Source organism: Pan troglodytes, chromosome X, assembly GCF_028858775.2.
Source record: "Pan troglodytes isolate AG18354 chromosome X, NHGRI_mPanTro3-v2.0_pri, whole genome shotgun sequence".
In the NCBI taxonomy this organism is placed as follows: Eukaryota; Metazoa; Chordata; class Mammalia; order Primates; family Hominidae; genus Pan; species Pan troglodytes.
In genome coordinates this window covers 131,680,390-131,752,478 of record NC_072421.2, presented here as the reverse complement: position 1 = coordinate 131,752,478, position 72,089 = coordinate 131,680,390, and the positions used below count along the sequence as shown (strand labels likewise).

General features: G+C 40.8%; 1 protein-coding gene and 1 pseudogene across 3 annotated transcripts; both read right to left on the bottom strand.

The window, feature by feature from the left end:
• Positions 1-8,873: 8,873 nt before the first annotated feature.
• Positions 8,874-10,232, bottom strand: LOC465868 (5'-nucleotidase domain-containing protein 1-like; annotated as a pseudogene).
• A 26,145-nt stretch (positions 10,233-36,377) lies between these two features.
• On the bottom strand, positions 36,378-45,391 carry CCDC160 (coiled-coil domain containing 160). Of its 3 annotated transcripts, XM_009439652.5 has the most exons (3): positions 45,191-45,352; positions 43,705-43,763; positions 36,378-37,797 (listed from the first exon to the last, which is right to left on the bottom strand). In XM_009439652.5, exon 3 carries the CDS (start codon positions 37,771-37,773, stop codon positions 36,796-36,798), a length of 978 nt encoding a protein of 325 aa, XP_009437927.1. In that variant the 5' UTR covers positions 37,774-37,797; positions 43,705-43,763; positions 45,191-45,352; the 3' UTR covers positions 36,378-36,795. The 3 variants fall into 3 exon arrangements, with proteins under 3 accessions (XP_009437927.1, XP_531330.2, XP_063660967.1); XM_531330.6 differs by lacking the exon at positions 43,705-43,763 and having other exon boundaries at positions 45,191-45,391; XM_063804897.1 differs by lacking the exons at positions 43,705-43,763; positions 45,191-45,352 and adding an exon at positions 39,213-39,543.
• Positions 45,392-72,089: the final 26,698 nt, after the last annotated feature.

The window sequence follows — 72,089 nt, the reverse complement described above, 5'->3', positions numbered from 1 at the left end:
CTCCAGGTTCATCCATGTTGTTACAAATGTCAGAATTTCCCTCCTTTTTAATGCTGATTAATATTCCATTGTGTACTACATTTGCTTTATCCATACATCCATAGATAGACATTTAGTTTGTTTCTACATCATGACTGTTGTGAAAAAAAAAATGCTGCAATGAACATGGGAGTGCAAATACCTCTTGGTATCCTGATTTCAATTCTTTTGGATAAATATGCAGAAGTGTGATGGCTGGACCATATGGCATTTCTGTTTTTAATTTTTGAGGAAACTGCATACTGTTTTCCATAGCAGCAGCACCATTTTACATTTCCACATTTTACATTTCTACAATTGGAACTTTCCAACAAAAGTTCCAATTTTTCTACATCTTCACCAATAATTGTTATATTTTATTTTTTTAATAATGACCCTCCTAACAGGTGTGGGGCAATATCTCAGTGTGGTTTTGATTTGCATTTCCCTGAAAATTAGTGACAATGAGTGCCTTTCCATGTAGCTCTTGGCTACTTGTCTTTTTTGGGAAAATATTCATTCGAGTCTTTCGTGCATTTCAAATCAGGTTATATATGATTTGTAAACATTTTTCCTCATTCTGAAAGTTGCCTCTTTACCTCTTAACTCTGTTGTTTGATTTGCTGTCTAGAAAATATTTATTCTGATGTAGTCCCACTTGTCTATTTTTACCTTTGTTGTCCGTGCTTTTGGGGTCATATCCAAGAAATCATTGCAAGATCAATGTCATGAAAGTTTTTCCTTGTTTTCCTCAGGAGTTATAATATTTCAGGTCTTACATTTAAGTCTTTAGTTCATTTTTACTTGATTTTTGTGTATGGTCTAAGATAAGGGTCTAATTTTGTTCTTTTGCATAGGGCTATCCAGCTTTCCTAACACCATTTGTTGAAGACATTATCCTTAACCCATTGTCTATTCCTGGCAACTTTGTCAAAGATCAGTTGACAGTATATGCATGGGTTTATTTCTGGCTCTCTATTCTGTTCTGTAGTCCTAGCTTTATGCCAGTACCATACTGTTCAACTACTGTAGCTTTGTAATATATTTTGACATCAGGAAGTGTGATGTGGAGTCTTTAGGGTTTTCTACATATGTGATCATGTAATCTGTGAGCAGAGATAATTTTACTTCTTCCTTTCCAATTTAGATGCTGTATTAGTCCATTCTCATGCTGCTATGAAGAAATACCTGAGACTGGGTAATTTGTAAAGAAAATAGGTTTAATTGACTTACAGTTCTGCATGGCTGGAGAGGCCATAGGAAACTTACAATCATGGTGGAAGGGGAAGCAAACACATCCTTCTTCACAAGGTGGCAGGAAAGAGAAGTGCTGAGCAAAGAGGGAAAAGCCTGTTGTAAAACCAACAGATCTCGTGAGAACTCACTTACTATCATGAGAAGAGCATGGGGGGACCACTCCCATGATCTAGTCACCTCCCACGAGATTCCTCCCCTTACACATGGGGATTACAATTTGGATTACAATTCGGATTACAATCCAAGATGAGATATGGGTGGGGGACACAGATCCAGACCATATCATTCTGCCCCCTGGCCCCCCCAATCCCATCTTTCTCACATTTCAAAACACAATTATGCCTTCCTAAGAGTTCCCCAAAGTTTTAATTTATTTCAGCTTTAACCCACAAGTCCAAGTCCATAATCTCATCTGAGACAAAGCAAGTCCCTTCTGCCTGTGATCCTATACAATCAAAAGCAAGTTAGTTACTTCCTAGATACAATGGAGGTACAGGCATTGGATAATACACCCATTTCAAATGGGAGAAATTGGCCCAAACAAAGGGGCTACAGGCCCCATGCAAGTCTGAAATCCAACGAGGTAGTAATTAAATCTTAAAGCTCTGAAATAATCTCCTTTGACTCCATGTCTCACATCCAGCTCATAAGTGGGAGCTGAACAATGAGAACACATGACACAGTGAGGGGAACAACAAACACCGGGACCCGTCTGGGGGGAGAGCATCAGGATAAATAGCTAATGCATGAGGGGCTTAATATCTAAGGGATGGGTTGATAGGTGCAGCAAACCACCATGGCATACGTTTACCTATGTAACAAACATGCACGTCCTGCACATGTATCCTGGAATGTAAAATAAAATAAAATAAATAATAAAAAATTAAATTAAATTAAAAAAAAGAAAATATGAATATCCAGCCCTAAGAAAACAAACAAACAAACAAACAAACAAACCAAAAAACCCAAAAAAACAAGTAGGGGATGTTCACTCTCATCACTACTATTCAACATTGCAGTAGAAGTCCCAGCCAGAACAATAAAACAAGAAAAAGAAATAAAAGTCATGCAGATTGAAAGATGGAGAAATAAAATATCCTTATTCACAGGTGACAGATGATTGTCTGCATAGAAAATTCCAAGTAATCTACTCAAAAAGCACCTAGAATTCATAAGTGATTTTAGCAAGGTTGCAGTATAGAAGGTCAACCCACAGAAATCAATTGCATTTCTATACACTAATAGTTAACAAATAGAAGCTGAAAATTTTAGACAATAATATTTACAATAGCTGCCTCAAAAGTGAAATCTAACAAAATATGCATGGGATCTATATACTGAAAAGTATAAAATCTGATGAAAGAAATAAAAGAAGACCCAAATAAATGGAGAGAAATACTGTGCTCATGTGTTGGAAGACTCATGATTAAATCATGAGTCGTGTGTGTGTGTGTGTGTGTGTGTGTGTGTATTAGTTTCTCTCTCTCTCTCTCTCTATATATATATATATATGGAAATTATGTAAAATCTATAAATTGGGTTGGAAAGAACTGATACTACCTGTTTCTCTCTCTCTCTCTCTCTCTCTCTGTCCCAGAGAAATTTGATCAACTGGTCTCTCTCTATATGGAGAGAGAGAGAGAGAGAGATACAATATCAGTTCTCCCCAACCTGATTTATAGATTTTACACAATTTCAATCAAAATCCCACAAGAAATCTTGTAGATATAGGGAAGCCAATTCTAAAAGTTATGTGAAAAATCAAAGAAACTGTAATATTCAAAACAATTTTGAGAAAGAATAATTAAGTGGAAGATCTCACATTGCTTGATTTTTTTTCCAAGTTGGAGTCTTGCACTGTTGTCCAGGCTGGAATGCAATGGTGTGATCTCAGCTCACTGCAACCTCTGTCTCCCAGGTTCAAGTGATTCTCTTGCCTCAGCCTCCCAAGCATTGCTTGATTTTAAGACTTACCATAAAGCTATAGTGATCAAGACAGGGTAGTACTGGTGAAAAATTAGATGTATAAATCAAAGGAACAAAAAATAAAGTCCAGAAATAGACCCAGAGAAATTTGGCCAATTGATTTTTTGATAAAGGGCAAAGAAAATTCAATTGAGAAATTATAGCATTTCCAACAAATAGTGTTGGAACAATTGCACATTCTTATGCCAAAAACAAAAAACAAAACAAAAAAAAAACAGAAAAGAGAAAAAAAGAACCTTGACCTAAACTCCCCTCATTATACAAAAATTAACTCAAAATAGATTATACATCTCAAGGTCAAATGTAAGAGTATTAAACATTTATCGAAAAACATATGAGAGGCCAGGCGTGGTGGCTTATGCCTGTAATCCCAGCACTTTGGGAGGCTGAGGTGGGCGGGTCACCTGAAGTCAGGAATTCAGTTCCGCTCAGGTGGATCACCTGAGACCAGCCTGGCCAACATGGTGAAACCCCGTCTCGACTAAAAACACAAAAATTAGCTGGAAATGGTGGCGCATGCCTGTAATCCCAGCTACTTGGGAGGCTGGGGCAGGAGAATTGCTTGAACCCCCGCCTGGGCAACAAGAGCGAAACTCAGTCTAACAAAAAAAGAAAGAAAGAAAGAGAGAGAGGAAGGAAGGAAAGAAGGAAGGAAGGTACAGAGGGAGGGAATGAGGGAGGGAGGGAGGGAGAAAATATTTTTGATCACAGTTAGGCAAGGAGTTCTTAGATATGACATCAAAAGCATGATCCACAAAAAAATCAAGAAATTGAACTTTATCAAAATTTAAACTTTTACCCTTAGAAAGGCACTGCTAAGAGAACAAAAAGACAAGGTACAATTTGAGAGAAAATAATTGCAAAGCACATATCTGACAAAGACTTTATCTACAATGTAAAGAACTCTGAGAAATCAACAGCAAGAAAACAAAAACCCAATTTAAAAAATGGTCAAAACACTTGAGCAGACACTTCACCAAAGGAGACATGCAATAGCAAATGAGCGCATGAAAAGACATTCAACATTATTAGCCATTAGGGAAATGAAAATTAAAACCATAAGATTCCACTACACATCCATTAGCTTGTGATAAGTTAGATTCACATTGTAATCCCCAGAACCACTAAAAAACAGTTATAGATAAAAAACTAATAGAAGAAATAAAATGGAATATAAAAATATTTCTTTAATCAAAAGAAGGCATGAAAGGAGCGTGAGTAGAACTGAAACCAGATGACACAATTAGAAAAAAGAAAGAAGGTATAATTAAACGAAATAATAATAATTACATCATATGTAAATGAACCAAACACCCCAATTAAAAGCCAGAGATTGTCAGATTGGATAAAAACGTAGGACCCAACTATTTGTTATCTACAAAAGATGTACTTTATTTATTTAAGAGACAAGGTCTCACTCTGTTGCCCAGGCTGGGGTGCAATCACACAATCATAGCCCCCTGCAGCCTCTAACTCCTGGGCTCACATGATCCTCCCACCTCAGTCTCCTGAGTAGCTGGGACTACAGGTGTGTGCCACCACACCCCTTGAATTTTTAAATTTTTTGTAGAGACAGGGTCTTGCTATGTTGCCCAACCTGGCCTTGAACTCCCAGCCTCAAGCAAACCTCCCACCTTGTTCTCCCAAAGTGCTGGGACTACAGGTGTGAGCCACTGTGCCTAGCCAGGATATTCTCAAATGCAAAGATATAAATAGTTTCAAAGTAAACTAGTGGAAAAAAAATAAACCTTGGAAACAGTACTCCAAGAAATGCCAGAGTGATGATATTACCAGACAAAATAGACTATAAGACAGTGAGTATTATCAGAGAGAAAGAAGAATATTTCACCATAAAAAGGAGGTCAATATATCAGAAAGAAATGTAGTTGTGAACAGACATAACCACATAGCTTCAAAATATATGAAGCAAAATCTGTCAGGTCAAAAGAAATGGGCAAGACCATAGTTGGAGATTTTAACATACCCCACTCAGTAAATAATAGAGGAGATAGAAAAAGATCAGAAAAGATATAGGAAATATGAATGACATTATCAACCACATTGACATAACTACTACTTATGAAATACTACACCCAACAAATGAGACTATACATTTTTTCAAATGCATACAGAATATTCATCAAGATAAACCAAATGCTAGGCCATAAAACAACAATGGATTCCAAAATATTAAAATCTCAGAATATGTTCTATGGCAACAATGGCAGTAAATTCAGAATTAAAAACAATAAGATATCTAGAAAGGCCTTAAGATATTTGAAAATTAAACAATATCCTCTGAGTAACCCATGGATCAAAGAAGAAATCACAATGAAAATTAGAATATATTCCAAACTGATAACATATTAAAATTGGTGGGGTGTACTTAAAGCAAGGCTTAGAGGAAAATTTATAGCTTGAAATGTTTATGTTAGAAAGGAAGTAATAAAACCATGATCTAAGTTCATCTTAAGAAACTAGAAAAAGAAGAGCACATTAACCCTAATGAAAGGAGAAGTAGGGAAAAAATATAGAGCAATAGTCAATGTAGTGGAAAAAAGACAAGCAATAGAGAGAATTAGCAAAGCCAAGAGATGAGTCTTCAACTTGATTAATGCAATCCATAAACACCTAACAAGACTGATCAGGAAAAAAGGAGTTAAAACACAAATAGCCAGTACCAAAAATGATAGAGGGATTATCACTACAGATCCTATGGATATCTCACAGGAAATAGGAGACTGTTATGATAAACTTGATGCCGATAAATTCAACAGTTTAGATGAAAGAACCAAATAATTGGAAAAAAAATAGTATTAAAATTGACACAAGATGACATAGTAAGTCTAAATAGCCCTATATCTATTAAAAAATTGAATTTGTTATAGAAAATTTTCCCACAAAGACAGTTCCAAGCCCAGATATCTTCACTGGTTAATTCTATCAAACTTGTAGAGAAGATATATTATCAATCATACACAACCTCTTTCAGAAAATAGAGGAGAAGGAGACACTTCTCAAGTCATTTTATATGGCCACCATAATCATGATACCAAAACCAATAAAAGAAAATTATAGGCCAATATCACTCACAAATGCAGACATATAACTCCTTTAAGAATTAGTTGGAAATCAAAACTAACAATACATAAAAAAATGCACCCTGACCAAATTAGGTTATCTAAGGAATTCAGGTACAAAGTTAATTTAACATTCAAAAACAAGTCAATACACTGTAGTCAATTCATACCAAAGTATTTACTTTGAAATAAATTAACAACGTAAGATGCATGAGTAAAGGAATGGATAGAGAAATAGATATATGATAAAGCAAGTATAGTAAAAGATTAATGGTATAATGTAGTTGGTGGGTATATGGTTCACCAAAAAATCCTTTCACTTTGGCCATACATTTGAAAATAACTTTTCATAACAAAATTATGGAAAAAACAAATCAATTTAACCAACCATATTAACAGCATAAAGAAGAAAAAACATGACCACTTCAATAGATACAGAAAAAGCGTTTGAAAAATCCAATATTCATTTATGATTTTTTAAAACTCTCAAGTAGGTATAGAAGGGAACTTCCTTAATCTGATGAAAGACATCTCCCAAAACTTACATCTAGCATCATAGTTAGTAATGAAATAGTGAATTTCACCATTAAATTTTTCTCCACCTTAAGATAGGAAAAAGAGCAAGGATATCTACTCTCATCATTTCTATTCAACATTGTACTGGTGATCCTAGTCATTGCAATAAGTCAAGAAAAGGAAAAAAGGCATGCCAGTTTGATAAGAAGAAATACAACTGTCATTTACATATGACATTATTTTTACAGAGAATTTACAAAACAACTACTAGAACTAATAAATGAGTTTATCAACATCTCCAGATGCAAGATCAATACAGAAATCAATTTATTTTTAGATTCTACTAGCAAAATGGAAAAATAAAAATTTCAAAAATCAGTTTATAATAGTGTTATAAGACATAAAATACTTAAGAATAAATCTACCAAAAGACATCTAATACCTGTACACTGAAAATTATGGAAAAATGATAACAGTGTTTAAAGAAAACTTAAAAATTGGAGAGCCAGGTGCAGTGCTATAATCCCAGCACTTTGGGATGCTGAGGTGGAGAGGATCACTTGAGGCCAGGAGTTCAAGACCAGCCTAGGTAACACAGTGAGACTCCTGTTTCTATAAAACATTTTTAAAAATTAGCCAGTTATGGTGGCACACGCCTGTAGTCTCAGCAACTTGGGAGGCTGAGGCAGGAGGATCTCTTGAGCCCAGGAATTCAAGGCTGCAGTGAGTTATGATTGTGCAACTGCACTTCAGCCTAGGTGGCAGAGTGACCCTGTCTCAAAAAAAAAAAAAAAAAAAAGTCATGTTCGTGGATTGGAAGACTCAATATTGTAAAAAAGTAAATTCTTCCCCAAATTGATCTTTAGACTTTATGCAATCCCAAGCTCCTAGCAGGCGTTTTTGTAGAAATTCACAAGCCAGCTATAAAATGTATGTGAAAATGTAAGTGACATAGATTAGTCCAGTCTTGAAGAAGAAGAACGAACTTGCAGAACTTAACGCTCCTCACTTTCAAGTTTGTAAATCTTAAAGTAATCAAAATAGTGTGGCATTGGTCTAAGGATAATCAACTAAATAAATGAACTAGAATAAGAGTCCGTAAATTGACCCATACTTACACAGTCAGCTGATTTTCAATAAAAGCAGCAAAGCAAAACAATAGGGAAAAAAAGGTCTTTTCAATAAATGTAGTGAAATAATTGGAAAAATAACCTACGAAGAAAAATTTAATCTCAACTCCCACTCTTCACCATATACAAAATTTAATTTGAGATGGATCAGAGTCCTAAACATAGGCACTAAACTGTAAAGCTTTCAGAAGAAAGCACAGGACAATACCTTCAGGATGTGAGGGTAGACAAAGATTCCTCAGATAGGATACAGAAAGCAATAACCATTAAAAAATTTAATTTTTAAAATTAATTTAGTCATTAAGTTTTTTAACTTTTATAATGAAATAATAGCTGACTTAGACAAAAATTTCAATATAGTAGTACAATAAGTTCCTGTATGCCCTTTATCCAGATTCTCCAAATGTTAACATTTTTACTGCATTTGCTTTTTCATTCTCTTAATTGATAGAAATTATTATATTATTTTTAATATTTTGAATGTAAGTGGCATCCATGATGTCTCTTTACTCCTAAACAACATTCTCTTATATAACTGTAGTTGAATTGTCAAAGTCTTATTAATATTAATATAATACTATTATTTAATCTATAGATTGTTAAAATTTCAATAACTTTGCTACTAATGTTCTTTATAGCAAAGAAAAATTTATAAATATATGCAGCAAAGTATCTGAAAGGTATTAGTATCCTGGTTACAATATTTCTGGGTTCTAACATGCTTGTTTTTTAGTTTAGTCTTTCTGTTTATGTGTATTTTCTCATTTTTTTTCAACTTCTTGGTCAATTTTCATTAAAAACTTATTCCTTAAAACTTTTTACAGTATTTTTTGAATTTTTTTTACTGCATATATGGGTCTTCACTTCATTTTTCAGTAAAGACAACTTATTTAGTTATCAGTGTCCCATCATTTGATAAGACCAATGGAGGGTTTGGATAGTAGCCCAGCTGTTTTTGAATTGCTTGAAGAGAATCTTGTAAATTTGTAGTCCAGAGGTAATTCTGCGATTATTTCAATACTTGGAATTACAATAGTGCTGTAAGTACTGATTCTCTTACAAGACTATGTACAAACCAAGGAGTCTTCTGTATTTTCCAGTCCCAACACTGAATCAATAAAAAAAAAAAGGAGCCTCATTTTTTAGATGAAGTATTTAGAGGCTTTGCCTTTGGTCCCTCATATTTTCCTTTTTCTCTAGAGGCTCTGACTTCTCAGGCCTCTGACTCCTTGCACCTTCATCCCTCTGAGTTCTTCCAGGATAAGAACTGTCTCCCAATTACTATAGTGATGAGCCAGGAAAATATCTGAATGCATGCCGTAATAAACAACCTTGGGTTCAGGTTTGCCATTGATTTTCTTCAGAAGTTCATAGAGGTGGACAGCGTTCCCTTGGGAGCACCAGCCAGGTTTATCCAGAGATGGCAGCGCCTCCTGCTCCTCATCATTCTCTGCATCCAGAAAGGTCTCTGACTTGGTAAGTGGGAGAAGAAACCAGGCTTCAATGCATTTGTAATCACAATGTCAAAAAGGTCTGCAAAATCATTCCCGAGGATATATTCGCAGAGAAGTCTACAGTAATCACTGTGAGAACTGGTAATTAACAGAAGAATTTTCCCAGCATTCTTTAGCTGTCGAAACCATTTTTTCACAGATTTAGGACAACTGTGTAAATATCTGCCTGGATCTCTTTTTACTTCTGGAATATATATTCCACAGTTTTCCTTAAAAGCTGACATTTTATAATTGTGTTGTATAGCAGCAACTATATCCTTCCAAAAATCAAATGTTTTTTGACCATTGTTTGTTGTTAAATAGTCCACCACCCTGGTACATAGAAGAGCTCCTGGCAGGTCAAAGTAGTTGTAAAAATAATACTTTCATGAGCAGCAAGCCATTCCAGTGTCCGACAAGAAATGCTTCCACCCTTTCTTGCCATATGTCTCTGCCAGCACCTCTGGAGTCATCATCTTGGTGCCATGGCTTGCCCTGAGAACAGTGCCATTATCAGCAAGTTTAAGGAAGTTCCTATCTTCTAGATCCAATGCCAAACCCTTGCAACAGAAATTCCAATCCTCTGGGGTCACATTGAGCAATTCCTTATCATACCCTTTCTCCTTAACTAAGAACTGGGCAAAGCTATTATAAATGATTGGGGCGCTCTCGGGCAGGTTGTAGTGACACAGGGTGTGGTCCAGGTAGAATCCGACCACATCGCAGGCGTCCAGGGAGAAGTGCTGAGCCATGGCTGCACTGGGAGCACCGGGGAGCGCCTCGGCCCAGGAGGGTGCAAGCTTTTCTCACTTTTTAAAATGAGTATGTATTAATTTTGTAATAAGAAGAAGCTACTATTAATAAATAAAAAATAAAATGAAATATGTGTATGTGAGAAAACACTATTAGGAAATTCACGGAATAGGCAAGCCACAGACAGGGAGAAAACATTTGCAAACTATGTATCTAACAAAGGACTTATGTTCAGGGTGCATAACAAATTTCTACAACTCAACAATAAAAAGACAAATGACCCAATTAGAAAATGGGCAAAAGACGGCCAGGCGCGGTGGCTCATGCCTGTAATCCCAGCACTTTGGGAGGCCGAGGCAGGTGGATCACGAGGTCAGGGGTTCAAGACCAGCCTGACCAACATGGTGAAACCCTGTCTCTACTAAAAATACAAAAATTGGCTGGGTGTGGTGGCGGGCACCTGTAATCCCAGCTACTTGGGAGGCTGAGGCAGGAGAATTGCTTGAACCTGGGAGGTGGAGGTTGCAGTGAGCCGAGATCACCACTGCACTCCAGCCTGGGCGACAGAGCAAGACTCTGTCTCAAAAAAAAAAAAAAAAAAAGAAAACGGGCAAAAGACTTTGACAGATATTTCACAGAGAAAAGGAATATTAATGGCCAATAAGCAAGGGTAAAAGTGTTCAACATCACTAATTATCAGGAAAATGCAAATTACAGCCACTGCATGCATTAAAATGGTTAAATTTTTAATTAAAACAATTAAGGTTGGGCACAGCGGCTCATGCCTCTAATTCCAACACTTTGAGAGGCCAAGGCAGGAGGATCGCATGAGGCCAGGAGTTTGAGACCAGCCTGGGCAACGCGGCGAGAACCTATCTCTATAAAAAATTAAAATTTAAAAAGTGGTGGTATGCACCTATAGTCCCAGATACTCAGGAGGCTGAGGCAGGAGGATTGCTTGAGCCCAAGAGTTCAAGGCCGCAGCAAGCTATGATGGCACTGTGCTCCAGTCTGGGCAACAGAGCAAGACCCTGTCTCAAAACAAAAAAAAAAAAAAAAAAAGGAAGAAAATTATTTCCTAACAAGAATCCCAAACTCAGCAAAACTATCACAAGCAAATATAAAAACACACATTTTTAATTTACATCTGCAAATTTCAAAAAAATATTTCCTATGCACTCTTTCTCTAATAGGAGGATTTGCTTTTTGCAATTGAGGAGTAAACAAGAGAGGAAGACATGGAAACCAGGGTAATTTAACACAGAATAGAGACAAAAGGATTTCCATAATGACAGAGGAAAGAAGCCTCAAGACCATAACTATGAGCACTTAGTGAGAGACAAACCCAGAATGGATTATGTCCTCCTCAACTACTGTAATAAAAAGTGCATAGATAACATCTCAAATGGACAAATCGAGAAATAACAATATCCCTATATTTTAGAAACAAGATAAATATATCCAAGAAGAGTTCGAATCTTTTGAAAGTGGCTATCTTTTGAAAAAGAAACACCTGGCCGCTGGCCGGGAGCTGTGGCTCACGCCTGTAATCCCAGCACTTTGGGAAGCTGAGGCTTGAGGTCAGGAGTTTGAGACCAGCCTGGTCAACATGGTGAAAGCCCATCTCTACTAAAAGTACAAAAAACAAACAAACAAACAAAAAAAATAATTAGCTGGGAGTGGTGGCTCACACCTGTAATCCCAGCTACTCGGGAGGCTGAGGCAGATGAACTGTTTGAACCTGGGAGACAGAGGTTGCAGTGAGCCAAGATCACGCCACTGCACTCCAGCCAGGGCCACAGAGCAAGACTCTGTCAGAAAAAAAAAAAAAAAAAAAAAAAGAAAGAAAGAGCCACCATAATTACATATTTAATTTAAAAAACTCAACAAACAAAATAATCCTTATCTCAAACAAAATTTATAAACCTTTACAGATATTCACTATCATACTCCCTCTCCATGATTCTTCTAAACAAATTCTATGACTCCTCCTGTTTTTGAAATATATTTTTAAGTCTTTTGTTAATCATATATTTTACCTGGTTTCTATTGCTCCTCCTGCTTTCAAAATGCTTTTCAAATATATATTGTCAGTCTTTTAAAGTGTGTTTACTTGTGAGTGCAAGGGCTTGCCTTTCTTATGGATCCTCAAACTACTCCTGAAAAGGCTTATGGGATAACACTTAGATTGTGCTCAGGTGTGAAAGAGAATCAATTAATTACTTCTACCTGGAAGTTACTTGCTCCCCTTATCTCTTTCTGTAAGCATTTTTTTAAGTAAATGACCAAAGTCATATCTTAAAAATTGCCAGATGTATGATTTTATTTCCAAATCATTCTCTATCTCTTAAAAGACTAAAAACAATCCAAGTGTCCATCAGTCAGGGCCTGGTTAAATAAATTATGATTTATCTACCCAGTGGAATTTTATGTGGAATATTATGCAGCTATTAAAAAATCAGGAAGCTCTCTATGTACTGATGTAAAAATATATCTTGTTAAAGGTTAAAAAGCAACGTGTAGTACAGTGTTTAGAGTGTTCTACTTTTGTGTAACAAAGCAGAAAGAGAGGAGAATATATATTTGCATAAACACTGGAAGAACATGCAAAAAAGCAGGTAAAATGGGATGGAAGGTGAGAGAGAATAAGACCTGTCAATGTACACCTTTTTTTTTTTTTTTTTTTTTGAGATGGAGTCTCACTCTGTTGCCAGCCTGGAGTGCAATGGCGTGATCTCAGCTCACTGCAACCTCTGCCTCCCAGGTTCAAGCGATTCTCCTGCCTCAGCCTCCCAAGTAGCTGGGACTATAGGCGCATGCCATCACACCTGGCTACTTTTTGTATTTTTAGTGGAGATGGGGTTTCACAATGTTGGCCGGGATGGTCTTGATTTCTTGACCTTGTGATCTGCCTGCCTCAGCCTCTTAAAGTGCTAGAATTACAAGTGTGAGCCACCATGCCTGGCCCAGTGTACACCTTTGTATGTAGTTCTGAATTTTGAACCACGTGGATGTATTACCTTACTAAACAAGACGGGAGAAAGGACAAGAAAGTGGTTACCTTTGGAGGAGCAGAAATAGAGGGAATGTGTCAGGAGGCTGATGTTTTAGCATTATAAGCATCTTTGGCACAATTTGAATTTTCAAATGATGTGCAGATTATCTGGCATTCAGTGGATTACCATCAGAAGAATTAAAAAGAGCAATGGTTAAAAGTGGTTACTTCTAGGAAGTATGTCTGAAAATGGAGAGGAGTGAAGCAGGTGGATATTGCATTTCATTAAAAACCTGTACTATTGCTTATTTTTAATCTTATGCCTGTGTTACTAGGATAAAAATTAAAATAGAACATCCCACTACCCCACCCAGCAAAAAGAAGGCAGAAAGTGGAAGCTTATGTGGATAAAGAGAAATTATCTTCTAGTCACAAAGAGGGACTGTGTTTACTCTGCAAGTTTTCCTAGTCAAAACTGTCTCCTTAGTTCTGGGTTAAGACAATATATTTAACTAAAGCAACCAAGACGCAGCCTCTTCAACAGGAAAAGCAATGTCTGGTTGTGATAAAGATACAATTAATCTTTTAAAAATATGTGTTAGAAACCATTCAATATCAGTTCATATAGACTAACATCATTTTTTAAAGCTGCTGCATAAATTCCATAGTGTAGAGACACTGTAATTAAATTATTTCCCTTTTAGTGGACATTTCTGTTGTTACAAACAATGCCACAGTAAACATCCATGCACTTGTAAATCATTGAGCTTATGTGCAAGAAGAGATTCCTAGAAATGGAATTAGTGGATCAAAGAGCAAATTCTATTTTCTAGATTTTACACAATGACTATGTATAGCTTTTATAATCAGAAAAAAAGTAAGCTAAAATAATTAACTGTAAGGTGAAGGTCCTGCTTTCTTAGTATTTTGTAGTCTGTATGATACAAATTTTTAACCTTTCAGAATCAAAGGAAGAGGGCCTGGCTTGAAACAGATCATAGGGACTTGTCATGACTGGTTCATTGTAAACTAGAAAGTGTCACTGCCATCTCAGACACATGAAGACATATGTCTGGGAGGAAGCTGCTTTCTTTTTAATATTAAAACTTTGTTTTAATAGAATTTTGGCCAGGTGCAGTGGCTCAAGTCTGTAATCCAAGCACTTTGGGAAGCTGAAGCAGGAGGATCACTTGTGCCCAGGAGTTCAAGACCAGTCTGGGAAACATAGTAAGATCCCATCTCTGCAAAAAATAAAAAATTAACTGGGCATGGTGGCGTGTGCCTGTCGGCCCAGCTACTCAGAATGCTAAGGTGGGAGGATCTCTTGAACCCAGGAGGTCAAAACCGCAGTGAGCTAGGATTGTGCCACCGCACTCCAGCCTGGGTGATAGAGCAAGACTCTGTCTCAAAAAAAAAAAAAAAAAAAAAAAGACATTATCTTGAGATATTATTTGTTAAGTTTCACTTTGTTTTAATAGAATTCTCCAAACTATAATTCTAAAATGAAGTAAAATGCAAAGTAGAGCAATTATCTGCTATGTTTGTAAAACTTTGTTTTGCTTAACATCAAGTGGGATTTGGTAAAAGTCTTATTTTATCAGCAGGGTTCTAATTACTAAAAGACTTGAAGGCCCAAATTATAATGCCTCCAGTACGAATCCTAAGGACTATGGTATCATTACAATCCCTTGTATTTGGGTAGTATAGAGAATTAGAAAAAAATGAACACAAAAAGTTCTCATTTTACCCAAGAACTGGGTGTTTTGCTTGAATTACCAGGATAATCGGTGTAACTCTCACATCTAATTTGTGTTTTGCCTGTGTAGACACAGTTTAAAGAAACGTCTAAGATAAAACTTTAGTGAAATTACAGATCCCCAAAGATTAATTTCTCTCAGCAACAGGAAATGAATACAACCTAAATAGTCTTACTGAAAGGTTGGAGCTAGGTGCTAGAAAGATGAGGCAGGAAGATATTCAAGATTCTCTTGTTGTGCCAACCCATGGCAGAATGGCTCTTTCATGTATTCCCTGCCACTTCCCCTTGTCCTTTTTCCATGGGTGGTATCCTTGTGGGTGAACAGGGGAGTTTAGAATAAGGGTGAGGAAAAGGGTTGGTGTTTGATATGGTTTGGATATTTGTTCCCACCCAAATCTCCAGTTGAAATGTAATTCCCAGTGTTGGAGGTGGGGCCTGGAGGGAGGTGATGGGATGATGTGGGAGGATTTTTCTCATGAACAGTTTAGCACCATCCCCTTGGTGTTGTCTTCCTGATAGTGAGTGAATTCTCACGAGATCTGGTTGTTTAAAAGAGTGCTGGCATCCCCCACTTCTCTCCCTTTCTCCTGCTTTTGCCATGTGATGTACCTGTTCCCCCTTTGCCTTCCACCACGATTGTGAGCTCCCTGAGGCTCCCCAGAAACCAAGTAGATGCCACCACCTTGTTTCTTGTACAGCCTGTAGAACTGTGAGCCAATCAAACCTCTTTTCTTTATAAATTAAACAGTCTCGGGTATTTCTTTCCTTGTGTGTGTGTGTGTGTGTGTGTGTGTGTGTGTGTGTGTGTGTGTGTGTGTTTGAGATGGAGTCTTGTTCTGTCGCCCAGGCTGGAGTGCAGTGGCATGATCTTGGCTCACTGCAACCTCCGCCTCCCGGGTTCAAGCGATTCTCCTGCCTCAGCCTCCCGAGTAGCTATGGGATTACAGGTGCCCACCACCACGTCTGGCTATTTTTTTATTTTTTTAATAGAGATGGGGTTTGTCATGTTGGCCAGGCTGGTCTTGAACTCCTCACCTCATGTGATCTGCCCGCCTAATTTATCCAAAATGTATGTATACTTCTTTGTTTAGTTTTGTTATTTTTAGTTGCCTAATTCTATTTATGATAAGGTTAATAATTAAATTTGGTTTTGTTCTTGAAGCAGACACCTGGTGATTATGGCATAGATGAGTAAAAGGAATGCAAGTGTGAGGATAGCAGGTTGCATATGATCATATGTCCCTGGGAGACCTGACAGCTGGGGCTTTCCTAGAGACAACCAGATCTAATGCTGAGCCTGTGAGCACAGCTGGATTAAAAGGCCTCTATTCTCAGACCCTTGGGTTTTTGAAGGATCCACAGGTACAGTTGGCCAAGCATTTGAACAACTCTAGCGGTTTCAGCCTGTCATGGGCATAGGGAAACATCTTGAGCTGGGAGAAGAAGGATGCTCAGTTGACATGTTAATCAGCTGGATCTCCAGCCACCAAAGCCCATGGGTGGATGAACTCACCTATCCAGCAGGGAATACCAGCTAGGAATGAAAGTCCCTGGGTCAAGTAGGGATGGTACCACTTGAGAAAAGGGCAAAACAAAAGGTAAGTGGAAAGCAATCCCTCACCTGAGATGCCCATGAAATAAGAATGGAGATTATCAATAGCTAGGCCTGACTTAACTACACAATTATTCAAAAACTGAAAATATACATGAAAATTTTATTCTACTTTAAAACCTATATTTGTACATGCACTAGTCTGACTTAAGGCTGAAGACTTTTCTTCAAGTGTGAACATGCTGATGAGCATTTCTCCTCGTCCTTCTTATATACACAGCACATGTATGCTTCATCTGATTACCAGTTCCTGTTTATTTAAAGTGGATAAAGAGCTTAGGAAACATGGGCAAAGAAATCTGAGAGCAGACTCCTTCTAGATTTTCATCTTTCCCTCATCCTTACCAATGTTTCAACCATGGCTAAGTTGACAGTGATGTTTTTAGCAACTTGAGTCATTTAATAATAATTTCTATAATATTAAGGTCAATTTTTATAAAACACTTTTTCATAGCCATATGTAGTCAATTTATGTAATATTTAGTTATATGATAATGTAATTATAATAACTGGAGTTATCAGTTTTGAGGACAAACTCAGCTGACTTATGGAAGACATATAACCTAAATGGAGGAGACAGAAGTACTAAGTGCTGGCCTGAGAGAAGCCTTCCATTCTCCCATGTGCAGAAACCTTGAGCATTAATAAGCACATTTCAAAGACAGAACAGAAAGCACCTGCTAGTCCACCTGATTGGGTTAATATAGTTTGATCAAGAGGCTTCTTATTGGACCCAGCTCACCTCTCTGCCACACTCAATCTTAGTAGAGCCCTGCTCCTAAGTGACTGCATCTTGCCCTGGAAAGCTGTTTTGAACCTGGATCCTATCAATCAGCTTCAAGCATGCCAAGTGTGATAGGTTGGCTTTTAGATGTCCCCAGTGATCCCAGTCTCCTGGAATTCACACCTTGTGTAATCTCTCCCCCACATGTGGGTAAGACCTGTGACTTGCTTCTAACCAATAGAATGTGACAGGGGTGATGGGATGTCACTTCCATGATTATATTACATAGGATTGCAACTTCCATCTTGCTGGCAGACTTTCTCTCTCTCTCAACTTACATGCTTTGATGAAACAAGCAGCCATTAGGGAGGCCTATGTAACAAGGAAATGAGGTGAGACTCTGGCTAATAGACCACAAGGAACTGAGTCCTGACAGCAACCATGAGATCTTGGAAGTGGATCCTTCACCAGTTGAGTCTCAGATGAGACCCCAGCACCAGCCAACACTTGATTGCAGTCTTCTGAGAGACCCTGAAGAAGAGGATGCAGCTAAGCTATGCCTGGACCCCTGAAGCATGAGATAATAAATACGTGTGTTCTTTTAAGCTGCTTTTTAAAAAATGCAGTGCTAAATACCAATAGTGCCTTGTTCAGAATATTTGATTTTATGTCTTCCTCAAGGGGACTAATATTGTTACACACACCAGTAAACAGTAAGGCATGCTGAATACTTCTTTCAAAGGCTTTTAATAAAGTGAAGTATTGATAGGTGAAATGATATGCTGTCTGGGGTTTTCTCTAAAATCGTTCAGCAGCCAGGCGTGTTGGCTCATGCCTGTAATCCCTGCACTTTGGGAGACCGAGGTGGGCAGATCACCTGAGGTCAGGAGTTCGAGACCAGCCTGGCCAACATGGTGAAACCCCGTCTCTACTACAAATACAAAAATTAGCCAGGTGTGGTGGGGAGTGCCTGTAATCCCAGTTAATGGGGAAGGTGAGGCAGGAGAATCACTTGAGCCCGGGAGGTGGAGGTTGCAGTGAGCTGAGATAGCACCACTGCACTCCAGCCTGGTTGACAGAGTGAGATTCTGTCTCAAAAAAAAAAAAAATCGTTCAGCAGGAGGTGGACAGGATGGGTTGCGGTTCTGTCTCAAAAAAAAATCGTTTAGCAGGAGGTGGACAGGATGGGATGGGGTTCAGAAGAATTGGGGAAATATCAGTGAAACAAGTTTGAGAAGTTTGAGCAATGTATTGGTGATTTTTTTTTTTTTGAGACAGAGCCTCCCTCTGTCGCCCAGGCTCACTGCAACATCCGCCTCCAGGATTCAAGCAATTCTTGTGCCTCAGCCTGCCAAGTAGCTGAGACTACAGGCGTGTGCCACCACGCCCAGCTAATTTTTGAATTTTCAGTAGAGACAGGTTTTGCCATGTTCACCAGGCTGGTCTCAAACTCCTGACTTCAAGTGATCCGCTTACCTCGGCCTCCCAAAGTGCTGGGATCACAGGCATGAGCCACCGTGCCCGGCCTGTGTAGGTAATTATTGAAGCTATGTGATGTGTACATAGAGGTTCACCGTCTTATTCTGCCTACTTTTGTTTATGTTTGAAAATTTCCATAATAAAGCAAAACAATTTCTGTAATGTTACACTGTTCTGCAAAAATAACAATAAATAATGAGTGTTACTAAATTCTATGTTAAATACTGTACAGTTTAATGGAAATTATTTTTTCAGACACTGTTTTTACATGCAAGTTAGGGCATTGTTAATTATCCAGTTTTGGAGAGCGAGGGGTCCAAGACTGAAGCTTTTTAAGTGCATTTTGGTTGTTTAAGCACTATGCCATCAATGACTATATTAATTGGCAATGACTTTGTATAGAAAATTTAAGTAGCCAGCTGGGCCAGTGGCTCGCACCTGTAATCCCAGCACTTTGGGAGGCCGAGGCAGGTGGATCACTTGAGCTCAGGAGTTTGAGACCAGCCTAGCCAACATGATGAAACCCCGTCTCTACTAAAAATGCAAAAATTCGCCAGGTGTGGTGGCACACGCCTGTAATCCCAGCTACTCGGGAGGCTGAAGCAGGAGAATCACTTGAACCAGGGAGGCAGAGGTTGCAGTGAGCCAAGATCACACCACTGCACTCAAGCCTGGGTGACAGAGCGATATTCTGTCTCAAAAAAATTTTTAAAAGAAAATTTAAATAGAAAAAGTCATAAATATATTGACTATACATAGACACTATATATGTATACACGTATGTATATCTAGCTATATTGTGTACATATACATAATGTATAGGTATATTATGAAAATAAAATATTCTGAATTTATTATTTCGTATAATTTTGCAGATAGTTCTTCACTTCTGATAACACTGTTTTTCTCCTATAAAAGTGGGCACAATCCTTCCTGTTCATTCATTCACTGAAAAAATATTTATTTATTGGGTGCCAAGCTCTGTGTTAGGCAATATTTAATATCTAAATATAAGCCACACGTATATAAGGCTAGTAACATAAATAAAACAGAAGATGGTACTATAACAAAACAAACAGTTCTATGGAAAGTTTCACCAAACTTGGGGAAAGCCTAGAGTGAAAATTAAAGTAACTCAATTCTTCTCAGAACCAGCACATTCAATAGAATGGGGACAAATGAAGCCTTCCATTTAGCAAGAAAAGCCTCTTTTTTATTGCCTTTTAAAAATATTTCATTCAGTTACTAAATCATTCAACAAATATTATTAAATATCTGTACTATGATAATCAAGAAGCTTCTTGTTTGGTAAGAAAGAAGGGGAAATTCCTTAAAGTCCAGCCTTCAGGAAGAAAGTGGCATTTTTGAGCAAGATCCTTAAGCACAGGACTTCTTTACAGAGGCTTGAAATTACCTTTCCAGAAGGAAATGATTGGGCAGGAAATGATATTAATGGAAATGAAAGCATGTACACAGTCCATTGCAAAGCTTCTTATATATAGGGTCTCATTTGATTCTCATGCAATATCAAGAAATATTGTCTATCCACACAGAAGCTTACTTGAATGAAACTGATAGTAAAGCCACCAGTTAAATCTTGCTAACAAGACATTCCTGTTACAAGGAATCAAATGACTTGTCTCTGGCTTTGTAGGCTCCATATGATGGGGTGCAAAGTTCTGTATTAGTCACTATTAAATATCTAAATATAAGTCACACATAGATCTTCACATGAACGGATATTTACTCCAATAGAGAAAAAATGAATAAACTTTATCCAGCGTATTACTTGTTTTAATTTAGGTGGCTGAAAGAAGTGGAAATGGGCCAGAGAAGAGAAAAGGAAAAAAAAGAAGCTCTATGAATACCAGTAAATGTGCCCTTTTCCTGAAATAAAAACTCATGTTTATAACACACCTTAGAGTTTACAAAGTGCTGCCGCATGTGCATTGCTTTATTTAATCTTCTCATAACTACCCCATGTGGGAAGTATTTCCATTTTTTTACAGACCAACAATTTATTTTATTTCGTTTTAATTTTTTCCTATTTATTTCTTTCAAAAATTTTTCAAAATTTTTTGTGGGTACATAGTAGGTATATAAGTTTATGGGGTACCTGAGGTGTTTTGATACAGGCATGCAAAAAGAATCATGAAGAATGTGGTATCCATCCCCTGAAGCATTTACCCATTGAGTTGCAAGCAGTCCAGTCACACTTTTTATTTTAAAATGTGCAGTTAAGTTGTTATTGGCTATAGTCACCCTGTTGTGCTATCGAATAGCAGGTCTTATTCATTCTTTCTATTTTTTGTACCTATTAACTATACTCACTTCCCCCACCAGCCCCCTACTACCATTGCCAGCCTCTGGTAACCATCCTTCTACTTTCTATGTGCATGAGTTCAATTGTTTTGATTTTTAGATCCCACAAATAAGTGAGAACATGAGATGTTTGTCTTCCTGTGCCTGGCTTATTTCACTTAACATAATGATCTCCAGTTCCATCCATGGTATTTCCATTTCAAAATATGAAAGCAGAGATTCAACAATGTGGAGCACTTTGCCCAGTGTCACACAGCAAGCAAGTGATAAGAGTCAGGACTCAGACCCTCGACTTCTAACTCTGTCATAGACACTGAGATCTACCACCTGAATCCTTCCTTAAGGAAGGAGATGCAGCCCAGCTATGGGAAGTTTGATTAGCAAACATCCTCCATCTATCTGTCAGCTCCTTCCACAGCTGCAGAGAGTCACCTTACCCCAAGGTCACACTTTTCCTGGGACAGCCTGCATCTGGTGACTGAGAGGGGGAGGGCTACAAAGGCATGGCCATTTTGGCTTTAGATGGGGCTCTTGAACGAGCATTATTTGTTCCAGAGTTTCCTGCTGGGTTGGCCAAGGTTTTGTTGGACCTGCACAGTAGTTCATCTTTTCCCTCTGCCCAACAGTGTTTCTTCCCCCTTCCTTGCACAAATGTTTATCCCTAATAAATATCTTGTACCCCAAACTTCATTTCCATGCCTGCTTCTGCAGAACCCTGTGACAGTTGATACTGGGAGTGTTCTGAGAAAGCAGCCAATAGGATGGACTTTTGGAGTCAGATCACTCACCTCTCAGGTGAAAATGAGAACCCCTCACTCACTAGTGAGGAGTACAGATGGCACCAGGCAGCAGTCTGATTATTTAACCTTTCACCTGAGGTGCACTGGAAATGCATTATGGGTGTGATACAGAAGGCATTTGAAATATCGGGAGGGAATATTAACTACGTGGCTGACAAGATCGGATGACTAAATATTTAATGAACTGCTGAGGGTAATAGGCAATTGAAAGCCAGGTGCAAAAGCTGAGAAGGCCTCTGTGGTTATATACAAAAGAGCTCTTTTGCCTGGTTCAGTGGCTCATGCCTATAATCCTGGCACTTTTGGACACCCAGGTGGGAGGATTGCTTGAGGCCAGGGTTTTGGGACCAGCCTGAGCAACAAAACAAGACCCTGCCTCTACAAAAAAATTTAAAAAATCAGCCGGGTGTGATGGTGCATGCCTGTGGTCCCAGCTACTCAGGAGGTGGTGGCGAGAGGATTGCTTGAGTCAGGAATTTGAAGCTGCAGTGAGCTAAGATCACACCACTGCACTCCAGTATGGGTGACAGACAGACACCCTGTCTCAAAAACAATAAATAAGTAAACAAAAATAAAAATTAAAAAAGCTATTTCATCTCCTATGAGGAGGGCAGAGTACTCTGCGAACTAAACTTAATAGTCAGAGTGGCTGGACTTCTACTAAGGTTAAATACCCAACCAAGGTAAGGCCCTTGGTTGGGAAAATCAGGCACCGCAACACATGGATGGAGTCATCTAGGTGAATGATTACAAAGATTTTGACTCCCCACACTCCCCTAAACCTTCTGAACCAGTAGATATGGCCCACCTAATTCCTATCAAGAGCTAGCACCCTACTAGCACCCACAGTAGAAGACTATGCAGAGGCCTCTTCCCACATGACAACGTATGTTCCTTCTTAGGGCTCACTCCCACTTCCCTTTCAGGGCACTAGCCACACAGTCAGGGTTCAGTTTAAGCATAGCTGCTGGGGGATATGCTGTGCTGGGGATATGCTGGGCCTTGCAAGCGAGGAAAGGGCTTACACTTCAAAGAAGCTACAAGAAGTAGCTGACGTGTACTAGCAGGAGAAAGGGGAATATACACATGAGGCTGGGTTCTGAGGGGGCTTGATCAAGGCGGTGGGAATGGAGGCGGTGGGATCATACAATTGGAAAAGTTTACTGACTTGGGAGTGCTTTCCTGAGATACGGGATTTAACATCCTGTCAAAGACCCCAGGAAATGGTGCAAATTTTCTACTAAGATGGCTCCTAGATGTAAGAAATACAGCCTGTGCTGAGTGAAGTTGGAATTTCAGAATTGCTTAGGCAAATTGCAGAGGGAAGGATTCGAGGCTCAAGGAAGTGGGCATGCTGGAACTCATGTCACTATGTACAGCCACAAGACCCACCAGAAGATTGTATTCCATGGAAAGATTCACACTGTTGAGCAAGGCCATCAGGAATCCACTGGCAAGACGATCGCCAGCAAGCATCACTCAAAATTTCAGTAGTGGCCTCCTCTGCAGGTCAGAACTGACAACAGGAAAAGCCCTTATAAACTTAGCTCACTGATAGCACTATGGATGATAAGACCCAAGACAGCAGAGGCCAGGTGGTGGTCCTTAATCTCCAGAAGCCAGGAAGTTGCAACTATTATAAGACAAAGTTAGCATGACAGTTCAGGAAGCCTGACCCAGGGGAGTTATGGAGATGGTTAATAGAACAGAGCATCTCCAGGGGCAAAATTTATTGAAAAGAGTATTACTCAGCTTGTAATAGCTGAAAAAATCTGGGAGGCTGAGGGCAGTCACTTCAATAAAAAAGCCGTGATCCCTTGTAGAGTTTCCAGATCTGAGCCAGTTTTCAAGCCCAGACCTCACTGACAGAAGAGGTGATTGGGTCCCTAGGAGAAAGGACACTGCCATGATTCTTCTTTTTCCTCCTGCAGAGACCTCTGGGCATGCATTTAGGTAACTGTGCACTAGAGAAAGGGAATACTTAGATGTTTCAAGGAGTGTTGGACCTAGAGTCTGAGTTGACATAGACACTCAGAGACCCAAGGCATCATCATGGCCCACTGTGAGAGTGGGGACATACGGGAACCAGGTAAGAAATTGAGTCTTGGCCAAGCTCCAGCTCACAGGAAGTCCACTGGGTACAAGAACTCAGTGGTCATTACCCCAGTCTCAAAGTGTATGATCGGGTAGTTGGGGCAGCCATTACTTTGTGTCTTTGGCCAGTGAGATAATAACTATTACAGTGGGGAAGGCCAAGTAGAAGCCTCTGATACTAAACCACCACCACCACCCCTGGCCAAGATAATAAATTATCACATCCCCTCAGGGTAGTGGTGTATGCAGATTAGTGTCATCCTTAAGGATCTAAAAGATATAGAGGTGGCGATTCTCATCATATCTCCATTTAATTTGCCAGTCTTGTGCCTGCAAAAACCAGATAGATCCTTGGAGATGACTGTAGGCTGCTGCCAGCTCAACCAAATAGTAGCTCTGATCATAGTTGCTGTGTCAGACATGGTATCTTTGTGGGAACAGATTGATACAGCCTCAAATATATATTGTGTAGGCGTTGATTTGGAAAATTCATTCTTTTCTATCTCAATCAGAAAAAAGAATCAGAAATATTCAAATAAATAGGAAGAAATATAAATTTATAGTTCTGCCCTGGGCCTATATTAGCTCTTCTACTTTGTCATAATTTAGTCTGAAGAGAGTAAAAACATCTGGATATCCTGCAGAATATCATATTAACCTATTACATTGATGATGTTTTGTTGATCAGACCAGATGAGCAGGAGGTAACTAGTGTGCTACCTCTTGGTAAGACACATACACTGAGGGTGGGAGATAAACCCTATAAAGATTTAGAGGTTTACCCGATCCATAAAATTTTTAGAAGTCCCGTGGTTCAGGGCATACTGGGGCATTCCCTCCAAAGTAAAAGTAAAAGACAAATTCCTGCACATTGCACCTCCTGGCACAAAGAAGCAATCATGACACCTGGTGGGCCTCTTTGGGTTTTAGAGGCAATGTATCCCATATGTAAGGATTCTGCTCCATCCCTCTATAACAGGTGACAAGGAAGGTTACTAGCTATGCCTGGGGACCAGGAGCAGCAAAGGGCTCTGCATCAGGTCCAGGCTGTCATGCAAGTACCCTGCCTGACACTTGGGCCATACAATCTAGCAGATCATGTGGTGTTGGAGGTATCAGTGGTGGGAAAAGATTCAGTACGGATTCTGTGGCAAACCCCTGTTGGAGAATCATGATGCAGGGCCCTGGGGTTCTGGAGAAAGGCCATGTCGCCTACAGAAGAGAATCATATGCCTTATGAAAAACAACTTCTGGTATGCTATTGGGCCCTGGTAAAGACGAGGCACCTGGCCAGGAACGGTGGTTCATGCCTGTAATCCCAACACCTTGGAAGGCTGAGGCAGGCAGGTTGCTTGAGCCCAGGAGTTGGAGACCAGCCTGGCCAACATGGTGAAACCCCATCTCTACTAAAAATACAAAAATTAGCCAGGCGTGGTGGTGGGCACTTGTAATCTCAGATACTCGGGAGGTTGAAGAAGGATAATCGTTTGAACCTGGGAGGCGGAGGTTGCAGTGAGCCGAAATCACGCCACTGCACTCCAGCCTGGGTGACAGAGAGAGACCCTGTTTCAAAAAAAATAAATTAATTAAAAAATATGAAACACCTGATCACAGAACACCAAGTGATCATGGAACTAAAACTGTCTATCATGAGCTGTGTCTTATCAGACCCACTAAACCATAAGGTCAGGCGGACCCAGCAACAATTCATCAAAGGACAAAAGGGGGCTCTCCAGGACTGCTTATGAGCAGGACTACAGGGCACAGGTAAAGTGCAAGATCAGGTAGCCTAGACCACCATGGCATGCACCACTGTTATACCAGTGCCTTCCTTTAGCTCATGCCTGCAACTTTATGGGGATTCTATCAGATCAACTGAAGAAAGAAGGAAAAGCTTGGTTTATGAATGGGTTTTGTCAGTATGCGGGTGCAAGCCAAAAATGGACACTGGCTGCATTATAGCCTCACTTGGGAGATCGGAGGTGCTTGAAAGACAGTGACAGATGAAAATCCTCCCAGTGGGCAGAGCTTTGGGTGATGCACTTTATCACCCACCTTGGGTGGAAAGAGAAGTGGCCTGAGGTTAAAATATTTATGAAGCTGTGGTCACTGGTGAATGACCTGATCAGCTTGTAAGGCGTTTGGAAGGGAAAAGACTGGAAAATTGGAAACAATGATATCTGAGGTAGATGGATGTGGATAGATATGTGCAAGTGGGCACTAAGCATGAAATGTTTGTAGCACATATTGACGCCAATTAGAGAGCGTCTAGCTCAGAAGAAGCATTGAACAACCAAGCAGACAAAATGACCTGGGCAGTTGACACCAGTCAGTCTCTATCTTTGGCCACTGCAGTATTGGCACAATGGGCATATGAACAGAGTGGCCACCGAGGCAGAGAGGGAGGCTAAGCCTGGGTCCAACAGCACAGACTCCCACTTATGAAGACCAATCTAGCCATTGCCACTAAAGAATGTTCAGCCTGCCAACTACAGAGATCAACACTGAGCCCCTAATATGGCACCATTCCTTGAGGAGACCAACTGGTCACTTGGTGGCAAGTTCACAACATTATGCCCCTTCCATCCTGAAAGGGCCAATGGTTCATTCTCATAGGAATACATGCATATTTCAAGTATGAATTTAACTTTCCAGCCTGCAGGGTCTCAGGCAGCACCTCTATTTCAGGACTTTGGTAGTATTAGATCCAGCAGTGTCGTATTCCACGTAACACTGAGACAGACCAGAAGACCGACAAAGGAGATGCAGGAGTGGGCCCAGGATCATGGGACCCACCAATCATATTACATACCACACCATCCAGAAGCTGCTGGTCTGATAGAGCATTGAAACAGCCAGCTGAACTACATTTCCCAGAATTCCCTCACCTCTATGTTTCCAATTAGAGTGGGTCACAGAGATCTTTTGGAGATTTGTTGGGCCTTAGTCAGTTAGGAGCCATATAGTTTCTACATTGGAAAATCAGTGCGGGGAAACCAGGTGCAGTTGTAGCTCATGCACATTGTCACTTATCTACTGGCTCACCTCAGTGGCGTGCAGCAGCAACTAGGCCAGCAGCTGCTGCTACACCTTCCTCCCAACCATCCTTTAGTGTCTCAGTCTCCTGGATATAGGCCAGGTATGTGTGTAGCTGTGGGCGAAGTGCACCAGCTTCCCCTGCAGGATACCCACATCACCCAAGCTGGAGATAACGAGAGACTGATACAGACCCTAGTTCATCCTCCTGTGTTCCAGCTCATGCTTCTGGGTTCCAGTTTGTCCTTGTTCTCCTCCACTTCCCATTCATTGTCCCCTCCTGACTGCCCTGCAGACTTCATGCTACAGCATTAAATGTGAAGAAATGCAGAGGCTGTTTAACCAGTCTTGCTCCCACAATTAAAGTCAAATCTCTGATGGATAGATAGATAGATGTAGATAGTATAGATATAGAAATAAAATCTCTTGCTGGGTGTGGTGGCTCACTCATATAATCCCAGCACTTTGGGAAGTTGAGGCGGGCATATCGCTTGAGGTCAGGAGTTTAAGACCAGTCTGGCCAACATGGTGAAACTCCGTCTCTATCAAAAAATGCAAAAATTAGCCAGGCATGGTGGTATGCCCCTGTAATCCCAACCACTTGGGAGGCTGAGGCTGGAGAATCATTTGAACCCGGGAGGCAGAGGTTGTAGTGAGCTGTGGTAGTGCCACTGCACTCCAGCCTGGGCAACAGAGTGAAATCCTGTCTCAATAATAATAATAATAATAATAATAATAACTCTTAATGGCTCCATTTCTCTGATTTAATCCTGACTAATACAGGAACTTTGTGCTCTGTAACTCTTGACAGGGTTCAGGACACGCTACCCACAACTATGATAGCTTGGCATTTGAGAAAACAGCAGAAGCAGTTTTTCCTGTTTCTCTGGGTCTTCATTTCTGAAGGTTCTCATGTCACTTAAAGCTTGTATTAAATAAATTTGTCTGCTTTTCTCTTGTTAATTTGTCTTTTGTTATAGGGGTGTCAGGTATGAACCTAGCAATGGGTGAGGAAATAAATATTTTCTCCCTTACATGCTACAGGGCTAGAGGAACTGGTCTCCAAAGGAGACACATCATATCCAGGGGCAATGTCTTACTGAATTATAAGCTATGGCTGCAGCCTGGACACTTTGGGCTCCTTGTGTCCAGAGACCAGCAGGCCAGAAGAGGGGTCACTGACTTGGTAGCAGTAATTCACTCAAATTATCAGGAGGAGGTAGGGCTGCTGTTGCACAATGGGGAGAGGGAGAAATAGGTGAGTCACCTGGGCATATCTTAGTACTTCCTTGCCAAATTGTGACTATAAGTGGACAGATACAGCAGCCCCAGCCTGAGAAGGGGATAATGACCAGGCTGCTCTTCGCCCCTCAGAAATTAGGGTCTTGGTCAGGCCAGCCAGGAAGCCATCATGGCCACCAGAGGGCAGTAGCTATGGGTGAGAGTGACCTAGAATGAGCAGTGGAGGCGGCAGGTGCTGAGTATCAGTTGCAGCCCCAAAACTAACTGCAGCAGTGGGGGCTGTAGTTTGTCCCACTAATACCACTCTTCCAAGGTTCCCTTCTGGGAGAGGCGTGAAGGAATTGAGAAAGAGAGATGCAAGCGATGGACCGTGGTAGACACAAAGATGCACCACCTCAAGAAAGGATTTGCTGTCCAACGGTGGGGAGTGAGGTTGGCAGGCAGTCTCCAGCTGTCAGCTCCTGCAAGGCCTGACTTACCTGCAGAGAGACACTCGGTCCCAGGTTATATCCTTCCAGACAGAGGCGGTTTGCATCTGGCGACTCAATGAGGCAGGAGAATAAAAGCCCAGGGGCTTTTATTTTTAGCACTTTGGGGGGCCAAGGCAGGTGGATCACTTGAGCTCAGAAGTTCGAGACCAGCCTGGGCAACATGGCGAAACCCCATCTCTACAAAATATACAAAAATTAGTCGGGCATGGTGGCGCGTGCCTGTGGTCCCAGCTACTCGGAGGCTGAGGCGGGAGGATCGCTTGAGCCCAGGAGGTTGAGGCAGCAGTGAGCCGTGATTGCACCACTGCACTGCAGCCTGGGTGACAGCGTGAGTCTCTGCCTCAAAATAAAATAAAACAAAAGCCCAGGTATTTCTACCCAATTCGGGGCACTCTGATGAACAGTACTCCAGAGGTCCCTGCTGGGGTTGCTGAGGTTTTGTCAGGCTTGCATGGCAATTCAACTTCTCTCTGCCCAGTGTTGCTTCCTCCCACTTTTCCTTCACAGGTGTCGATCCGCAATAAACATCTACCACCCCAAATTCCATCTCAGTATCTTCTACCAGAGGAACAAAGTGGGCAAACTCCACATCTCCTGCTTTTTCTAGTGCACCACTCTCCCCTGGCCCAAACATAGAAACCGGAGCCCCTTTGCTCTCAGCAGTTTATTTAAAAACATACCTGAATATATACCCAAAGGAAAAGATTCAAGATAACACGTTTTATGGGGAAAAAGCCCTTATGCTACATGCAAATATATTTTTGTACTCATTAAAACCACATAAAAGTATATTATGCATTTTAAAAGGTTGATTACCTCAAAACCAGAAATGCCCTCCAGGCTCTCAGCTGACATAACCCACATTTATGAAGTCAAAAGCAGCTTTCCAGATTTTCTTCTCCTTCATTACATGAAGGGGAAATGTTGTTTTGTACAATCTTGAATACATTTGTCAGTTTGAAAGGAAACAATTTGTCTTGTTATTGAAGATATTTTAATGAAAAGATCCTGAAAATTTTTTTCAAGAATTGTTTCAGTTATGAGTGAGCAGAATATTATTCCTTTACTGTAACTTTAAGAAGCTTACCAGGGAGTCAAGGAAAGAACAAGAGGAAAACGTATAAATCAAGTATAATTAACACTTTCTAAGCAGCAAGATGCGGGGGTGGGGGTTCACAGCATTTATTTTTCTCAAAAATTAGTTAGCTTTCAATGAAAACACTTTAGGAGGCAAAGAATCTAAGGAAAAAATGAGTATTGGGTGAAAGGATCAATCATTTTGAATTATAAAAATCAGACCCCAAAGCTAAAGTGAGTGTTCATCAAAGAGTCCTGGATGTTTATTGAATTGGCTCCATCAGTGCTGGAGCTTTCTTTAGAGAGCTGTTAGTTGGGCTTCATATTTCAACTGTTCTTGTTGATGTTACTGTTACCATCCATTCCATAACCATAGGAAGAGGATGCTGTGTCTTCATGTAGACCTACTAACCTGCCATCAGAAGACATGCACACTTCACAGTCTTTCCAGTAATAAGCTGCATCTTCACTGCTCATCTCAGCCATTTGTTAGATGATTGACTCAAGTTGAGTCCAGGTTGCAGTATTAAACGAGTCTGTCTTTGGGAAAGTTAAATAATCTCTACGATGATTAATCTTTGGCTCATTAATTTTAGCACAAAAGGTGGCCTGATATAATGAGACAAGCATCCTAATGGAGTTGGACAGGCTTGGTTTGAATCCCAGATCCACCACTTGCTAGCTGTGTGATACTGACTAAGTCATTTCATATCTCTGAGCCTCGGTTTCCTCACCTGTAAAAAATGGTGGCAATCAAGGATTTTTGAGCAGACTACACAAGACAACGCATATGGAAATGTGTGACACATGATAAAGTTTGTTACTAGGCTCTAACCAATAGCCCAAATACAGGCTAGGGTACTAGTGACATAAGGAGAATCTCTTAGGTATGCCTCCTGTCATGGTCTGAAACATACATGACAACACCTGTTGTGGAGTCAACAGGCATGGGTTGAAAGGCAAAAGTAATGCTTCGAGGATACCCCAGAACACATCCTCATAGAACCAGGAATAAACCCAGTCTCCTGGGAAATGACAACCTGCACCCAGTGAAACATAGCAATCATCAGAAGGTTGAGTATGATCAAAGGTGTCATTCATAGAGAGAGGTAGTGGGGTGGAGGGACAGAGAGACTCTGTGAACAGTAGCTCTGACCACTAAACAGGGGAGACATCACCTTGGTACTCAGTATGGAAAGGAGGGTACACCTACAATACATAGATAACTATAGCTTCAGTGTCTCATGAGTACAAAGGACAAGACAATGACTTATTTTTATCTGAGCAGCTGTAGTAGTGGGTCCCCAGCTGCACAGCTCCTTGTGCCAAGGGGAAATAAAAAATGCTATAATAGCTTCTCTTGTCTCCATTCCCTCTTCCTAGATGAGATTTTTTCCCTCTGGAGCACTAGAGCAGGGCTTTCTTCCCCCTTCTGGTACTCTGCCTGCTAGAGCCAGGGGCCAATCGAACACAGACCTGATTGGAGGGGGGGTGGGTAGGCTCTAACCCAAGAAATGCCCTCTACAGGATCCTTCCTGAGGCCAGAAGAGCCATCACAATAGATTTGTTACTTTGCCTTAAGGCTTCATATACTAATAAAACCAACATGTCTTCTCTGCAACTTGTTCCACCTTCCCAAATATATACACACATCATTGATACACATATTACTAATTAGTTCATCATATTCTCTCCAGGGAACACAATAGGTATAAAAAGCTTGGTGATTGTAATAGCTGGGAGGAGACAGATAGATTTGGTCAATTTCCCATTGTCAATTAGCAATAATGATAATAACAAGGGTGACATTTATTGACCGTATGTGATCTCATCTTACCTCTCAAAAACACTAGTTATGTACCCTGTCTTACAAGATGAGGAAACTGAGCTACAGAGAATTACACAAGTTGCCCAAGGTCACACAGCTAGCAAGTGGATAACCAAAGTTTGTGCACTTAACCTCTATGCTCTATGCTTCTTTGGAGAGAGGAGCAACTGTGATGTTTCTCTTTCATACATCTCCTTGAAACCAGCCTACTCACGGCAGACTTGGCTTATGATAAAAATCTCCTAGGTCTTTTGTTTCCAAAACAAAAATGATAGCATCCAAAGGTAGAGTAGCATCAGCAAAATGGTTTTCTGCAGTTTGTTATCTGGAACCTGGTCTTTATGTCATGAGAACATCATTCTCCAGTCTATCTGCAAATGACCAAAAACGTTGGAATTCACAGTAGTTTTCAGGGTAGAACCTCAAATGAGACATTAAAAATCAGCAACATGGCTGGGCGAGGTGGCTCACGCCTGTAATCCCAGCGCTTTGGGAGGCCGAGGCGGGTGGATCACCTGAGGAGGTCAGGAGTTTGAGATCAGCCTGTCCAATGTGGCAAAACTCTGTCTCTACTAAAAATACAAAACTTAGCAGGGTGTGGTGGCAGGCGCCTGTAATCCCAGCTACTTGGGAGGCTGAAGCAGGAAATCACTTGAACCTGGGAGGTGGAGGTTGCAGTGAGCCGGTATCGTGCCACTGCACTCAAGCCTGGGCAACAGAGCAAGACTCCGTCTCAACAAACAAACAAAAAAATCAGCAACACATAACATACCAGTGCTCTAATTCATTGCTGCTGAGTCCTCTTTGAAGCCAAATAAACCTTCCATATTCACATTCCAGAAATGTCCCTGCCTCCTACTCCCATGCTTTGTCTGGAAAAATCCTTCATATCCTTCAAGGCCCAGCTCAAATGTCACCTCCTTTACAAAGTGTTTCCCAGTCCCACAGGCAGAATTAATTGATCCTCCTTTATGCTCCCACAGCACTTTATATTAGCATTGGTGGTATAGCTCTTACCACATTGTTTTAATTAATTGCATAAGTAAGCTCCTTGAGGTCAGAGACTTGTCTTATTCATAAACCGTTTGATTTCCATATCCCCAGCTTAGCACATACCTTATTTCATCAAATCTAAAACTCCATCAATTGTAAGATACACCATTATTTCATGAATTACTAAGAAAAACAACACACTGACAATTATTCTATGACATACCATCAATTTGAAGATGAGTCCCAAATTCAGGAAATGTCAAAAATTTTAAAAATGTGTTTTAGAAGGAATGAACTGTGGCAATAAGTGCTCACCAAATGTTTATAGAACTGAATTATTAAACCAAGGTGGAACAGATATTTCCAGAGAACTGTGACAGCCCATGCTTCTTAATAAGTAAGAGATTAGAAGTTGGTGATGAATGGTGTGTGACTGCATTGCTGATTTCAAATATTTTACCCAACAGATCAGTTAAAGGGATGAGTGGCCTGATGTGCCATCCCTGTTAAAAAAAACAAAAACAAACAAACAAACAAAAACACATAAACACCTGCAAGTGCCAAGCCTGCTGGCTCATGTGTGTAATCCCACTCCTTCAGAAGGCTAAGGCACAGGATTGCTTGAGGCCAGGAGTTTGAAGCCAGCCTGGACAGCATAGTGAGACCCTGTCTCTAAAAATATAAAAAATTAGCCAGGCATGGAAGCAAGCCCCTGTAGTCTCAATTACTCAGGAGGCTGAGGTGGGAGGATTGCTTGAGTCCAGGAGGTCCAGGCTGCAGTGAGCTATTTGTGCCACTGCACTCCAGCCTGGGCAACAAGGCCAACCCCCACCTCTAAAACAACAACAACAACAAAGACACCTCCAGATCTCCCATTTAATATACTAGAAAGTAAAGTGATGATATATTGATTCTAGTTCCTTAAACAAGTTCAACCCACTGCTGTGCTCATCTGCCCATGAAGAGGAATAATAGCACAGCTTTCTCCCAGTTTATTCCTGCCCTGCTTTTATTTTGATGCAATCCCTTCCTAATTCCAAACTGTTGGGTCTGTGACCTTAGCTCCCCTTTCTCCTTGGCCCTCTGAAGTTAGTGATTGTATATATTACCTCCCTGGTTAGTGTCTGGACCTGTGCTTTCCATAGGATCTTTCCACAGGACAGGCCTTGCTGGGTTTTAGTATTTCAGGCTGTCTCACCAAGAATCTGTATTCTAGTTCCAACCTAGAAATAGAAACCCCACCCCCTGCCCTAGACCTAGTCTAAGCCATACACTTAATGTCTCTGGCCCTCCTTCCACCACTCTTTCCCTGCCCCCAAGCACACATACACACTCATGCAAGATAAACCAAATTGTCACTGAAAACCTTAAATGTATGGTTGGTTCACAGAAATACTCCTGGAATAAAAGTTCCTCTTTGAAAATAGAATTATAGGCCGGGCATGGTGGCTCATGCCTGTAATCCCAGCACTTTGGGAGGCTGAGGTGAGCGGATCCCTTGAGCTCAGGAGTTTGAGACCAGCCTGGCCAACATGGCAAAATCCCATCTCTAATAAAAATACAAAAAAAATTAGCTGCCTGTAATCCCAGCTACTCAGGAAGCTGAGGCATGAGAATTGCTTGAACCCAGGAGGCAGAGGGTACAGTGAGCTGAGATCGTGCCACTGTACTCCAGCCTTGGCAACAGAGCTAGGCTCCGTCTCAAAAAAAAAAAAAAAAAAGAAAAGAAAATGGAATTAAAATGGAATTATACTAGCCAGACATGGTGGCGTATGCCAGCAGCCCAAGCTACTGGGGAGGATCACTTGAGCCCAGCAGTTTGAGTCCAGCCTGGGCAACATAGCAAGAACCTGTCCCCCTCTCTCTCTTAAAAAAAAATTATATTGAAAGGATTGAGCCTAGTAGCTTAATTAATACATTGTAAAATTTTTAAACATGTAAGCAGCTCTGCACATTATCATTCAGGGAATGAGCGTCTTTATGAGGCAAGTACAAAGGGGCAATTTTATAAGGGGGTGATGAAGAAGAGAGTAAAATAGGGCAACGGGTTCCTAGTTTGCTTTCGTACCTAGACCCTTGGTGGGAAGCCAGTGACCACTAAAAACCTGAAAGTCATCTCCCCCTTTAAGGCAGGCTGCCAGTGCCTGGGTTAGGTTTATCAGGACTAAGTCACAGAGCTCCAAAGATTAGCATCTTCCAATTTACGCCAGTCCTCCCAGGCAAGGCAAGACTTGTTCAGCCTCCAGGTCAGCTTAGTCAGTATCCATTCAGTGCCTTCCCCAACCTTAATGAATAAAGAGGAAACAAGAGAAAGGTAGAGAAACAATCTCTATTGATTTATTATTCATAGTATTTGGAGATGTTCAAACTATATAAAGGACCCTGCTTATATTTTCTTTCAAAGGGAGTCTGCAAAGTAGGTCCCCCAAAGTATTAGAATTGAATGCATCCAGGCCGGGTGCGGTGGCTCACGCCTGTAACCCCAGTACTTTGGGAGGTAGAGATGGGTGGATCACGAGATCAGGAGTTCGAGACCAGCCTGGCCGAGATGGTGAAACCCTGTCTCTACTAAATAAATAAATAAATACATAAATACAAAAATTAGCCGGGTGTAGTGGCAGGCGCCCGTAATCCCAGCTACTCGGGAGGCTAAGGCAGGAGAATCGCTTGAACCCGGAAGGCGGAGGTTGCAGTGAGCCGAGATCGCGCCACTGCACTCTAGCCTGGGCTACAGAGCAAGACTCTGTCTCAAACAAAACAAAACAAAAAAAGAATTGAATGCATCCAATGCCATAGGAGTTTTACTTCCTTACAGGTAGAGTTACACTTGCAAATAAAATCATTGAGGTGAAATCACAGAACATTAGAACTGAACAGAATCTTGATGATAGATCTGTTGCCTTGTTTTATAGATGAGGACTTTTAGGGGAAGAAAGTTAACTAGTTACTGGCAGAGCAGGTACTAGAAGCCAAATGTCCTGACTCCCAGTCTAGGGATTTTCCCAACAGGGAAGACACCTAAACCCTTAAAACAATTGTATCTCATCCTCATAGTGTGCAATTACATTTGGTTTATTAGGCTTTAAAACACCATGCAAATAGAGCTCCTATTACAGGATATCTTGATGACTGATACAAACAAATGGTAAAGAGTCAACTGGCCCATCACTTCCACCCAAGGATTGAGGCAGTACATTTTTGCCATGTATAAGTGTAAAATAAATTGTCATCACCTGGAGCCCTTACAGGGCTGGATTACTGTAAAAATCAAGCCAGCTCACTAAAAGTTTATCCAGATGACATCCAACTTCACCACAGTCCCCGCCAACTTGTGATGTAAGCCGGGGAGGAAGCTTCGAAATTTTCCCCTGGTCGAGTTTTGGAAGAACTGTGTAAACAACGCCCCTTACTGGTCAACATAAGAAAACACAAAAGCCACTGCTGGCAAGAGCAGGGCTCTAGCAAAAGGTCACAGCAATGTCTCTAAGTCGTCTTGTAGTCTATGGGAACCGTGGCCAGGTCAAAGGAGAAAGCCTGGGGAAAACAGCAGGGGGAAGAAAAAAACTACATTTTTTTCCAGAGATGTTTATATGTACCGAATTAAAGTTAGACCCCCAAAGTAAGCAGATACATTTTTGGTATCCCATTGAGTTTGAACAGGCAGTTACAAGACCCACAGGCATATGCTAGGCTTATACACATAAACAAGATTTTTATTGTTAACATCAATGAACACAGATGGAAAAATATTCACGTGCCAAAGACATATTTGCTTACGAGATCACAAAATTGCTGTTGATTTGTATTCATAAATGATTTGGTGAATCATTATGTGTTTTTGAGTGAATATATGTGTGTGTGTACACACACACACACACACACACTCTGATATGAGATTTCCAAAGCTTCGTTTCCATTTGTATTCCTGCAATAACTTCATCAGAAAGAGAAAGCAGAAGCTTGGAAACATGTATATGTTTTATAGATACTGTGATTTACTGAAAATGAAAATAACATCCTATTACATATATTTTAAGTAATACGCAAAGAAAATACAATAAACACTGATTTGGCTCAATGACTTGCCTAATGGAAGGATTTTTTTAAGTTTTAAAAAAAATCCCCAGTAAAGTGGTCAAGGATACTTGATGATGTTACCATTGAAGAAGCATAGTATTTTCTAAGCAACTCCAAGGCTCTGTTATTTCTTGCTTGTAGGGTCTTCTCAGTTCTCAGTTCATTCTTGATGACACTGAGCTCTCCGCGGATCTTTGCCATTTCTAATTCATAATACGATTTCATTTCTTCTTTTAGGAGCACATTTCCAACCTCGGTTTGATGCTTTAACTTCCTAACAGCTTCTTTTAAATTTCTGTTCTCTAGGTTCAATTTGTGGATGACTTCTTTGGCTTGCTGGAGCTGTTCACTTAAGTTTTTTACATTTGTTGCTTTTTCAGACAGGTCATTTCTTAAAGCTTGAAGTTCATAGTCACTTTTTGAAGCATCTGTCTCTGCTTCTTGAAAATTTAGGGGTTTTGTGAATATTTCTTTTTTGTAGTGCAAAAGTTCTTTTTCAGCATTTTCAAATTCCTCTTCTATTTTTCTGTATTTCATATTAAGTTCTTCCAGTTCTTCATTCAAAAGATTCAGGCAAAGTTTTGGAGACATTCTTTCCATAAATTTCTTTCTTATGTCTTGTCTTAGTAGAGCTGGTAAGTTATCTGTACTGCAGGTAGAGTTATCTTCTGTGCTGTTAAAGCTTTCTTCTGTTGTAACATCCACATTAGATGATTCATAGGATGCAGAATTTGTGTCTGTTTCATTCTTTGAAATGTTTATCTTGTTCTCTCTTAAATTTTGTTCTTGTTCTATTTCATTTAGTTGGAAAATATATTTTTTCCTCTTAAATTTACTTTCTTCCTGAAACTTTCTACTGGACAAATTATAAATTTCTTCCATTCCCTTGCTGCTATCTGCAGTCGTTTGTTCAGAAGAAGATTCAGGCTCAGAAGTCTCTTCTAGAACATCTTGTGCACTAAAAAAAGGAGTAAACATATTCTCCTTCCAGTGTTTTCTTCTAGCATCCATTTCTCCAGGCACCTCTTCCAATATCTGAAAAACAAAATTTAAAACCAAGGCAGGCACATTATTTACACTAGTAGCTAATATAGTAGAAAGAAATAAAAATGCTGGCTCACGGGTGAAGAATCTAAACATTTGAGGGCTGGCTCTCTCTCTAACTCACTGAATGGCTTGGGCCTCATTCCCCTCATTTATAAATGGAAAGGGCTGAACGAGCTAAGTTCTACAGATGCTTCCAGCTTTAAAAGTCTCTTATCCTATGAAATAGAACTAGTAAACTGACACATTTAGCTACTTACTGTACACAGAGAAAGTGATTCTATAAGAAAACAACTGTACACATAAAAACAGACTGCTTTAAAATAAAAAAAAGTGATTTGAAATTAATAGGTTAATGTTGGTAATACCTGTGCTTTCAATGTGTCTGATGCCTTTCTAGTTCTTTTGGATTGGACTATTGTTTATTCATTCTTTAAAGTGACTAAAACATCAGGGCTTAATGAAATGTGAGCTGCTTTTGGTAAAGTATACCATGCAGACTTCCTTATGACTAACTCTGCCAAATGCCCTTCTGTCTTGACCTATAAATTCCTGCTATTCCAGTCTTGGGCTTTGCTTTTAGGCAAGACTGCCAAGTGTACAGAATTCTATCCATTTTGACAGCAATTTCATGAGGAGAACCTAATGTCAACAATTGAAAATATTAATGCCACCAAATGTGTTTTTCTCAAGATACTGACTCTGAGTGTAGTTTTTAGGTGAAAATTCAGCATACTAAATCACAACCAACTTTCCAAGTTTATAAAAATATGAGGATGATTATTTTGTTCCAAAAAGAGTCTTCCCTACCCAAAGGGAATCCTTAATGTACAGCTTTCCCACAGCACTGAAATATTTGATAAGTGACTACTTCTGAGGGAAGGGAGAAAGAAGAACCAGAGCAGTATGTGGAGGGCCACTGGCACCTGAAGCCACCAACTGGTAGCTGAAGTTAGCCCTAAAGGGTGAGGAGAAGAAGGAGAGGGTCACTTTATTCATTTTATATATTAATTCACCAAAACATATTTGTAGTATCACCATGTAGAAAAATCAAAGTATGCCTGCATCTTTTTTATCTATGCACTCAAATGTAATTTTCTGCTGGTAATGAGAAATGGCAAATGTTGTATTTATTTCTTAATTAATATTTTCTTTGATTATTATAACAATTTTGGAGAATAGAGAAAAGCACAGAAAACAGAAGGAATCTCCTTCATAATCTCATGGCCCTGAGATAACTACTTTTTGGTGTATTATCTTCTCTTTTCTTTTTACAAACAGTAGTTTATTTTTAAACAACACAGGTTTTCCTTACTATGAGCAATGAAGGAATAAACTTGATACCTACAGGTACCGAACATACCTCTTCTCTCCCCTTTTCCCCACAAAAGATGGAAGGGACTCACCATCCCCAAGAGTACATCCCTACTGGCAACTACTTGGCTTTGAGGAAAGGAGAAGGTACATATATTCTTAAGATGAACTATTTGGAGAGTTCAGTGAAGGTACTAAAATGATTGGTCCAAAAGCCAGAAGCCAAGCTTTCTTGAGGTCAATCAGACCACAATGATAAACTCAGACTTTAAATTCACAATATATATTTGCCATTGGAGCATCATCTTCTTTCTTTTGAAACAGTTCTTTCTGACTTTCATTATTCCACGAGTCACCATCCAGAAGCATCATTGATCGATCTGTTCTTAAAGGGAAATATCATTATCTTGGTTTCCCTCATCTCTAGAAATATGAATGCAAATCAGTAGGAATTATTACAGCAATCATAGAGGAAAGGAACAGAGAGAGGAGAAAAGAGGGTGATGTTAATTGCCACATTTTTTAGCAGTCAAATTTTTACCCAACAATTATATAGATGATAAAAATGCTTCTAATCAGGTAGCAATGGCAGAGAGATTACTATTCCTCTTACTTAATTCTGGATGAAGGGCATTGGTGGGATTGATTAGGAAGGAGGTGAGCACGGGGGCAAGTAAAGTGTGGCCACTTTATATCTGGAGATAGCAAGAATATCTCTATCTGAGATAGAGGTCTGGGTATGGATAAAGGTTAAAATTAAAAACTCTTTTCATTAATAATTTTGCTCCTTGAAAAAGTTACTTCTACATCCAACCATCCCATAAATCTCTGGCAAAACACATACACATATGCACACATGCACACACACACACACTTATTAATTTTCACTGTCTCTCTTCCCTGAGCCTCTGTATAATTTCCTGGTGTCTGAAAGGAAATGCCTTTCAGTGAAGCCTATATAGCTACTGAAATGGGAAGAGCCCATTTATGACTAAGGCCCAGAGAAGTTAAATGACTTGACCAAGGCCACACAGCCCATAGTAGTAAAACTGAGGACCCTGTCTCTCAGGTCAGTGCTTGTTCTAAAATTCTTCTTTATTCATCTGCTAGGTTTCATTCCCCATATTGAAAGAAAACAACTCACTATTTTCAGAGCTTAGGTATCTTTTAAAAGGCCACAAAAGAAGAGAGGAAAAGTGAAGGGGGGAGGGTAAGGAGAACTGCATGTCACATTTCAAAGAACAGAAAGAGAAAGGTTTGAAAAGCCTTTTGGAATTTCCCTCCCATGGCTTACACAGGGCAGGGTCAAGCGGTCTCTGAGCTGCTTTTTTTTTCTTCTCTCTTTCATTGGCAAGATATCCTTTAAGGGCTTGTTCCCAAATCTAGTCACAGAATGTGGCAAATCCCAGACTCGGGGTAAAAGCTGCCAGTCTCATTTTCTCTTCACAAATTGTACTGTTTGTTTTTTTATGCAGAACGAGTATGGCATTAGTATTCTCTGGCAAGAACAAGGAATATGCTTTAAGGCAATGACACTCCTCTACCCTGGCCTGGTAGCCATTTTGTTCTCAATAAACTTGACTAGGTAATTTGTTCCAGCATAAGGCAAACCAAACCAGAAGCCATTATTGAAAGTGTAGGCATGCCTGTTAGTGGGTCAGTTGTGGACATTTATTAATATAAATGCCTACCCAACACTACACTGGATACTGAAGGTCAGAAGGGTAGGGGCAGGAGGCCCAATGGGGATGAAAAACTGGTTTCTTTGGAAGCAAATAATCTAGAACACAGACAGGAAAACAATACAAAGTCATAGGACAAGTAGTCCTCTAAGATAGCAATCCCCCAGAAGCCCTTAGGACTGCACTGTTAAGGTGTATGTGTCTACAATATGACTACATCTATTCATTTGTGTCTGACATGAATTAATAATGGATTCCTGATGGTTCTAGTTAGTGTCTCACTGAAAACATCATCATTTATCCTCAGGTGACTTTTTTTTTTTTGCAGTGGCAAAGTAATAGGACATTTTTGTGGAGTGAGAGATCTCTTGCCTCATGAAAGTGGTTTGTATTCACCTAAAGAATTTGAGAACCACTGATAAAATAAATTGAATATGAATTTATATATAACATGATGTAACATAAATGTTGAGAGCTAAGCAAAGAACAGTCATTTACAATGGACCTATAGGTGCACTGTTCCATAAAAATCTTAGAGGAATGCACATCTATTCTCAAATAGCTCCATAAAATAATACACTACTGTTTACTCTGAAAGGAGAAATCCACAAACCATCTCAGTTTCATTTTTCAGCTGGGGCCCCAGAGAGTATAATCATATTAAAGCGGATGTGAAATTTAATTATTTGTTTTCTAAAATATTCATATTTTAAATCACAGGCTTTAGGGAAATTTGATGACATAAATCAATTTTTTTTTTTCTGTTGCCTTATCCCATTTACACGGGCACAGTGGCTCACATCTGTAATCCCAGTGCTTTGGGAGGCAGAGGCGGAAGGATAACTTGATGTCAGGAGTTCAAAACCAGCCTGGGCAACATAGTGAGATCCGTGTCTACAAAAATTAAAAACAAAATTAGATAGGTGTGGTGGTATATGCCTGTAGTCCTAACTACTCAGGTGGGAGGATTGCTTGAGCTCAGGGGGTTGAGGCTGAAGTGAGCTATGATCATGCCACTGCACTCCAGCCTGGGAAACAGAGCGACACTCTGTCTCCTAAAAAAAAAAAAAAAAAAAAAAGAATTTGGTTTCAAATTTTCAGGACCATCTCTCTTCACAAATTTAGATCTGCCTGCAAAATTCCATTATTCTTCCAGGCAGAGTAGGTAGGGACTGGAAAACAGTTCTGGAAGAATGCCAAAGGCTTTTTCCCATCTCACAAGGGTCCTTCCTCTCAAACTTTGTAAACTGGGAATGATGGTTGGAAAAGGTCATCTCCAACCCGTGTTGAGTAACCTGTCATTATCCTCAGTCGCTTAGTAGCTCTCAACAAGGGGCATGGCTTTTAGTCACTGCCTAGGGGCAGTAAGGTGAAGACAAAGGGCTCCTCTTAACATAAAGAACTTTCTCCCCTTATTCTTGGATGGTCTGTTCTCTGGACTCTTAGAAAAACTGCTCCACCAAAATAGGAAAAAAATCTGTTACAAAGGAAATCACTAGGTTTGCTTCCTTCTCAACTGTCCAATTTATTCTCACTTCAGAGCAGTGGTTCTCAACCTTTTTTTTTCTCTTTTTCCTGCTTCCACTGTTTCCAGTCACAAAAACACTCCCATCATTACCCTCTTTCCTTAGAAGATTCTGACCTGCCCCCTATAGGGGAGATTCCCCATTCTCCACCCTTTTTCACTGACTTGCAGAAAACCATTAAATACCAAAAGAAGGACCCAAATGAACTGTCTGAAGTTAAGATGGATCAATATGTTTTACCATGCAACATTGTGGGGAAGAAGGAAAAGGAAGTTCCTGAGAAAGGAACTGAGTGTGGACTATGGTGGAAAAAAGACTGAAGGAGTCAGATATCTTGGCCCCCACATTTTAGAACTGCAAGCCTCAGATTCTTCAGGTGTAAAATAGGGACAATATACCTGTTTCACAGGTGATTAAGAAAAATGAATGAAAATGGAAATGAAAGCAACTTTTAAAGTGTACTGTAAACAATGGATTTTGTTCATTTTCAGGTTTTCCTTACCCTCCCTTTGAACATAAACCAGCCAGTTAAACAACCTAAACTTTCTCCAGACATATGTACTCCAAAGTGGCCAGCCGGAAGTCATCAGACCTCAGAAAAAGTTAGTTTGAAAAAAAAAGTAGGCACTATTAAAATAAATATAAGGAAGCCTAAACTCCAATCTCAGATTAATTTAATCTGCATCTTCAGGGAAAAATTATCCCTAACTTCTGTAAGTTAGTTGTTGATGTCCCCAAATTTCTGAAGCTGAATTGATTTTATCTAAGCAAAAAAGTGGTAGTCTTTTCTACACCCTAATATATTGGCAATTTAAAATCACCAATTGCTTTACCAAGAGTTTTCCAAATGTCCCACTGTATTTCAGAGGCACCAATAACTTCTCAGAAATACAGGAGTATTCGTTTGAAGATTAGCAAGGATGATTTTGCACTCTGAATTGTTCCTGTGCTTCTGTGGCATTTCACACAGACCTTTATTATACAAATATGCTATGATGGCCTGGCATTGTTACCTGACACATAGTAGCCCTGAATAAATATTTGTTTAATGAATGATCCTTAATATTCTTCCTGAAATCTCTACAATGCTTTGATTCTAATTTAGTTTAAAAAAATTTTTTTTTGACATAATTTCTCCTCTGGCTTAAAAAGTTTTGGGGGGTGGTATTTTAGAGAAAGCACTTTTATTTTTCCCTTGAAGTTTATTTGGCTTAGCTGAAGTCTTCAGGACACTTTTCCTTTGTATTTTTATGAGGCCTTCCTGAGAGCTTACTGACAATGCAGACGATCAATTACAAGGCTGAAGAGTTATGTTGCATAAGGCTCTGTGCTTCTAAACACCCCAAAAAGATAACAGCTAACACGACTGTACTTACACTTCCTGGGGTCCAAGATCTTCTGTCTACTGGATATCCTTGCCCTCCTCCAGTTTGAACTGGAAAAAAGAAAATTCCGCCTCCCTCCATGTAATCAGGAAATACATTTAACCAGAATGCCCAAACCCGTGTTTATATCTGAGATGTAGATTAAAATGACAAGTGATGGCCAGGCGCGGTGGCTCACGCCTGTAATCCCAGCACTTTGGGAGGCTGAGGCGGGCGGATCACAAGGTCAGGAGTTTGAGACCAGCCTGACCAACATGGCAAAACCCCGTCTCTACTAAAAATACAAAAATTAGCCGGGCGTGGTGGCACGCGCCTGTAATCCCAGCTACTCAGGAGGCTGAGGCAGGAGAATCGCTTGAACCAGGGAGGGGAAGGTTGCAGTGAGCCGAAATTGCGCCACTGCACTCCAGCCTGGGCAACAGAGCAAGACTCCGCCTCAAAAAAAAAAAAAAAGACAAGTGATATATTTAGAATGTCATTTGGTCTATCTGAAATGTGATACCAGACACTAAGAGGTAATTTCTCTTTTTGTCAACCCATTTCCCCAACTATTATGCCACTAAGTCTTCCTTCCCCAAGCCATACAGATATCAAATGGGACAAGAATCATGAGGAAATTTTATTCAACACAGTACCTCCTCACTTTTAGCACCTATTGAGCAAAGGAGCCACCCTGGCTTGTTGTTAATGAGCACGCCAGGAACCGCATTAGCAAAAGGCTGGAGCCCAGGCCTTGCCTCCCTCCCTCAGAGTGCAGTTAATTTGAAACAAACAAACAAAAAAACATCGAAAAGGGAAGTCATCCTGATTTTTGCCTTCATCTGTCAGGGTCCTAATATATGGGCCAAAGTGTCCACTTCCCGGGACAAATTGTCTTCTCTATTGCTTGGCAGCTATTGAGGGGGAAGAAAAGTACCATTGAAAACTGGGCCCCGTGAATGCTTATTACTCCCCAGTTCTTTGTTATTAGTGTGAAGTTATTCCTTCTAGAAGAAAAGATACGGGGAGTCACCTTAATTCCGAAGGCTGAGACTTTATTAGTATGAGAGTCACATTCTTGCTACAAAGCTGTATCTTTGTATGCATAGTTTGGGAGTTTTCTCTGTAAATTGTTAACTGAAACTCCTGCCATCGTTGCCTCCCGAGGAGAGAAGGTGGCTCGGGGTCAGGGCGCTGCTTCGGTCCCCATTGCAGGTGACACTTTCCACCTCCCCAGTCCCGACCTAGTCGCTGGCGGGCGGCGGGAGAGGCCTGACCCCACTCCTCTTTCCGCACTGCCACTCCCACGTCCTGGTCCTTTCCCTCCCAAACGCTCTCCAGCCCCGGCCTGGGGCTCTAAGGACAGAAATAACCTGCAGTGGGGGTTGGGGTGCGGACCTGGGCGCCTGCCCCTGGCTCCCCGCCCCTTCGCCCCCTGTGTCTGGGAAGAAGAGGGGCGAGCCCGGGGGAGCCCGGGCTTTCCCGTCCGCAGACATACCTGGAAGCGTGGATGCCGTCTGGAGAGCCCGAACCTCTCTTCCTCAAAGACAACCACCACCCGCGCGCGGCAGCCCCCCGTTCGGCTCTGGCCACCGCGACCCCGCCGGGCCGGCTCCGGGCTGAGCCACCGCAGTGCAGCGCCAGCGCGGGCCGCGCGGTTGCCTAGCAACGAGCCTGCCCGATTTAAAGGGACCCGGACTCCGGACGCGCGCAGAGGGCCGGACGCTGGCGTCCCGCAGTCAAAGCCTGGCCGGAGGACTGAGCATGCCCGGTGAAGCGGGTACCGCGGCGGCTTCTGCCCGGCAAGAAATAGGAGCTCGTGGAAGGAGAGCTGAGTCAGGGTGGGAAGGGGCCAGAAACTGCAAGGCAGCCCCACCCGCAGTGGGATTATTACGGAGGGTCTGGGTGACTCACAAAGCCACCTGGACACTATGACTGTATGCGGGTCCAGACGGCGTGGCATAGGGTCAGTTCCTAGGTCTGCTGTTATTAGCATGACATGGTGGAGGGTTTGCTCTGGAAGGTTGCCAGGATTTGGTGCAGGGTTGCTAACTATGCAGGAGTTCCACCCCACCCTCCATCCCCACGCACACCCTCACGCATTAGCACAATGGTCTGACTTCTGACCAAGGTTTTAAGGACGTTAGGTCAGGAGAGCATTGTGCCGTGGCTATGCCCCTACGGAAGACTAGGCTTGTATCTCAGAGAGCCCATGGTTTCCTCATTTGCCACTCAGGAATTTCTCTAAACCACTCTTGCACCCTACTTGAATTTAAAATCCATTGGGGGCAACTAGTTCCACACTACTGGCAGTGTGAAATTGTTTCCTTTTATTAGTCCCCAAAGTACTGTCTTCCTACTTCAAAGGTTGCTCACAACTTCCAGGATTTGGTTGGGTGACAAGCCCATGCTTTTCACTGTGTTATAGATTTTAAACATTGTATTTTGTTGAATCAATAAATGATCTTCTTAGACTTAGGCCAGGCGCAGTGGCTCACACCTGTAATCCCAGCACTTTGGGAGGCCGAGGTGGGCGGATTACCTGAGGTCAGGAGTTTGAGACCAGCCTGGCCAACATGCTGAAACCCATTTCTACTAAAAGCACAAAAATTAGCCTGGCGTGGTGGTGCACACCTGTAGTCCCAGCTACTCGGGAGGCTAAGGCAGGTGAATTGCTGGAACCTGGGAGGCGTGAGCTGAGATCATGCCACTGCACTCCAGCCTGGGTGACAGAGCGAGACTCCATCTCAAAAAATAAATAAATAGGCCGGGCGCGGTGGCTTATGCCTGTAATCCCAGCAATTTGGGAGGCCGAGGTGGGTGGATCACCTGAGGTCAGGGGTTCGAGACCAGCCTGGCCAACATGGTGAAACCTCATCTCTACTAAAAATTACCAAAAAATTAGCCTGGTGTGGTGGCACACATCTGTAGTCACAGCTACTCGGGAGGCTGAGGCATGAGAATCACTTGACCCTGGGAGGAGGAGGTTGCAGTGAGCCGAGATTGCACCACTGCTCTCCAGCCTGGGTGACAGAGTGAGACTCCATCTCTAAATAAATAAATAAATAAATATCTTCTCAGATTTTGATTAGCCTGGTTGCCCAGTACTAATTCTTCCATCACCACGATGGACTTGACCCAGGCTGTGGGACCTGAAACCGTGGGTCTGGGGTGTCTGAAATAGTAACAAGAGTGATTCTTAGGAAAGCTAGTATTTTCTAGGAAGCATTAGGGTGAAAGGAAATATTGGCTTTGGGATCTCAAGTGAAAGGAGGTTTAAGAATTTTTTAAACGTGCCAGTCTAATTTATCAAGGACCTAGCAAGGGAGTGACTTAGGAACAATACCAGGATACATTTCAAAGCTTCAAAACTTCTTGGGAACCGGATGTAACAGGTGTTTGAGGGCTGGCAAAGCTTCTTCCAGGTGCCCTGAGGCCTAGTTCTCAATCGCCTTTTTCCTCCTTAGAGAACCAAAGTCAACAAGGGTTGGAGGTAGGAAGAGTCCTAATGTCAATGTGTGTTTTATTATTGACTGACTCCTTCAGAATTAATTTGTGGGATTCTGACAGAACTTCTTTCCTTGACGTTGAGTCTCCAAATTGCCGTGCATCTTCCATGTATTTTTTTTTTTTGAGACAGAGTCTGGAGTGCAGACCCAGGCTAGAGTGCAGTGGTGTGATCTCAGCTCACTGCAACCTCTGCCTTCCCGGTTCAAGTGATTCTCCTGCCCCAGCCTCCAGAGTAGCTAGGACTACAGGCCCGCACCACCATGCCTGGCTCATTTTTAAATTTTTTAATTTTTAGTAGAGAAAGGGTTTCTCCATGTTGGCCAGGCTGAACTTGAACTCCTGACCTCAAGTGATCCGCCCGCCTTGGCCTCCCAAAGTGCTGGGATTACAGCCATGAGTCACCGCACCTGGCCTATCATTTGTTTTAATTATTTTAAAAGGATCCCATTTATTTCTGCTGGAGGTAAGATCCCTTATAATAAAGGAATCTTTTTTAATTGCTCCGTGCCTCACTTTCCTCATTTGTACAATGGGAATACTAATTGGACTTAACTCATGAGTGTTGTGAGGATCAAGTGAGTTAATGTTTTTAAGACCCTTAGAACGGTACTTGACACAGAATAAATCCTATACAACTGTTTGCTATTCTTATTATTATATTGCCTTATACATTCATCACTTTCCTAAAATATAAATACAAACACACTGATGGTGATAATTCAGGGTGTGTTCTGGAAAATGGAGTCAGAAATCTTGAGACCCAGAATTCCAAACCTTTATTTCAGGTAGAGTTTCAGATTCTCACCAAGCAACTCCACACCACCCCCATATTCGTGAATAAAAGGCACAAAGATTACCTTGGTCTTGCCGTAATTATCTTTTTAAATATGGTGGGTCACTCCTTGTACCATCGGTATCAAATGGCAGAGGATCAACAACGATTAGGACAGAGAGTTTTGTTATTCAAAGCTACTGCAGACTTGGAGATAGGTTTTCAAATATATAAGTCAGAAAACGTTTACTATCCTCTGGAAGATTTACCAATACTAAGGCAACAAAGCACTTGATATTGTATTAATAGAATTATACAGTCATACAATGGAGCCCAACCTTCTCATTTCACCATGTAGGAGACTGAGACTCAGAGAAGTAATGTGATTTTTTTCTTTGATCATGCAGCAAAATAGGCTACTTTTGATTGCCCTGGAAAATGATCCTAGTTTCAGTAGCCTCAAACCTGGGCTATTTGGGGCAATGAAAACATATACATTTATAAGTATGTGTACATATATATATAATATTATATATATATAATATTATATATATAATATTATATATATATAATATTATATATATAAAATTATATATATATATATATTTTTTGCGACGGGGTCTCACTCTGTCGCCAAGGCTGAAGTGCAGTGGCATGATCTCAACTCACTGCAACTTCTGCCTCCCGGGTTCAAGCGGTTCTCCTGCCTCAGCCTCTCAAGAAGCTGGGATTTAAGCGTGTGCCACCACACCTGTCTAATTTTTTGTATTTTTAGTAGAGACGGGGTTTTACCACGTTGGCCAGGCTGGTCTCAAACTCCTGACCTCAGGTGATCCACCCGCCTCAGCCTCCCAAAGTGCTCAGATTACAGACGTGAGCCACCGCACCTGGCCTATAAGCATATATTATATGTGGATAAACTATTTGTGCAGATAATAATAATAGCCAACATTTATCACACCCCACATCCTATACATCAGCAAATTCTGTTGGCCGTACCTTCCTAATATCTGACAGCTTCTCCAGCCTGGGCAACAGAGCAGAATCTGACAGCTTCTCACCATTTCCACCTTTACCACCCCTCCTCTGGCCCTCATCATCTTTTGACTGGACCTTGCAATAGCCTCCTGCTTCTACACTTGCCCGCTGTATTCTTTTCCTACAGCTGCCATAATGAAGTATCACAAACTGGGTGGCTTAAAGCAACAGACACTTATTCTTTCACAGTTCTGGAGGCCTAGAAGCCCAAAACTAAGGTGGTTTGAAGTGGGTTCCTTCTAGAGGCTCTGAGTGAGAATCTGTCTCTCCTAGCTTCTGGTGGTTGCCAGCAATCCTCAACCCTGCACGGCTTGCAGATGCATCACTCCAATCTCCGTCTCCGTCTTCCCATGGTCTTCTCCCTATGTGTCTGTGTGTCTTCACATGGCCGTCCTCCTTCTGTGTGTGTCTGTGTGCCCAAATTCTCTTCCTCTTATAAGCATGCCAGTTGTTGGCCTAGGGCCCACCCTAATCCAATATGACCTCATCTTAACTTGATTGCATCTGTAAAGACCCTCTTTCTTTCTTTCTTTCTTTCTTTCTTTCTTTCTTTCTTTCTTTCTTTCTTTCTTTCTTTCTTTTTCTTTCTTTCCTTCTTTCTTTCTTTCTTTTTTGACAGAGTTTCACTCTCTGTTGCCCAGGCTGGAGTGCAGTGGCACGATCTCAGCTCACTGCAACCTCCGCCTCCCAGGTTCAAGTGATTCTTCTGCCGCAGCCTCCTGAGTAGCTGGGATTACAGGCACGCACCACCACGCCGGGCTAATTTTTGAATTTTTAGTAGAGACGGGGTTTCACCATGTTGGTCAGGCTGGTCTCGAACTCCTGACCTCATGATCCACCTGCCTCAGCCTCCCAAAGTGCTGGGATTACAGGCGAGAGCCACCAAGCCCGGCCCTGTAAAGACCCTATTTCTAAATAAGGTCACGTTAATAGGTATTGGGGGTTAGGATTTGAACATATCTTTTGGGGGGACACAATTCAACCCACAACACCTGCCCAGCGTCTATTCTCAGCACAGTATCCAGAGAGACCATTACAAAACACTAAGTCAAATCATGTTACAACTCTGCTCAAAAGCCTACAAAGGCTCTCTATTTGATTTACAGTAAAAGCCAAAGCCTTTGTAATAGGCTCTATGGGATTTGCATCAAGAACCCTCTAACTCCACACCCATACCCACAATACCTCTCTGATCTCTCCTACTCCTTTGGCCCTTGCTGGTACCACTCAATAACAGTGGCTGCCTTATTGTTCGGAGAATACACAGGCACCCTCCCACCATTAGGGGCTTTGCTCAACCTGTTCCCTTTGCCTTGAATGCTCTTTCCCAAGACATCCACATATCTTACTTCCTTACCTCCCTCAAATCTTTGTTCAAATCCTAGCTTCTTGGTGACACCTACTGCTAACTTATAGCCTCTCCAGCACTCCCACTATTCTTTACCATGCTCTAATTTTTTTTAATATAGCACTTATTTTCTAACATACTCCATTATGTTATCTTCTGTTCTTCCTGCACCCCTTGCCTCCAGTCTGCCCTACACTATAAGCTCCAAGAGGGCAGGGATCTTTGATTCATTCACTGATATATACTAAGCACCAAGCAGACTGCTCAGCACATGGTAGGCACCGAACAGTTAATGAATGAATGGATGAATGGATTAATGAGTTGAGCTCATACCATGTGCCAGGAGTGTTTCATTTAATCTTCACGACAATCTTATGATGTAGGTACTATTATTACAGCCTCCCTTATATCACTTTCTCTTCATTTCTCTATTCCTATATTTTACAGATGAGAAAACTGAAGCACACGGAGATTAAGTAACCTGCCTAATGTCACACAATTAGTAAGTGGAGCTGGGGTTTGAACTCAGGAAGGTCTGGCTTTGGAGTCTTTCAATGACTATGCAGCATTGACACATAAGAGAGCATCTGACCACTAGTGTCAGGGAGACCTTATATCCCAGCTATGTCTTGTTCTGACATTCACGTTTTCTAACAGCAGGTGATGAATAGTAATAGTTTTCAAACTATTCATGCCATATTTTGCTAAGATGCAGTTTGATGATGTTTATACATTGCATCACACAAACTCTGGAAGCTATCTGGGTACAAATACCAGCTCCACTATTTAACTGATATATGTTCTTGAGCAATCTGCTTAGCTTCTCTGTATCCTAGGTTCTTCCTGAATAAATCGGGAGTAATTATAATACCTACTTCACAGGGTGGCTGTAAGGATAAATTAGTTACTACACGTAAAGCAATTTGAACAGTGCTTGGTAAATAGAAAGTACTCAACAGGTCTTAACTGTTAGTAATAGTAGTCTTCTGTAAGTAACAAATTTTGATCTAGTCTTGCCTATAATATAGAAGCTGTGATACAAATTTACTCCTGATGGGGGCCGTGTGCGGTGGCTCATGCCTGTAATCCCAGCACTTTGGGAGGCCGAGGCGGGCGGATCACCTGAGGTCAGGAGTTCGAGACCAGCCTCAACATGGAGAAACCCCGTCTGTACTAAAAATACAAAATTAGCCGGGTGTGGTGGTGCATGACTCTAATCCCAGCTACTCGGGAGGGTGAGGCAGGAGAATTGCTTGAACATGGGAGGCAGAGGTTGCGGTGAGCCGAGATCGCGCCATTGCAATCCAGCCTGGGCAACAAGAGTGAAACTCCGTCTCAAAATAAATAAATAAATAAAAATTAAAAAAATTTTACCCCTGATGTTAGAAGTCGTAATAAAGGTTATCTTGTGGTGGGGTGGGTAGTAACTGGAAAAGAGTACAAGGCAGGTTTAGGGGTTATGGTAATGTTCTATTTCTTTTGGCTTTTTTTTTTTTTTTTTGAGACAGGGTCTTGCTCTGTCACCCAGGCTGGAGTGCAGTGGCACTCTGCTCGGCTCACTGCAGCCTCCTCCGCCTCCTGGGTTCAAGCGATTCTCATGCCTCAGCCTCCCGAGTAGCTGGGACTACAGACGTGCACCACCACGTCCAGCTAAGTTTTGTATTTTTAGTAGAGACGTGGTTTCACCATGTTGGCCAGGCTGGTCTCGAACTCCTGACCTCAAGTGATCCACCCGCCTCTGCCTCCCAAAGTGCTGGGATTACAGGCATGAGCCACCACGTCTGGCCGGTAATGTTCTATTTCTTGATGTGGGCATGGTTATGTGGATTTGTTTACTTTGTGAAAAATCATGGAAATGTACACTTAAGTTTCGGACTTTTTTATTTCTTTGTTTATTTGCATACCTCAATACAAATTCGATTTAAAAACAACTGAAGGCAGCCTCCCCCATATCACTTTCTCTTAATTTCTGTATTCCTTTTAAAAAATTTCTCCAAATTCCTGCTTATTCAAGTAACATTTGCTGAGCACCTCAATGTGCCTGGAATTGGACTGAAAGCTAGAAGTATTTAAATAGGCAAATGTAATAAATGCAGTGATGGGTGTATGCACAAATTAAGGAGGGCTCAGAGGAAGGAGTGGTCCATCAGATGGGAAAGGGGCTTGAGTCAAGGAAATCTCAAGCAACTTGGAAGTTGAATCATCTGAGCTGGGTCTTGAAAGATGAATAGTAGTTCACATATACAAAGGTAGTAAACGCAGAAGGAATAGCACGTGTAAAGGCACAGAAGTATGAAACAGCAAACAGCATGACAGGTTAGAAATCTTTTTTTTTTTTTTTTTTGAGACAGAGTCTCACTCTCTCGCTCTGTCACCCAGGCTGGAGTACAGTAGCGTGATCCCTGCTCACTGCAACCTCCGCCTCTCAGGCTCAGGTGATTCTTGTACCTCAGCCTCCTGAGTAGCTGGGATTACAGGCACGTGCTACCACGTCCAGCTAATTTTTTGTATTTTTAGTAGAGACGAGGTTTCACCGTGTTAGCCAGGATGGTCTCGATCTCCTGACCTCATGATCTGCCCGCCTCGGCCTCCCAAAGTCCAGAGATTACAGGTGTGAGCCACTGCACCTGGCCTTGACGGGTTAGAAGTCTTAAACGATTTCAGATTTACTGGAGCTTAAAGTGGAAGGCAGGAGTTAGGAGGGGATTGAGTGAGAGTAAGAGCCCACAGAAAAAGGTGCTACTCGTAGGTGAAGTTATATTTGTTTAACAGATTAAAATATTTGAAAATCCAAATAGATGCATTTATATAGTTGATTTGCCTTACTAAATCATTTGGTTAGATTCAGAAAATACTTATTCATTTATCTACAACACATCAGGTAGTGTGCTAAGTCTGTGCATTCGAAAATTACTAAAATCAGGCTGGCTTGGTGGCTCACACCTGTAATCCCAGCATTTTGGGAGGCTGAAGTAGGAGGATCACTTGAGATCAGCCTGAGCAATAGAGTAAGACCCTAGCTCTACAAAAATTAAAAATAAAAATAAATTTTCCAGGCGTGGTGGCACACGCCTGTAGTCCCAGCTACTCAGGAGGCTGAGCTGGAAGGATTGCTTGAGCCCAGTAGTTTGAGGTTGGAGTAAGCCATGATTGTGCCACTGCATTCCAACCTGAGTGACGGAGGGAGACTTGTCTCTAAAAAATTAAAAATAAAAAAAAATAAGAAGATCAACAAACCCAAGCACAATAAATATGAAGAAAATGACACCAAGGCCCATGATAATCAAATTGCTTAAAATCAGTGATAGAGAAAACCTCAAGGCAGCCAGAGGAAAAAACAACACATTATATACATAGGGCAGACATTTCTCATCAGAAAAAATGCAAGCCAGAAGACAGTGGAGCAATATCTTTTTTTTTTTTTTTTTTTTTTTTGAGATGGAGTCTTGCTCTGTCGCCCAGGCTGGAGTGCAGTGGTGCAATCTCAGCTCACTGCAACCTCCGCCTCCTGGGTTCAAGCGATTCTGCTGTCTCAGCCCCCCGAGTAACTGGGATTACAGGTGCGTGCCACCACGCCCAGCTAATTTTTGTATTTTTAGTAGAGACTGGGTTTTGCCATGGTGGCCAGGCTGGTCTCAAACTCCTGACCTCAGGTGATCTGCCAACCTCAGCCTGCCAAAATGCTGGGATTACAGGCATGAGCCACCGCACCTGGCTGGAACATCTTTTAAGAAGTGAAAGTTAAAAAAAAAAAAAAAAACTTTCAGCCTAGACTTCTTCACCCAGCAAAACTAAAGCAAAATAAGGACTTTTTTAGGTATGCAAAAGCTGAAAGAATTAGTCATTAGAAGGCCTGCAGTACAAGAAATGTTAAAGGAAGTCCTTCAGTATTGATACCAGATAAAAAATATGGATCTACACTAAGAAATGCAAAGCACTGAAAATGGTAAATATGTGGGTAGGTATAAGGACTTTATTCTTACTGTTTAAATCTCCAAAGATAGTCAACTGTCTAAAGCAAAAATGATTGATATTTTATGAGATTATAACATATGTCAAAATAAAATATACGAGAAAATAGCACAAATGTTGGGAGGGAAGAAATGGAAGTATAATATTGTAAAGTTCTTGCATAATATAAATCACTTGAAGGTAGAATCTAATAAGCAAAGCATGTTTACAGGTAGTGCTCACTTTGCTTGGTTTCAATATGCACAAATTTCAGTTACACAGTTTGGTTAACACCAGTCCCCCAACAACACAGTTCAAATTTTAGTTGCCATAGTATATTAACTGTAATTACATAAAGTACAGAGTTTGTTGCTAGCTCATCAGTTCACAGATAACTACATAAATAACAGATATGCATCATGATCAGTGGCCAATCACATCACTTCTTTCAAAGCTTGCCAGCTATTGGTCATTGTGCAGCTGTTATTCAGTTCATGCACAGACAACAAAGCATGTAGATGTTTTGACTCCATGAATCTCAGTGATAAACACAAGTGACATTTTACAAAGATCAATTAAAAAGAGAGAAAACTGGACAACATAGACGAGGTTGCAACAAAGAAATAGAAAGTAAGAATATTGGAAATGAAATTTGAATACAATATATATGGAGTCACAGAATAAATTGTTGATCATGGGAATGTAGACATCATTTCAAAGACTCTAGATATGCAACCAGATGAACCTAAAGAAGAAAAACTCATCAACATAAATGAGGAAAGTGATTGTGGAGAAAAGAATGAAGATGCTCAAGAAGAAGTAATGCCAGGGGGAAAAATCCCTCCACATTAAAGGAACTTTTGGAGACATTTAGTGATATCGAAAGCACGGAGGATAAAATGTTGAAAGTGGATTCAAACTTAGAAAGGACCATGATGGCTGGGTGTGATGGCTCATGCCTGTAATCCCAACACTTTGGGAGACTGAGGCAGGAGGATTGCTTGAGCCCAAGAGTTCAAGAGCAGCCTGGGTAACATAGACCTTGTCTTTACAAAAAATTTTTCAAAATTAGCCAGGTGTGATGGCATGCACCTGTAGTCCCAGCTAGTCAGGAGGCTGAGGCAGGAGGATCTCTTGAACCCACAAGGTTGAGGCTGCAGAGAACTGTGATTGTGCCACTGCACTCCAGCCTGGGCGACAGAGCAAGACCCTGTCTCTACAAAAATTTTTTTAAAAATTAAAAAAAATATTACCCAGGCATGGTACCGCATGCCTGTAGTCCTAGCTACTTGGAAGGCTGAAGTGGGAGGATCACTGGAGCCTAGGAGTTCAAGGCTGCAGTGAGCTATGATTGTGCCACTGCACTGTAGCCTGGGCAGCAGAGCAAGACCTTGTCTCAAAATAATAAATAAATAAATAAATGACCATGACAATTCGCCAAGGCATAGAAAAAATGCTTGCTTCAGATAGTCATACAATGAGAAGTCCTTACTCTTCAAACAATTTTGATGTTTTTCTTAATTAAACTTTTAAATTCTGAGATAACTGCACATTTACATGCAGTTGTAAGAAATAACATAGAGTGATCCTGTGTGTCTTTTTTTTTTTTTTTTTGAGATGGAGTTTCACTCTTGTCACCCAGGCTGGAATGCAATGATGCGATCTCGGCTCACTGCAACCTCCGCCTTCCAGGTTCAAGTGATTCTCCTGCCTCAGCCTCCTGAGTAGCTGGGATTACAGGCATGGGCCACCACACCCAGCTAATTTCTGTATTTTTAGTAGAGATGGGATTTCATCATGTTGGTCAGGCTGGTCTCAAACTCCTGACCTTAGGTGATCTACCTGCCTTGGCCTCCTAAAGTGCTGGGATTACAGGTGTGAGCCACCTCGTCTGGCCCCATGTACCCTTTACCCAGTTCCCACCAGTTTCCATCACCACAAGAATCCCTCCTGTTGCTTTTTTTATAGTTACATTCATTTTCCTCCCACACCCCCTTCACTCCTGATAATCACTAATCTGTTCTCCATTTCTATAATGTTGTCATTTCCAGAAAGTTATGCACATGAAATCATAAAGTATGTAACTTATTGAGATTGGCTTTATTCACTCATCATAATTCTCTGGTAATTCATCCAGGTTGTTGCATGTGTGGGTAGTTTGTTTCTTTTTATTGCTGAGTAGTATTCCATGATATATACCACAGTTTGTTTACCCATTTACCTTTTGGAGGACATTTGGGTTGTTTAACATTTGGGGCTACTACAAAGAAAGCTGCTACAAATATTTGTGTAGCGGTTTTTGTATGAATACAAGTTTTCATTTGTCTGGCATAAATGCCCAGTAGTGCAGTTGCTGGGTCATATGGTGATTGCATGATTGCATGTTTAGTGTTTTTAAGAAACTGTCAAACTATTTTTCAGAGTGGCTGTACCATTTTGCATTCTCAACAGCAATGAATGAGGGATCCAGTTTATCTGCATCATTTTCAGCATTTGGTATTGGCACTATTTTTTATTTTAGTCATTTTGCTAGTCATGTAGTGATATCTCCTTTTTTTTTTTTTTTTTTAAGATGGAGTCTCTCTCTGTAGCCCAGGCTGGAGACCTGTGGCATGATCTTGGCTCACTGCAGCCTCTACCTCCAGAGTTCAAGTGATTCTCGTGCCTCAGCCTCCCGAGGAGCTGGGATTACAGGTGTGTGCCACCACGCCCAGCTAATTTTTGTATTTTCAGTAGAGATGGGGTTTCACCATGTTAGCCAGGCTGGTCTGGAACTCCTGACCTCAGGTGATCCGCCTGCCTCGGACTGCCAAATTGCTGGGATTACAGGTGTGAGCCACCGTGCCCAGCCTCCTTTTGGTTTTAATTTGCATTTCCCTAGTGGTTGTCCCTAATGTTGAACAGCATTTCACGTGCTTATGGAGGATTAGTATATCTGCTTCAGTGAAATGCCTTTTCCTACTTTTTACCCATTTTCTATGTGAATCATTTTTGGTTTTAATTTTTGCTACTGAGTTTTGAGAGTTCTTTATATATTGTAGGTACTAGTTCTTTGTTGGATATGTGATTTCTCTCAGTCTGTACCTTGTCTTGTAATTTTCTAAACACAATTTTTCAGAGTAAAAAAGATGTTTAATTTTTATGAAGTCCAATTTATCAATTTTTTCTTTTATGCATCATGCTTTTGTTCTTACACAAGTGTAAGAACAGTGTCTAGCCCTAGATCTCGAAGATTTTCTCCTGCTTTTTTTCCTAAAAGACATGAGCCACCACACCCAGCCCACACTATATATTTAAATCTATGATACATTTTTAGTTAATTTTTTCCCTATCATCATGTTTGGTATTTAGTTAATTTTTTTTTTTTTGAGACAGAGTCTCACTCTGTTGCCCAGGCTGGAGTGAAGTGGCATGATCTCGGCTCACTGCAACTTCTGCCTCCCAGGTTCAAGCAATTCTCCAGCCTCAGCCTCCCAAGTAGCTGGGATTACAGGTGCGTGTCACCACACCCGGCTAATTTTTTACATATATATATTCTTTTAGTAGAGACGGGATTTCCCCATGTTGTTCAGGCTGGTCTCGAACTCCTGACCTCAGGTTGTCTGCCTGCCTCGGCCTCTTAAAGTGCTGGGATTACAGGTGTGAGCCACCGTGCCCAGACTTAGTTACTTTTTTATAAAAGATATAAGACTTACATCAAGGTTCATGTTTTTGAACACATCCATGGTAGAAGAAGAGTCCTTGGTGTTCATCCCCTTACAGAAATGTCAATTTGAACAACTACCCATGCAAAATATACCTTCATAAGAGCTAAGGAATCCAGGTGAGAGATTAGAGCACCTGAGTGTAGCACAGAAAATTTAAAAGGCACATTGAAGAGAGTAGGACAGACAGTTTCACATTATTCATGTCACCTCTCTCCCAAACCCAGACAGTACAGTGTTGAGAGAGATACTCTCCACAAAGGGAAGGAGAATGAAGTGAGCATCTGAGTTTGCTGTGGACCCCAGGACTGGACTGCTCCAGGGAGCCCTGGTGCCAGGTTGGCCCCTGAGAACCTAGGCTCCAGGCCTGCCCCAGTGCCAGGCCAGCCCTTTGCAGCCTCAGCTTATAGGCTATTCCACTTCCTACTATGGCCCCAAGCTCCAGCAGCCCCAGGGTCCAGGCCTGCCTCCATGGATCCAGGCTCCAGACTTGCCTCTGCAGACCAATGAACAGGCCTCTCTGCATGCACCTAGGAACCAGGCCAGCCCCTTTGGGACTCAGGTCCAAACCTATCCCTGTGAGCTCAGGGAGGGGCCAGGACTGCCCCAGGACCAGGCCATCTCCAGAGACTCAGGCTCAAAGCCTTCCCCAGCTTCAGGTCAGCCCCCATGAACCCAGGCTTGAGGCCAGGCCCTGCAGACACAGGATCTAGGCCTGCCCCCAGGGCTTAGATTCCAAGTCCACCCCTGCAGACTCAGGCACCAGGCTAGTCCCTGTGGACTCAGGCACTGGGCCAGCCTGCCTGACGACTCCAGCAAAAGGCCTGCCTTCACAGCCCACAAGACAGCCCACCCAGAATTTATGGATGGGCTGACTAGTGAAGGGCCTTAAAAAAAGAAGGAATCCTGTCATTTACAGCAACGTAGATGAACCTGAAGGACATTATGCTAAGTGAAATAAGCCAAGCACAGAAAGACAGTATGCATGGTCTCATTTACATGTAGCATTTTAAAAAGTTGAGCTCATAAAAGCAGAGAATAGAATGGTGGTTACCAAGGGCTCAAGGAAGGGATGGGGAGATATTGGTCAAAGAGTACAAGTTTCAGTTATGCAGGATGAATAAGCTCTGGACAGCTATTGTACAGCATGGTGACTATAGTTAATAATACTGTATTGTATACTTGAAATTTGCTGAGAGTAGTTCTTAAATGTTCTCAACACACACACATGCAACGGTAGTCGAGTAAAGGATGGGTAAATACATTTACTTGATTTTGGTAATTGCATTGCAATGTACACATATATCAAAACATCACGTTGTATACCATAAACAGATACAATTTTTTTTTTAGACAGTCTCACTCTGTCACCCATGCTGGAGTGAAGTGGTGCAATCTCAGCTCACTGCATCCTCTGCCTCCTGGGTTCAAGCGATTCTTGTGCCTCAGCCTCCTGAGTAGCTGGGATTACAGGCACGGGGCACCACACCCAGCTAATTTTTTGTGTTTTTAGTAGAGATGGGGTTTCTCCATGTTTCCCAGACTGGTCTTGAACTCCTGAGCTCAAGCAATCTGCCCATGTCAGCCTCCCAAAGTGCTGGGATTAAAGGCATGAGCCACCACGCCTGGCTCAATTTTTACTTGTCAATTATATCTCATAAAGCTGGAAAAAAAGGTTTGCTGTTTTGCATATGGACATCTGATTGCTGCAGCAGCGTTTCTTGAAAAGGCTTTCTTCCGTTGAATTGCTTTTGTTCTTTTGTCAAAAATTGGATGGGTATCTTGTGGGCGTGGTGGCTCATGCCTGTAATCCCAGCACTTTGGGAGGCCGAGGTGGGTGGATCACTTGAGGTCAGGAGTTTGAGACCAGTCTGGCCAATATGGTGAAACTCCATCTCTACTAAACATACAAAAATTAGCCAGACATGGTGGTGCACGCCTGTAATCCCAGCTACTCAGGAGGCTGAGGCAGGAGAATCACTTGAACCTGGGAGGCGGAGGTTGCAGTGAGCCAAAATTATGCCATTGCACTCCAGCCTGGGTGACAGAGTGAGACTCTGTCAAAAAAAAAAAAAAAAAAAAGAGATGGATATTTTTTTTTTGGTGTATTTCTGAGTTTTGCATTCTGTTCCCTTGATGTATTTGTATATCCTTTCTCCCAAACCATACAATCTTGATTACTACAGCCATATAAGCCTTAAAATCAGACAGACTGATTTCTCTGAGTTGATTTTTTTCAACATTGCTTTATTATTCTACTTCCTTTGCCTTTGCATATATTTTAGAATAATCTTATTTATGCCTACAAAATATTTTGCTTACATTCCTGTAGGAATTGCACTCAACCTATATATCAACTTGGGGACAATTCACACCTTTACTATGTTGGTTCATCCAATTCATGAGCTCATTTGCCTATTCTGGACATTATATATACATGCAATTATAAAATATGTGGCCTTTTAGTCTGGTGGCTTTAACTTAATATGTTTTGAAGGTTGATCCAAGTTGTAGCATGTCTCAATACTTCATTCCTTTTTATGGTTGAATAAAATTCCATTGTATGGCTATATCACATTTTTTTTATTCATCCATAAACTGACAAACATTTGGGTTGTTTCCTCTTTTTGGTTATTATGAATAATGCTGCTACAAACATTTGTGTACAAGTTTTTGTGTGAACATATGTTTTCAGTTCTTTTGGGTATATACCCAGGATGGGAATTGCTGGGTTATATGGTAACTCTACGTTTTCCCTTTTAGGAACTGTCAAACTGTTTTCCAAAGGCGCTAAACCATTTTACATTCACACCAACCATGCATGAGGGTTCCAATTTCTCCACATCTACACCAACACTTATTATTTTCTATGGTTTTTTTTGGGGTGGGGACACAGTCTTGCTCTGTTGCCCAGGCTGGAGTGCAGTGGCTCGATCTCAGCTTACTGTAACCTCCACCTCCTGGGTTCAAGCAGTCCTCCCACCTCAGCCTCCTGAGTAGCTGGGACCACGGGTGCATGCCATCACGCCCAGCCATTTGTGTGTGTGTGTGTGTGTGTGTGTGTGTGTGTGTGTAGATGGGGTTTCGCCATGTTGCCCAGGTTGTTCTCGAACTCCTGGACTCAAGCAATCGGTCCATCTCGTCCTCGCAAAGTGCTGGGGTTACAGGCCTGAGCCACCTCGCCCAGACTGTTTTGTTTTGTTTTGTTTTGTTTTTTAATGATAGCCATTCTAGTGAGTGTGATGTGATATCTCATAGTTTGGATTTACATTTTCCTAATGACTAATAATAATGAACATCTTTTAATGTGCTTTCTGACCATTTGTATATCTTCTTTGGAGCTATGTCTATTCAAATTATTTGCTCATGGCTGCTCCATCGATGGAGTAGCCATTCTTTTCTTCCTTTACTTTCTTAATAAACTTGCTTTCACTTTACCTTATGGATTCGCCTTGAATTCTCTCTTCTACAAGATCCCAGAACCCTTTCTTGGGGTCTGGATCAGGAACCCTTTCTGGTAACATCTTTTTGGTGACCACGGAGGGACAATAGAGAAGAACCCCCACCCACACACCCAAAGGCTAACTTACAGTAAGTGATGGAGTCTGGTAACATCTTTCTGGTGAACCATGGAAGGGACGATACTAAGGAGACCCCCAACCCAAAGAAAAATCATCGGCGCCCACCAATTGTCTGACTTTGGGTAAGTGGGGTGCATATACCCTGGTAAAGGATGGGATTGAGTTTGAGGCCCAACTTAGGGGAGTTAAGAGTCTCTTCTAAGACAGAGAGGGTTAAAGGCCCCTCTTAATAAAAGGCAAGTACGACTGACCTAACTTGGGTTTGAGGCCCAACTTAGAAAGATTAGAGCCCTTCCTATGATTTAGGGGGTTAGAGGCCCCTCTCAGTAAAGTCCCTCTCGGCTAAGAATGGGTTTGGCACTATGGGGTGTTAACTGCTATTCTCTTTGGTTCAATCTGCCTTGCACTCTTTGCTGATGACTATGGGTGACAGAATTAGGCATGTACAGGACCACGGGTCATGGCCGACTTTTTCCTCCGCAAAAGGGGAAACTTGAGAGCTGATTGGACTGCTGGAAAAGATCCCTTTGCGACTGACGAGCAGCCGCCTGAATTTTTCAGTGTCGCTGCAATGGGTGGGTTTTTCTCTGGCCTCTGTGAGTTGCTTGCCTTCCCCACCCCGCTGCAGGCAATGCTTTTCTCCCTTTCTCTCCTTTCCCTTTCTTATCTTTTCTATTACTCAGGGCGACATCTTGCCCAGAGACCACATGATGAAACTCCTAGTCCGAAGTTGGATTGACGATGACAGAGCCTAATCAGGGGCAAGTTTGAGCCTTGCCGGTTTGATATTGGGTGCCAAGCAGAGTGGCTAATGTCTATGTTTTTTCAGACGTATTTTGCTCTGGCCAGAACGGAAAAACATAATTTTCCTTTGTGTTTTGGCTTGGCCCCCAGGGCTGTGATGCAGCCAGCTGGGTCACTAGGGCCACTCAGGGAAAGGGAACCCAGAAGCCTGGCATTGCAGCAAAAGGGTAAGAATTTCTTACTAGTCAGACTTCTGGCCTGTCTCTCTCTCAATCTGTGCGAACCAGTGGAATGAATGGTAACAATCACGGTTTATCTCCTCTGTAAAGTTTTGATTAATTTAAAAAAGGATTTGTAAGGCTAGTCTCAAGCTGTAGCGAATCTGTTGTACTTTGTGCTATGAATTTGTCTTTCTGTATCTTTCTGCAAGAAAGAGTGGTACCTTATGATAGAACACAGGCCTAGGACCCCATAAGCCTACTGTTCAAGATGGCCCAGCAAACTGGTCAGTTATAAACTTTTTTTTTCCTGGGGGGAAAAAAACTCGATGAGGTTCTCCTCTCATCTTCTTCTATGTCCTTGGAAGCTTGACCTTGTAACCACGTGGCAGTACTTCCTCTTGGTCTCCACCATCACAATGGCTGCCCAGGTTCAGGGTTCAATCCCTAGCTTAGGGGATGAGCCTTTCTGATTGATATTTGGGTGACCTTTGCCATTTTTTTATTCTCTTCCCCTCCACAAACTGTTTTGAATTTCTTTTCTCAGAGCACCTGTGAGATTACTTTTTGTAGAGTTCAAAAGCCAGAAATATTGGCCATTTGGACTGGCTAGTTGGGTAATAAAAGATTTAAAAGGACTTTAAAAAAAAAAAGAGTGGTATGGTTAAAAGTCAGCTTAATTAAAAGTGGTTATTCAAGCCGTAACAGCCTGGGACTCCTTGAGAAAAACAGGAGTGCCACAGACTCCATTTTGGAAAAAACCTCTGTTTTCTTCATGAAACACCAGGAATTAAAAGTGGATAAATCCCCGTCAAAATCTAAGGCTCTGTTCTGGTTTGCGTTGCATTATCTGATGTTTTTGACTTTGGGGGGCTATCAGAAATTACTTCACATTATGAGAACTTTGTTGTGTAATAACTAGATAGGAAATATACTTTTGGGGATGGCAATAGTAGTTATGGGGAGATACTCAGTTCTGCACATTTGGATCAGAGAAGCACACTCTTGGCCACCTAGGAAATATGGAAATGTCCCCCACCCCACACTGAGAGATAAGACTCCTGTGGGAGATGGATTAATTCTCTCTTTTGGGGATCCAGGATCTAGTATAAAAAAGGGACCCTTATTTTCTGGAGATCTGTTTTGCCTTCCAGCTGTGCCTGCTTATTAGGCCCTATAAACTGCATGCTTTAAAAAGAGAAACTTAAACTCTGGCAAATGAAACATGTTACTACTACTGGATCTTCTTCTGTCTGCCTGTGTATTTACATGTGTTGTGTAAGTGATATGAAATAGCTTTGATTAACTGGTTTAAAAATAATAAGTACTTAAATCAAATATTTTGTGAAAAAAGTAAAAAGTGTAATGCCTTTTAGTTCATGTGAATTAAGTAATCTTTGGGAAATAAAAGTGATACATGTGAGGTGTGTAAAGAAAGTGAAATGTGTTTTTGGTAAAAGATTATAAAAAGTCATGGAAACGTGGATTTTTTTTTTTGCCTAGATTAAAAGGTTAAAGGATTGTTTTAAGTTAAATAGAATAAAGCTGAATGTTTAAGCAAGTTGTGGAAGGTTTGTGAAAAATTAATTGTAAAAGAGATTCTGTGTATGAACGTATTGGCTAAAGTTAAAGGTGTATTATTCAGTTTTTCTGTAAATTGAACATTGGAATAAAGCACAACAGGTTTTCCTTAGAGCACTAATCTGCCCTTTCACAAAAATTTTTGTAAAGGGTTATGAAAGTTTTAGGAAAGTCTTACCTTATGGTCAAACAGTAAAATTGGGTAAATATGTCCATAAGGTTTTGTTAAGAATTCAGTTTAACAGTGATAGTACACTAATGCAAAGGGTGAAATTTGGCTTTCTCTCTTGAACAATATTTTCATGTTATATTAAAAAAAAAGATTTTGGCTGGGTGTGATGGTTCATGCCTGTCATCCTAGTACTTTGGAAGGCTGAGGCAGGTGGATCACCTAAGGTCAGGAGTTCGAGACCAGCCAGGCCAACATGACGAAACCCTGTCTCTACTAAAAATACAAAAATTAGTTGGGGGTGGTGGTGTGTGCCTGTAATCCCAGCTACTCAGGAAGCTGAGGCAGGAGAATCGCTTGAATCCAGGGGGCGGAGGTTGCAGTGAGCTGAGACCGTGCCATTCCACTCCAGCCTGGGCAACAAGAGTGAAACTCCATCTCGAAAAGAAAAAAAAAAAAAAGAAAAAGAAAAAATATATAAAATTATAGATAAATAATGCAATGCTTTCCTCCCTCTTTCCTTTCTTTTTTTTTTCTGCAGGAACCAATTAAATTAATGTAATGTAATGTAATGGGCCAGGTACTTGTTTTATTTAAAAATGATGTATAGAATTGCTTATAAACTTGCATTGTCACTCAACATTAAATCATTCTTACTAATAAAAAATCATACAGGAAGCATTGTCAAATATAAAATGGTGTTTGGCTTTCTTTGGGCTCTATTTTTATAAATATGTTACTTGTATGTGTTCCAAAATTATGGAAAACTCCTATAATTCTTTTTTTTTTTTTTTTTCGAGATGGAGTCTCACTCTGTTGCCCAGGCTGGAGTGCAATGGCGCAATCTCAGCTCACTGCAACCTCCACCTCCCAGGTTCAAGTAATTCTCCTGCCTCAGTTTCCTGAGTAGCTGGGATTACAGGCACCTGCCACCACACCCAGCTAATTTTTGTAGTTTTAGTAGAGACAGGGTTTCACCATGCTGGCCAGAATGGTCTCAAACTCCCAACCTCAGGTGATCCGCCTGCCTTGGCCTCCCAAAGTGCTGAGATTACAGGTGTGAGCCACCATGCCCAGCTGGAAAACTCCTATAATTCTAATATGACTTATTGTGTGTTATTAATAATTATCATGGTTATGTCAAATTGTTGTATGCCACAGAAGTAACCCAAATTCCTAGTCAATTGTGGCTTTAATAGTGGTTGTCCTAAGACTTTTTGTCATCCACAGACAATTGCTGTCTTGTTTTGATCTCCTTTAAAAGGTGGTTTATAATTAACTACAGAACTCTAATGGTGTTCTTAAATGCAGGTTTCTGATAACTTTGGAAATTGTGATATTAGAATAGAGGAAAAAACTTTCAGGACTCTCATGGAGAGCTGGAATGTTCATGAATACCAAGCAGAACAGGAGTAAACTGCATGGACTAAACTAGTAGAAGTCTGAAGTAAATTTTTTGATTTTGCTTAAAATGTTGCTGATCCTTTGTTTTGTTTTTCAGAGTCAAGAAAACTTTTCTTTTGAGCTATATACAGCTTTTAACAATTGAGTAAAGTATACTCCTGTGAACAAAATTTGGAGCATATTTGTTTCTCTCTACCTGATTTCTCCAGAATTTGGAAACTACTTGTGAGTATTCTTAACTTACGGCAACATAATTATTTGCATAAGTGCAATAAGAATCTGTTTTTGCCAGGTGCGGTGGCTCATGCCTGTAATCCCAGCACTTTGGGAGGCCGAGGCAGGCAGATCACAAGGTCAGGAGTTCGAGACCAGCCTGGCCAATATGGCGAAACCCCGCCTGTACTAAAAATACAAAAATTAGCTGGGCGTGGTGGCAGGCACCTGTAGTCCCAGGTACTCGGGAGGCTGAGGCAGGAGAATCACTTGAACCTGGGAGATGGAGGGTGCAGTGAGCCAAGCCTGGGTGATAGAGCAAGACTTCGTCTCAAAAAACAAACAAACAAAAAAGAATCTGTTTTCTTTTGCAACAGGACACAATTGGAGAAACTGGTTATTTTACCAAGGCTTTGACTAGAATGGTGTACTTTTCTTTAAGGAATCAAACTTGACTTGTAACATCAATAAAAGCCCCTTGGGAAAACTGGCCTCATACCTTGTCTACACCGTCCCTGTGCACAGTTCCTGACCTGTGATAAGTAAAGAATGTCACTTTCTGACATGCCCAGGAGACTCAAGGTATCTTGGGACCACAAGAGGAGAGAAATTTTCCCAACTCATAGGTACTTGAAGGTACAAATCCATGGCTGGGCCCAGCTTTTTAAAAGTCTTATCTGAAATTCCTTCTATGGAACAGAGTTCCATCAAAGCCAATTTAAAAAGAGCTTATGTAAAAAATAATTATTCTTGCTGCATTTGACACAAATAATCAGGCCAAGTATAATAAAGCAAATTGGTCTTACCATGATTTGTCTTTAGTAAAAATGGGAAACCGCAGAGAGAAATTATTTTTCGAGAACTATGGTACACTTGTTATTAGATTCTAGTCTCATCAGTTGCTTTTGAGGTTTTCCTTGCAATTTACACTTACCCTGCTTATTCTTGTGAACCAACCAGTGATCTCTGGCTGCACCTCAGAAGAAACAGGAGGGTTGGGTAATGCAAAAATCTGGATCAATATTCTAATTCTGGGCACATATTGGAATTGGCTAGGAACTCCATATCTGTTTGGTTCCAACAGTTGCCCAGTTCATGGAAAGCCTTCTTATTTAGCTTACTTGGGATAATTTTACGTATCTTGCTTTACTCTTGTGGTATATATTGCTGTTGTACTCTCTGTGTAGGAATGCACAGTAAGCTTACTGAATATTTTCTTAAACTGAACACTTACTAATCTTCCAGATAATACCTTTTGTTAGAACTCGGAGTTATGAATGGCCCTTGCCATACTGGTGCTTTCTGACTGAGCTCCTCTCTACCCTGAATACAAGAGACCCTAATAGTTAGTCAGGAATATCATCACCCCTATTCAGCCTGAAGAAATTACAGTAGATGAATCTTCATCTCTCTACAACTCTTAGGATTAACGGTTCTCTTATAAAAGGAAGGGGAGAAATGTCAGAGGTGTTTGAACCAGAGCAATCCCATCTTGAATAGGGGCTGGGTAAAATGAAGCTGAGACCTACTGGGCTGCATTCCCAGATGGTTAATGTATTCTAAGTAACAGGATGAGATAGGAGGTTGGCACAAGATACAGGTCATAAATACCTTGCTAATAAAACAGGCTACAGTAAAGAAGCCAGCTAAAATCCACTAGAATCAAGATGGTGATCTCTGGTCATCCTCACTGCTACACTCCCACCAGTGCCATGACAGTTTACAAATGCTATGTCAATGTCAGGGAGTTACCCTATATAATCTAAAAAGGGGAGGCATGAATAATCCACCCCTTGTTTAGCATATAATTAAGAAATAACCATAAAAATGGCAAACAGCAGCCCTCAAAGCTGCTCTGTCTATGGAGTATTCTTTTATTTCTTTATTTCTTTACTTTCTTAATAAACTTGCTTTCACTTTAAGAAAATTATTGGTTTGGCCGGGCATGGTGGCTCATGCCTGTAATCCCAGCACTTTGGGAGACCGAGACAGGCAGATCACCTGAGGTCGGGAGTTCGAGACCAGCCTGACCAACATGGAGAAACCTCGTCTCTACTAAAAATACAAAATTAGCTGGGCATGGTGGCACATGCCTGTAATCCCAGCTACTAGAGAGGGTGAGGCAGGAAAATCACTTGAACCTGGGAGGCGGAGGTTGCGGTGAGCCGAGATCATGCCATTGCACTCCAGCCTGGGCAACAGAGCGAAACTCTGTCTCGAAAAAAAAAAAAATTATTGGCTCATTTCCTTATTTGAGTTATTGTTGAGTTGTAAGAGTTATTAATATATTCCAGATACTAGACTCTTGTCAGATCTATTATTTGCAAATATTTTCTCCAATTCTGTAAATTGTCTTCTCACTTTTTTGATAGTATTCTTGGGAGCACAAAAGTTTTTAATTTTTATGATGTCCTGCTTATGCTTGTACTTTACGTATTAGATCTAAGAAACTGTAGCTTAATCCAAGGTCATAAGATTTACATCTATAATTTCTTCTAAGAGTTTTATAGTTTTACTCTTACATTTGGTCTTTAATCTATTTTAAGTTAATTTTTCATTGTCATTTTTTTAAATTTGGAAGGTAGGCTTTAAAAAATTAACAGCTTTATTGTGATATAATTCATATACAGTATAATTCATGCACTTCAAGTGTCGAAGTCAATGGTGTTTTAGTCCATTTTTTTGTTGCTTATAACACAATATCTGAAACTGGGTAACTAATAAGGAAAGAAATTTATTTCTTACAGTTATGGAGGCTGACAAGACAAAGGTCATGGGGCCACCATCTGCTAACAGCCTTCTTGCTGGTGGGGACTTAGCAGAGTCCCAAGGCAGTGCAGGGAGTCACATAATGAGGGGGCCAAGCATGCTCAAATGCTTGTTCAGATCTCTCTTTCTCTTCTTAAAAAGCCACCAGTTCCATTCCTATTAGAGACTGTTAATACAGTTACCCATTAATCCATGATCCAATCACCTCTTAAAAGCCCCACCTTTCAAAACTGCCACATTGGGGGTTAAGTTTTTAACAAGTGAAATTTGGAGAACACCTATTCAAACCATAGCAAATGGTTTTTAATATATTCACAGTTATGCGACCATCACTGCAATCACTTTTAGAATACTTTTATCACCCCAAGAAGAAACCCAGGACCCATTATTAGTCTCTCCCCATATTTTTCCAACCCCTCCCCCAGCCCTAGGCAATCATTAAACTGCTTTCTATTTCTATAATTTGCTTATTCTGGGCATTAAATATAAATGGAATTCTACAATATGTGGTCCTTTGTGACTGGCTTCTTTCACTTATTAGCATATTTCTTTGTTCACTTAGCATGTTTCCAAGGTTCATTCATGTTTTAGCATGTATCAGTAATTCATTTCTTTTTATTGCTGAATAATATTTCGTTGTATCAATATATCACATTTTATCTATCCATTCATCAGTGGATAGATATTTGAATTATTTGCATTTTATAATGCTGCTATAAACACTTATATACAAGTTTTTGTGTGGACATAAGTTTTCCTTTCACCTTGAAGTGGAAATGCTGCCTCATATGGTAATGCTATGTTTAACCTTTTGAGGAACTACTAGATTGTTTTCCAAAGAAGCTAAACCATTTTATATTCCCACTAACAATGTATTAGGGTTTCAGTTTCTCCACATCCTCACTATCGCCTATCTTTATCTGTCTTTTTATTATAGCTATCTTAGTTGGAATGAGGAGGTATCTCATTGTTTTGGATTATATTTCCCTGGTAGCTAATGAGTTGAGCATCTTTTCATGTACTTGTTGATCATATGTATGTTTTCTTTTGAGAAATGTCCATTCAGATCTTTTGGCTATTTTTAAATGGATTTACTTTCTTATTACTATTGTAAGAGTTCCTTAAATATTCAAGATACAAGGCCGGGCACGGTGGCTCACACTTGTAATCCCAGCACTCTGGGAGGCCCAGGTGGGCGGATCATGAGGTCAGGAGATTGAGACCATCCTGGCTAACACGGTGAAACCCCGTCTCTACTAAAAAATACAAAAAAAAAAAAAAAAATTAGCCAGTCATGATGGCAGGCGCCTGTAGTCCCAGCTACTCGGAAGGCTGAGGCAGGAGAATGGCGTGAACCCGGGAGGTGGAGCTTGCAGTGAGATCGCACCACTGCACTTCAGCCTGGGCGACAGAGCGAGACTCCGTCTAAAAAAAAAAAAAAGAGAGAGAGATACAAGTCCTTTATTAGTTATATGATCACTGACTTGATTTTTTCTCCCATTCTGCGGGTTGCCTTTTACTTTCATTATGGTATCCTTTGAAGCACAAAAATTTTAAATTTTGATAATATGAATTTTTTGCCATTGCTTGTTTGGTGTCATCTAAGAAATGATTGATAATCCATGTTCACATAGGCTTACACCTATGTTTTCTTCTAAGAGTTTTATAGTTACAGGCTCTTAAATTTAAATCTAACGTCCATTTTAAGTTAATTTTTGCATGTGATGTGAGGTAGGAGTACAGTCCTTTTGCAGGTATCCACCTGCAGTGTCCCAGCACAATTTGTTGAAAAGGTTTTTCGTTTTTGTTTTTTGGCGACAGGGTCTTGCTCTGTCACCCAGACTGGAGTGCAGTGGCACAATCATGGTTCATGGCAGCCTCGACCTTCCAGGCTCAAGCAATCCTCCTACCTTGGCCTCCTGATTAGCTGGGACCACAGGCACATGCCACAATGTCTGGCTAATTTTTAATTTTTTTTTGTAGAGAGGGTGTCTCCCTACGTTGCCCAGGCTGGTCTCAAACTTCTGGGCTCAAGCAGTTCTCCTGCCTCAGTCTTCCAAAGTGCTAGGATTGAAGGCATGAGCCACTGTGCCTAGCCAAAGCTATTCTTTCCACATTGAATTGTCTTGGCACCCTTGTCAAAAATCAATTGACTATAAGTTTGAAGGTTTATTTTTGGATTCTCAATTCTATTCCATTCATCTATATGTCTATCTTTGTGCCAGTACCATATTGTCCTTATTACTATAACTCTGTAGTCAGTTTGGTGTGTAAGTCCTTCAACTTTGTTCTTTTTCAGGATTTTTTTTTACTATTTTGACTCTCTTGAATTTCCATAAGAATCTTAGGATCAGCTTGTGAATTTCTGGAAAAAAACATTTGAGATTTTAATAGGAATTGCCTTGAATCTGTGGATCAAGTTGGGTTGGGTTATATTTTGTGGTATATATTTTTCTATTCTTTTTCTTTCCATCATTTTGCTTCCTTATGCTTTTTATGTGTCTCAGTAAATAACTGATTGTATTTTTCTTAGGTCCAATCTGAAAATCTTTATTTTAGCTACTTAAATGTTTGGGTTATATCAACCACCTTATTTTTGTGCTATCAGTCCCCCTTTTTTCATGTTTTTCCCTTTCTTTCTTGCCTTTTCTTATTCCACAGTTTTTCTGTCTCCTAATTTCAAGGTTATGCCAGCTAATTCTAATTTTTGATGGTTGTCCTAGAAACTGCAATATGCAAACTTATCAAAATTTAATATTATTTTCCCAGAAAACAGAAGGACCTTTAAATACTAGATTTAATACTAAACTGTCTCTAAGTTTATGTTAATGGTATATTTTAATTCTATATATGTATATACTTTAACCCTGTAAGATATAGTTACTCTTTTTATACAGTTAATATTCATTTAGATTTATCCACATATTTTTCTCTTGCTTTCCTCTGCTTCCCTTTCTGCATCCTTGGTATCTGCAATAAATTTTATTCTACCTTTGGAATTTCCTTTAATGAGGCTCTACTGCTGGCAATGTCTCCCATTATATTTCATCACCTTATTTGAAGGATTATTTTAAAAGGCATACAATTAGGTGTTGATAGGTATTTTCACCTTGGCACATTAAAGTGATCATTCAATTGTCTATTGGGTTCCACTGTTGCTGTTGAGAGTCAGCTGTCAGTTGGCTATCTAGTGTCTATCCTTTCTTTGAAAATAATCTGTTATCACCACCCCATGGCTGCTTTACTCTAGTGTCCCTCCTTAGTTCTGAAAAGCTCTTAGATACTAATTCTTAAAATATTGATTCTGCCCTGTTCTTACTGTCCTTTCTTTCTAGAACTCTGATTAAATGTATATTTTGACCTTCTGACTCCATCACTCTAAATTCCAAGTTTTG